This window comes from Melampsora larici-populina, assembly GCF_000204055.1.
Source record: "Melampsora larici-populina 98AG31 unplaced genomic scaffold MELLAscaffold_29, whole genome shotgun sequence".
Classification (NCBI taxonomy): Eukaryota; Fungi; Basidiomycota; class Pucciniomycetes; order Pucciniales; family Melampsoraceae; genus Melampsora; species Melampsora laricis-populina.
Window position 1 is genome coordinate 174356 of NW_006768793.1, and position 71758 is coordinate 246113.

A 71758-nucleotide genomic window follows, 5' to 3' on the forward strand; every position below is an offset into this window, starting at 1 on the left:
CCACACTCGACTCAATGTTTTCAGACGCTGAAGATCCGGCAGATTGGGATAGCTCGAGTCATCATGTCCAATGCTACGCTCATAAACTCAATCTTGTTGTCGGTCATGGTCTCAAGGCCATTGGTCAAACAGTTGGTCGTACAAAACCATCTATCCCCCACGGTGCCACTCTCCCTGTTCCTGGAATTGAGGTTAATGACGGTGAGGATCCGATTGAGTACGGTGAGGAATCGGACAAAGGGGATGAAGCCAATCTTCCAGATGAGGCCCATGGTCTCAATGACGAAGATGAAGTTGAGGATCTAGTAGGTGAAGTATTTGGAGGGATTGCTTGTGACAAGGAAGATATAGTCGCACAAGCCCTCAAAATGGTCAGTTTCTTCCTTTCAATACTTTTTCTCTCTATCTCAATGATCCCACCAGGAATATTGATACAAATCATTCCTCCGCGCCGCCCGTATGGGATACAAAGGACGTATGCTCAAGAGGCCTTGTAAAAGACGATGGAACAGTCATTACGACAGTCGCAAGGTGGCTTGCGAGGCACAAGAGGTACGTAGGCATCTGGTAACCCTTATTATCAATACCAGTCATTACGACAGTCGCAAGGTGGCTTGCGAGGCACAAGAGGTACGTAGGCATCTGGTAACCCTTATTATCAATACCAATTACTGATAATTCGTCTTACAGATCATCAACTCGATGATTGCGGCCGATCGCAGGGCACGCTTCTTCAAAGGAGTCACAATCTCACCAGACAAATGGGAAGCTGTTGAGTTGGTTAATAAGGTGTTAAAGGTGAGACAATGTTTTTTTAAATTGGTATTCTTACTTATCAACTAATATACTGCATCTTTTAGACCTTTGTCGATGCAACAGCCAGAGTCGAGGGTGACACCCCGACTGGTTGTGTTCTCCTCGCTGAATACAACAGAGTTATCACCGAGCTTAAAGCCCATCAAGAAGAATGTTACTCCCTTCCTAGTCTAGACAATGCGATCTCTGTCATGATCAAGTGGCTTGACGAGTATCGAGATGAAGCCGCCGATTCTGAAGCAATTGTCCTTGCCACGGTCCTCAACCCGCGCTTTTGAACAAAGTTCTTTACCATTTATTATCCCGAACATGATGCTGAAGCTAACCGATTGATTAAGAATGCTTTTGATAAACTTGTGCAAGAAACTGCTGTCCGCAAGCCAACCCCAACCGCCGAAAACGACAACGATACTGAGGAGCCTGATGAATATGATATATTTGGACAATCCGATGTCAACACAAACAAGACCTCTACAGAGCTTGAAGATTATTTGAAGGGTCATGATAAAATTAGAAAAGATCAAACCCCCCTTGAATGGTGGAAGGTTTGTCTTTCTTCTGTCTACTCTTTCTATCATTCCCGCTGACTTAATCTTTGATTTACTTACAGGACCACGAACACCGTTACCCTACTCTTGCCAACCTTGCTCGCGACTATCTAGCAATATCAGCTACGTCTTGCGCATGTGAGCGCACGTTTTCGGCCGCTGCCGACGTCTGTTCACCTTCTCGAGGCAGCATGTTGCCTAAGACCATGGAGCGTTTAGTTGGTTTGCAAGCTTGGCTAAAGGAGGGGATAATCCCTGAGGGAGTTTTTGCAGAAGCTGCTAAGGTACTTCAAGGCTATATAGACAAAATAGAAAAAAAAATGAAACAGCAAGAAAAAAAAATCGATAGTCTTATCTCAAACACTTTATACACTTCAAAATCGATACAAATTCAAATGGTATCTCAAATTTCTATTTCTTTATATGTCAAAAGGTCGCTTCATAAAAATCAAAAAAAACTTGTTTTCATCTCTCTTTTTTGTTTTCCTTTGGCTTCTTGATTCTTGATAGTGCACTGTCACCTACATCTAAAGTGCAATTGATTTTTTTAACATCTTGATTCTGGCCCCATAGCGCGATATATAGCGATATCGTAGCGCTTACTGCACTACGATATCGCCTGAGGATTTTATTTTAAAAAAATAGCGATTGAGTGCGCAGCAGTTCATTTTGGAGCCTGCGCCAACGCTCTCTAGGGTGCCCAGAATCCGGAGCGTTTCGTAGCGGTTCCGGTGTTGATGGACCTGTTTTAGACTTGCGGTCCCTACGACCAAGTCAAATCTTGCATTGCCCATGTCCAAATCTACGCAAGCCTACGACTTGATTTATTGCAGGATAATCAAGTCAAAACTGCTGTTCTCAAAACCTCAAACTTCAAGACATCACAATTCAAGAATGTTCAACTCAATGTTCAAAACACAACACCTCAACTTCCTAGCTCAAACTTTGTATGTACTTGTAAACCTTGAATTATTTTTAAACAAAGTTGTTTATTCAATCACAATCTATGTTTGAACTTGGATTCATATTTAGTGTTTGTGGTGAGATAGTCATCATACCAATGCTGAGCAAGTTGAGCTTGGTCTTGATCTATTTGCATTCTGTTGTGATATTTCATATCCCATTCTGGTGTGTGTCAAATTAAATTAAATTATGATCAAGATCGCAAGAAGATGAAGATGCTTTAGGTGTAAATAAAGACAGATTAGTAAATGTGTTGAGTTACGTTTAAATGAGTTTCTTTCTTTTCTTTCTAAGTTGGGAATAGGTCATCTGTGACCTGAGAGTTTATGTTCAATTCTGTGTTGTGCTATGCCTGTTATTTTCTTTGTGTTACGTTTCATAACTCACTTATAGTCTGTCCTGTGTCCCTTTTGGATTCTTTCCTCATCGGAAAGAATCTGTAATGAAGTTCATTTGAAGTACATAATCAAAAGTCTTATAATAATAAGACTAGTGATTCACTTCATATCTTTAGAGCAGCTTCCTGACTAAAAGATAAAGTAATCTCTTCCTTGATCCCCTGGATGAGGACCCTGGCTTTTGCCTACGGATGCGTCTGATCTGACCCAATTTTTGGTTTTTGTGCTCTACCCTACACACCAGTCACACCTTCAGGCTCCGAAGCACCTCAAAAGATGCGCATGGACTGGGGCTATTGGATGAGCCCAGTCGTGGCTCTGCCACTTGCCTCACTGCGGCGTAAAACGCAAAGGCACAAAATTTTTCTTGACCTCCAAGGCCAAAATCCAACCATCAAATTTTCGCCATTACATTGGAATATCTCATGAACTAGTAGTGCTAAAGGGTTGAAAGTTAGTCCATTCAAAAGCCCTTGTCCAACACTGCCACTATACTATACTATACAGTAGTTAAAGTCTACTCTGTGCTACACCTGACTACGGGCGGCCCCGGGGCTGGCCCCGGGCCCAATTGTCAGGCATTTCTGATTTTTATTTTTTTGGCATGGATTTGAAAAAAAACCATGTACAAGGGTCAAGTAGTGGTTGGAAACTTTCCACACCCGCTATACGTGATGTAACTTTGTTACATTGTTTCCTCCTCTTTTTCTTGTCATTTCCTTAAAAATTCTTCTTGCTCCTTTTGTTTACTTTATTTTTTTTCTCTACTTGTTTTTGTCTTGGCTTTTTTTAGAATGACCTTGTGAATGAGTGTGAACTTTCAAAATGAAGTTCATGATTGTGTAGGAATTCTTGAAAGTGAACAATAGCCCAAATATACATCATTGGAGGTTGAGAGATTAAAAGTGAGGGCAAACCAATATGGTTTGAGAACATGGTTGGGTTATTGAAGATTAACAAAGAAAGGATGTTATACACTACCATCAGAGTATTAAAAAGCTTCCCAAGGCAACTTGTGATACATATGCAAAGCTTGCATCACACCTGGGTCAAACACTTCTCCCTACAATCTACCCTGCTGGTAAGTCCATTGGGTCTACCACAGGACCACTGACACATAGCTGGCCCCGGTCTGTGTAAGTCCACATTGTCACAGACACTTAAGACTATAAGTACCTAGCTTAAGACCTTAAGTACTTGACTTAAGACCTTAAGTACTTGACTTAAGACCGTAAGTACTTGGCTCAAGACCTTAAGTACTCAGCTTAAGACCTTATGTACCTAACCTAAGGGGCTTAAGTGCCTAGCTTATGCTTGGGCCCAAATGTTGACCATCTAGTGAAAAAAAAATCTATCAATGCCTCAGATGGTCCCAAGGAGATATAGATAGATTACACTTACTCTCCTGAATGTACTTGTCTAGTTATCAACTTAAAAGGTAGTCATTGAGGTAGTCATTTTTGATCTCAAAAACAAGATTTCATTTGGCTGGTCGGAAGGTAGTACAAATTAGACGTTAACTACTGTACCAGTATAGTACTATACCAGGTATAGTATAGTTTAGACTATACTTAACAAATTACAGTATAGTATAGTATAGTACTTGACTACACTATACTATACTATACTATACTATACCAAGTATAGTATTGTAGTACTAGTACAATCTTCACCTAACCACAACTCCTTACAATCAATAAGATGATCAATCACAGCATGACCAATCAGCTTCATGTGGAGATTCTCCCCATCAAGCACCTCACCAACTTACCCACAACGAAAACCAAAAAGCTCCTTGACTTGCAAGTTCATCCTCCCACCCGTGTATGTATGTAAAATATTGTTATAAGTATGAAAACAATGTCAATCATGGTCTTGTGATTGACAAATGATCAAAGAAAACATCTCTTTAGATCACCAAACAAAGTCAGCAACAAGACAAAGCTAAAACACCAGCTTTGACAAGATGACCTGGTTTCTAAATTTGTATAAAGAGGTTTCTAAATTCATATCAAGATTGAAATCATGTAGACTGGAAGTTTTGAATGTTATACAGATCACACAGCAAGCATCATCTGGTTTCATTGTTTTATATCAATTGATGTTAATGTAGAATTGATATAGGCATCAAGAATGAAGGGACCCTTGAAGGTTTTCCCCCTTATTGGCATTAGATAATAGATCGTTTCAAAGTTGTCTCGTTCATTCTCTTGCAGCTTATCTATTATCATAACCCAACAGAAAATCAAGTTCCTACTTTCTTCAATGAAAATCAAAACAATTTGTACACTTGTTGGCTACAAATGAGATAGATAGGATCAGACATGGAGATAGTCAATGGAGGATGAGAGCCCTCAATCAGAAAAAGTACCTCAAGTCTCTTTATTCATCATCCTTTGTTTGAATTTGAATCTATCGTTACTTTTGAAATCAGTTGTCAATTCTTCTGATTTCATTTTGAGATCGAGTCTTGATTTTGATTTGATTTTAGTTTTGATTTGATTCCACTAAGTTTTGATTCAATTCCGATAAGTTTTGATTTGATTCCGATAAGTTTTGATTTGATTTCATGATAAGTTTTGATTCGATTTCATGATAAGTTTTGATTTGATTCCAATAAGTTTTGATTCGATTTCAATAAGTTTTTCAAGAGGTCGGTTCTGATTTTGGTTCATTGTTAATTTGATCATGATTTTCTTTGTGTGATTGTTCAAATGATTGATCGAATGATGGATTGATTATTCTTTTATGTTTTGATGCTTTTTTGTTCTTAGTGTCAAGAAGGACAAGATTGAAAAGATGGGGTTCTCAATAAACCATGTAGGATGAGAGGATTTGAGTAGTTTGATTTGAATTTTGATCGTTGAGGTTTTGTTGGATTTTCATTTGGAACTGGATTGATGATCGATGGAATTATGGGTCCCTTTCCCTCTTGACTATACTATACTACAGTATCACAATACTGTATAGTATAGTGGCAGTGTTGCCTTGTCTAGACGCATTGTTTGCATCACTGTAGCTGTTGTACAAGCGTAGTGTGGTGCGTCCACGCCCCATAAACATTGAAACAAATTGTCCAATTTTTGATCAGGCGCATCTATAGCAGAAATCCAGGGTCCTCCTGGATCCTCTACTTCCCCTAAGTAGATCAATTCTAGGTTAGTGACCTTCCAATTAATTTCAAGGTTAGTTACCTTTTGAACAACTGCAGGTTAGTGACCTATATCAACTCACAGGTTGGTGTACCTTGTGAACAACCGTAAGTTGGTAACTTTATAACAACCAGAATAGTGAATCTATACTTCACTATTTAATCTTTTACTGTGAAGATCAAAGTGGAGCCTTGGATCCAGCTCCTTTTCACTCCACATAAATTATAATTATAATTTCTATCTCCTTTTAAGAAGTCACCTAGCTGTATTCTGTCTGGGTTTACCCAAACAGACTGCTCATTCCCTCCTTCCTTATCATTTCTCTCTATTTCATATTGTAATACTACATATTGAAATAAATAATAATTTAATAAATCATTACCTACCCTACACTTCCCTCCTTAGTGAGCATAGAGCACTCTCAAAAGAGTACCCTACCCTCACAAATTCCCATGATCCCTGATTCACCCTTGTAGTCCATTTTATTACAAATCTACCTTTCAGCACAAAAACCCTAGATTTGCCTTGTTGGTGGCCATGACATGCCAAGAAGATCAGTTTTAGATGAACAGCTACTAATTTGGGTTCCCAAGTTCCCAATCCAACTTAGTTGCTTAAACTAAGGCTAAGTGTGGTTAGTAGAAAGATTATCATAAAACAAAGTGCGAAGAAATGAAGTTCAAGAGGGTTGAATCCAACAGTTGGCAATTCCGTGCAGAAAAGACACCTGGGGAAATCAGGTGTGGCATGAGTACAACGGCGCAAGCCAAAATAGAGCTTCAATGAGCTTCTGAGAACTAAGAACACACCTGTTTGTTTAGCAACAGGGAAACATGATCAAGTGAGATTGTTAGGAAGAATGTAAGTAAGATAATAGTTTCTTTCTGATCATCATTAAACATGAATACTAACCTGGGGAAATCAGGTGTGGTGTGAGTACAACGGCGCAAGCCAAAACAGAGCTTCAACGAGCATCTGAGAACTAAGAACACACCTGATCGCACACACACATTAGCACAAAAATTAAAGAGAAAAGTAAAAGATAAAACAGACAAACCTGTGCATTTAGCAACAGGGAAACATGATCAAGTGAGATTGTTAGGAAGAATGTAAGTAAGATAATCTAAAGGTTGACGTAGGAGATGTAAGTATGGAGTAAGATGATTTGTGATAGTTTAAAAAGAAAAACGCTTACAGTTTCTTTCCGACGGGGAAAGAAACTGGGTGGTACAATAGTGATCATTATATATCTAGCTCAACTCGTAAATATGAACAAAGTGAACGCTCGGGCCATAACACACATATCTCGGGTCACAAGCGACCTATTCCCAAACAGTCACAAAAAGAAAAAGAAATACTATTCATTTCCAATTCAATCTCCACATCCGTAACCTATGAATTGTCTACACATTGACTCCCAGCTCATCGACCTGAAGGCCTTGACTCTTCTTGAAAGTAATAAAAAGATGCTTGAAACAGATTTCCTCACACACCAATGGTGGCACAGCTAAGCTAAGTTAGCGCTTAGCAATCTTTTATTGCTAAGCTAACACTAAATCCTTAACGCACTCAAGCTAAGCTAATCAAACTTTGATTTTTCCTTTAGCGGGTGTGCGCTAAGCTAAGGCGGGAGCTTAGCTATCAAAAAAAACATGTTTTAAGTGCAAAAAAGGGCCGCTAAGCCGCTATTAGTGGTTTAGCGGCCAATTCATTGGCTTAGCGGGTGTCATTTTACGCCCGCCAAGCTAATGGCTTGGCGTTAGCAGAAATCCACTAAGATTAGTGTTAGCCAATCTTTCCTTAGTGGCTTCTAGCTAAGCTAATCCAAGGTGGCAAAAATCTGTCTAGCTTGGCTTAGCAAGCCACTGTTGCTCACACAAATAGAAACAAAAAGATACAAACGTGGTATATTGATACCACAACACAAAGCACATAGGATCATCTTCCAAATTGATCTGTGTGTCATTCATTTGTTTGGATGATGTGTATCTTTTTAAATATCACATAGAAAGACAAACATCAAAAAATAGAGCAAATAGAACATAATAACTGAATATGAAATGAGATACAAATACACAGTTTGCGCACTATGCATGTAATTGTTGATTACATGTATTTATTTGTATGTAATCAAGTGTTATGTGTTTTTTTTATTATGACTACATGTAGTTTAATCATATGTAATGAGTTTATTATAAGGAAGGTCATATGTTGTTGAGGTGGCTTATGCAGGACCCCAGAGAGCTCATATGAAGGCACACGATGTAAAAATCTGTCCTACATACAATTCAGTTGGTATAAACCCATGTCATTACCCGGTTTGATGGTCATGTACCGTCTGCCGGCCAATACATCGGGTAATCTCAAATTTTGACACCTTTCAAATTGGCATGGGCATCGATCTCAAAATGGAGAGTAGAGATCACATAATGATCGATTGATGACTTGGCATATTGATAATTAAGAGCTAACAACAGTTCCGGGGTTGGGTTTTATCACTGCTTTCATCCAAGTCGTGTTTCAATTGTCGCAATTGTGGTCAAAAGATTTGGTTGATCTTAGGATGAGATCGATTTCAATCTTGTTTATACACTTTTGATCCTTTGAAGGGGATTGCATCTCATCCATATGGATTGATCAAGAATTTGGATGCTCTCGATCATTTACAATTGATATGTTTGGATGATGATTTGGTACAAAGTATTTACTGTCAACTTGTACATTTACAAATTCTTTGTTGCCTTGTGATCAGAAGGATGAAATCGATCATGTTTGAATTTGGGTTCTTGCATTCCTGACGGTCTGACAATTTGAAAGACTAGACAAAGAAATAAGAAAGGACAAGCCAAGATGACGCGTGAGACGAGCAGTTTCTGGAAGATGCATACATAAATCTTAAGATTCAATGAAGAAACTTGCCGATTGAGATGTAAAAATTAAGTGAGAGGATCTTTTCCGGCTGCTTTCAATGCTGAGAGAGTCTTTTCAAAAGAAACAGCCCAAGTGCTTATACTGATTGACTGTAGAATCATCTGGACTTTTGGTGAGATCGAGTGATGTCCGGGTTGTAAGAACTTAAATTCTTCGTCTTTACTCTCTTGGAAGATGTGAGCCACGCGGTTGGGAGAGATATGGACATAGAAATATGAATTTTGACTGTCTGGATCCCAGGAAACGTCAACTGTGCTGTGTTGGTATCTTCCCATCACCACTGAGATGAACGATAGATTTGAAGGACTTGCAGCGGTTTTGACTACACTATGTTTTGAATTGGAGTTTTCGTATATGGCTAAGATACGACCAATGTATAGGGTACTATCTTTGATTATGATGACCCACTTATGTCGCTTCAGTGGGTTCAGTTCGCTGAGCTGTCCACTTTTAAGCCATTCAGTAGTGATGACCGGTATCTTTGAGCCAACCGTACAAATGATATCTGCTGCTCGAATCTTTGCCGTCATATTCCAACGTTTGTGACGACAAAGAGGTTCAACTTGTACACAATTCTCTTGATACAACATAGATAGCATCTTGCTACATTGACTTGGTTTCATATCGCTGACTCTGGTGGTGCCATCTATGGTAGGTGCTGGGAAATCAGAAGATTTGTTTTTCATTCGCTCATTTCCGTGATGTCAAGAGACAGCACTGTTGTGTTCGTGTCGGAGCTTCACAAGGTTTTTGAAGTTCAAAGTGGAGCTAGAAGTTATCAGTGGAGATTGCGTAGGTTGATGCTTTGTGATCTCAGGATGTGTTGATTCGGTTTGATAACTTCGCAAGTTCGGAAGTTGGAAAGATGAGTATAATTCATATTCGATTCTCTGAGAGAGCTGGCCAACAATTGAGTTTGCTGCTTCATCATTTGCATGGATCTCGGCTGCTGTTGAAAGCGCTTCTGAAACTGTGAGTGAAGGTACTTTGGTCTCTTGATAATCATGATCTATGCTGTTGGAGATATTGTCATAGAATTGCTTGGGTTCCTGAGTCCAAAGTGCTGGGTTCACATGCTGAATGCGTGTTGTAGAAGATATCGGACTGTGCGGGACGTCATTCCCAACAAATTCTTTCAAAACATATGCTTCCACACGGGCAATCTTGAGAGCACAAGTTATCTCCTCATCAGAGGGAAACTTGGTTAACAATGCCCAATTTGGATTGGGGTTTTCATTGGCAAACGAGTACTGGTAGCCTATCCAATTGCAAAATATGCAAAACCAAATGAGTCACCTTGTATTTTGAAAGAAGGAAACTTGCTTACCTGAGTGTAAATTGTCAGATTGTGGGACCTTGATTGTACCACTTGTTATACTCTTGACAATTGCAAATATCTTTGGCATCATCTCACGCGCACCTAAAACTGTAAAGTCGGGTGATATGACCCGCATCCACCCAAAACTATGCTCACATGCTTCAGTTCCGTGCTTTGAAAGTATTAATGGATGTTTTGGCCAGTACTCTCGATGTGCAATCACAAGACCAATCAGACTCTCCGCTAGCTGGACAAAGATCTTGAAGCTTTGATGAGAGATAAAGTTGAGATTTGGATTCATCAAATTATTTGTTTTTTCTTTTTGATGAATCAGGTAAGTGTTCCAGTCGCGTATGAAGAAGACAGTCCTCCAGGAACAGATGATTCTGTCAAAATGACCCATGGTAGGATTCAGCCAAGCATCACTCAGTTCACCCATGATGAATAAGTATACGGTGAGACCAGTGGTATCGGAATTTGCGGCAACATCGTTTAGTTCTGAAGCCAGCTTCAAGGTTTTATGATGAAAGCTGCGTAGTGCACGTCCATCATCATGAGGATCTACATTTTTGATGTCCTTCAAGCCCAATGGACATTCATCTAGATTTCGTAACGAGAGTAGGTTCTCAATATTTGTGTAGTATTTTCCAAAAGCAAGAAGCCAAGCTCCAGAAAGGATCTGGTTGGCTGCAGTCTTGCGCGCGTGCTTGGGATCTTGCACCGTGACAATTGGAAGATTTGATTTGCCAAAAAGTCCTACTTTGACGTGTACATTGAGATCACCGTGGTCGTATTTTAGATATCTACTAGTGGAGGCGGTCAGGCTCAATTGAGCTGAGAGTTCGCTTGCAGCCCCATCCGATCCTAAGGAGACAATTGGAAGACCTGCTAGGTCCAAGAGCTCGATGAATTTTAAGTGTTGGGCCAAGATATCGTTGCTATTCTCTTTACTCTTGCTTGCAATCAAAGCAACTATAAACGAGGGCATATTTGGTAATGGTACCTGAACCGTATAACAACGTATCTAGATATGAATATCCATCAAAAAAATCAGATTGATGTAGGATTATATCACAAAGAGAAATATAAAACAAACCTTGTCACACAGAATTCCATGTGCCAGTATATCCTTTACCACATTTTCCAAATCAGCAGTGGTCACAAATTTGATATCACCTCCTTGAGCACCTACAACTGAGCCATCATGTTGTCTAAGAGCTTTTAGACAGACAGTTTGATCGGTCCCTGCTACTAATGGGCCGCTGTAACCGAGCTTTTCAATCCACTTCTTGACCGGAATCATGTTTGCCAGCTGTAATCCGTCAAGTAGCTGAGATCCCGAAGTCCTTCGTTCTTCTCGCTGGCTTTGGGGTGATCTACCGGCAAAATTATCTCTGAACAACGACACAACTCCACTGCTATATGCACCAGCTGTAATCAACCAATTGTCTAGCTCCGGTCGATAGATGATCCCAGCCAAACTGTGCCCATGAGATAGGCGCTCGGCTTTGCTACTCATAGCCTCAACAAGCGCTTTGAATACAGCATGATCATCAAATAATCCTCGCTTCGCTTTTTCGGCTATGATATCCCAGAGCTTTGGGCTACCTGCTTTTGCTGCCTGCTCGACCGACTCGCTAGCTAGCTTTTCACCTAGGATCTTGGCGCGGGTCACTTGGAACTGATCTTCAGATAATGTATTATTTGATATATATTTCATTGTTTCCTCATCTGCATACTGGCGATTAATAGCTGAGTTTAGACTAGATACAGTTTTGATGGCTAGACATTCAGTACAAGTAATTAGGTCATCTTTGATTAATGTTTGAATCATACCCTGGCATTTTGTTGAGTGAATAGATTGGTTACTTCCTTCTTGATTGATAAACCAGACTGACTGTGCTTGAAGAGTCCTGTGTAACTGATTCTTTTGATCTTCAGAAAGGAGAAGTTCACTTTGAGTCCCAAAAAGTTGATTACAAACTTCATGTCGGGGAGGATGTCCGTGATATGTGCTTGGTGAATGCTATATGCAGACAGAAAGGGGTTGTAAAGATCGAGATCGAAGCCAAGTTTCATCACTCAAACCCGCACACGCGATCTCATAAACTGGTTGTTGTTGTCTATCGTTATCTTGAATCAATCAATCACTCAAACGTATTCGCTCGGTATCATGACTACATGGCCCTAAAATTTCAACACGCTCAATTCAAAACCATCAATCTTTGACCTTCATCTTATGTCATTTCAAATTACAGACCTGTTTTCCAATGCCTATCGGCCGATTGCAATATCTCCACTTTAAGTTTCCTTCCACAATGACATAAGAGTAGCTTTTGAGAGTCTTCGATTTTAATTTGACATCGACCACAGCCTTCATTATCGCCGGTCTTCAAGGGACAGTTTGAGAAGATTTGAGCCTTGAGACGCTCGAGTGCTTTGAATTCTCTTGATGGATTGTGATTCATTGCATTATAATTTGTGCTTGGATTCTTGCACTTGATGAACGGTCTTGACAAATAAAACTTACAATCAAGGGAAATGTACCGAGGTCGTAGATACCCGTGTTTGCCCGAGTCACGGACTATCATAAACCCATGAAATTATAGATTTTTACATCGTGTGCCTTCATATGAGCTCTCCGGGGTCCTGCTTATGCCCTGTCCAACAGAATGATCAGTCAGTTGGCACCAAAGTAATCTTTTTACCACATTCATATATTCCTGTCATGAGTTATTCCTTGTGTGCACACTATACTTCATCCATCCTTTATACCTCAAGGATCATAGGAAATACAAAGCAGCCAGATGATATCAGCACATCTATTCTGATTGCTATCTTGTTTTCAAACCTGCATTACTTCTTCTATCCACAGGATCTTGCTCTCCTAGAGGTTAGAGACATCTCAGCACCATTGTCTATGCCACAGATTTGCCTCATTTTAATAGTTAGAGCACAGTACCTCTTTTATACATCATAACCCAATTGTTCTAAGATCTATTAAGACAATCATTTCATCTCCAAATCAACAAATGAGACACCAACTTTAGGTGGAATTCTCATTGATAAAGACTTGATGTCCCACAAAAACCACCCTCCGCTCAGGCTTAACATTGATGAGAGAAGCAAGTGAAGAATTTTATGTAGACATCAGCTCTGCCAATGTCTCTTTTGCAGCTCACATCAGAAAGGAGAGTTGGACTTGATCAGTTCACATATGTTATACCAATTCCCGCTTGATAACTGCTATGTATAGCTTTTCAAAGAATGAAACCAAATTGTGTACTCCTGTGAACCAATCTAAAACCCCCTCTTGTGGTTTGTTCCAAAAATCTTGGAATTTGGCCTTGGGTTTTACCTATTTTTGTGTCATTCAGAACAGTTTGAATCTACCATTTTTATTTAATGGTTTGTATTGGAAAATGTCAGAATTTTGGTTCAATTGAATCCTTGGGCAAATAGTTGACAAATGTGACACAAATGACATAAGGTGTCAAGTTACAGCCATTCTTAAAAAGTTTGTTTTTTTCAATATCACCTTTATTTTGTATTACATACACATCAAAACCTATCAACACCCATAGATATCTGTCCCGTCCAAAGAAGCCTCTCTCAATCCAGGTGGTGGTCAATGCATGTTTGGCGCTTCAAAGGGCGCACAAAATAAGGAGTGGCGCGCCCCTACACCAATAGACTGCTTTACACCCATTTGATATGTCTTATGACTTGTCAGCCCTCTTCAAATTGTCAACACAAGAAAAAGTTATTTAATTGAGAAAGTTATCCTGTTTGAGTGGAATTGATTTTACAAAATAGCCGCTCTGTGTCTGAGCATCTATCACCACCTTGATTGCTGTTTTCATCAATGAATTTCCCTTGTTTCTTACTCAATTTGCCCTTTCTTCATTAGACGCACTGTAAATGGAAGAGCTGTGTGTCCCACTTTCTGAATGCTGCAGTCATTGCCATTTTTCAAAGCAATTGATTTGTTTCAACATTTGAAGACTTTTTCTTTACTTTTTGGCTCACAAGACGCGCCTCAACTGTGAAGAATCCATGTATTTTTTTATATCTTTCAAAACTTTAGAAAGTTTCCTTATTGATATCTTTGTGCTTGGTGAGACTAATCCAAATAAATCCTACTGAACTGAGGATCTTCAAAATTTCAAAACACAAGAAATGACTTGAAGTTTGTTTTTGCTTTACTGAAGGTGAGGGAACTTAATTAGATGAAACAAATAGATTAAATTGATAAAAAAGTATTGAGAGATAAGAAAAACAAAGTAGATGAAAAAATAAGAAAAAAACATTCAAGAAAACAAATTGAAAATAAGACTGGACTTGAACAAAATCTACTGCCATCATTCACATCTCACTATAGAATTTGTTTAAAAATTCTAACCCAGCCAACACTTCGGCGTGCGTTTTACCACCATGGACCACCTCGGGAGCCGAAGAGGGTAATCCAAAAGGAGACAGTAATGCTTCATGGATCGTGTAAAGCTTCTCCTTTGGAGTTGGAGTAGCTTGTTTCTTACACAACCACCTTGGAGTGGTCGATCTTGGTCCAGTTGACGCAATCCGTCTTGATGATGGGGTGGAAGTTGGCAGCTTTGAAGTAGAGCCAATTGGTGATACCACACTTGATGTGGCTGGAGACAATGAGATAGTGAGCCCAGGTGTGAAAATCGTTGAAGACACTTTGCTGGGCAGTGTCTGTCTGTGCTTTCTGGGGACTCGGACTGGCGTAGAAATTGACCAGTCGACCAAGTCGGCATTGTTTTGAAATTTGTGCATCTCTGATCTCGGAAAGTCGATGCCTTTTGACTTTCCGTGTTTAGAAGACTGAAGAGAAATGTCATAGAAGTATAAGTATGTGGTTGAAAATCATCCATTGAACGTGGAAATAGAACAATCAACACTACACAAAATGTCATCTTTACCGGGCGGTAAAGAAAACTACTGACATAGAAAAGTCCTGAGGCAACAGGAAGAGAGCTAAAAATCTGAAAAAATATGCACCTTGTTCCTAGATGTTGGGGCGTCATGACGAGTATTTTTTTGTATTTTACACACAGATACTGGTTAATGTACCAACAATAAACACTGAAAATCATCAAAAATTCACGTGTAACAATACCTGAAATTTGGCCCTTGACTTTGAAGACAGGATTTTGGAATCTTCAAACATCAATAACTTTTGCAGTTCTGAATCAAATCACTCGATTTGAAGTGCATTAAAAAGGTGAGCCTTTCCTCTACATTTTTCATTGAGACATCACATCTGTAGCTGGTCTAAAAAAGATCCTACAGAGCTATTCATGCAGAACTGTTTGAACATATGTAGAGTGTTTAAATGACTAGATAGCACCTTACTAATATTATGAAGTGTGAAGGAGAATAGTTCAGCTTTTGAATGAACCAAAAATCGAGTTATTCGGCGCAGAATTGCAAAAGTTATTGAAGTTTTTAGACCACAACATATTGTCTTCATACTCATGACCCAAATTTCAGGTATTGTTACATGTGAGTTTTTGATGATTTTCAGTGTTTATTGTTAGTACATAAACCAATATCTGCGTGTAAAATACAAAAAAATACTCATCATGACGCCCCAACATCTAGGAACAAGGTGCATATTTTTTCAGATTTTTAGCTCTCTTCCTGTTGCCTCAGGACTTTTCTATGTCAGTAGTTTTCTTTACCGCCCGGTAAAGATGACATTTGGTGTAGTGCAATCAGGTCGGACAGGACGAACCGAAATAACACCGTCATCCGCACTGGGTCCAGCGACTTCCACCTTGGTCTTTACAGTCTCAAAGGGGTGAATGACCTTTTGGCTGAAATTCTGGTTTACAGGGAAACCAGCAGGAACACGGATAGGAACTTTCGTCTATGTGAAGGAAATTTGAACGTCAGAGCAGATCGAAATATATGATGCCAAAAGGTTGGCGAGAACATCACTTACGGATCGTTGGCTTGCGTATCGGCGTGATGTCGCGTTGTTTGCCGATCTAGCCAAAGCTGCCAACATTGGATCGGATTGGTCCTGTTAAATAGACCAGATGAAAAACAGAGATGAGCTTCAGTTATCAATAATGACACAAAATGAAAATTTAACAATATCCACATAGAATCAATCAAGTGGAACATCAACAAACCAAACTATCATCTTCATCCGCATCAACTTCCGTCTCGTCGTTCAAATCATCAAAGGTACAAAGTAACCTTTGGCTGAAGTTTTGATTCACTGGGAATCCGGCTGGAACACGCACAGGGACCTTTGTCTATGGGAAGGAAGTATAAATATCAGATCAGATGAAGATAAGGGATCACAAAAGTTAGTGAGAAAAGCACTTACAGATCTTTGAGAAGCGTATCGGTTCGAAGTTGAAGTGTTGGCCGACCGAGCCAAAGCCACCAAGAGCGGATCGCATAGGTCCTGTTAAAGGAACAAGATGAACAAAAAGCGATGAGGTTTAATGATCAGTTATGAAAAGGTAAATGAAAATTCTAACGACATTAACGCTTACCAGTGTAGGTTTCACCACCGGTTTCGGATGAGCCAACTCATAGGCTTTGGCACGCTAAAGTAAACAAATCAAGGTTAACAAGCGAATCACAGTTTCATTGAAAGAGAGTTACGAAACTCACTTTAAAATTTGAGGACGAGATACCGACAACCTTGTTAGGCTTGTCCGATAACTTGAGTGCTGATAAAAATCGTGCACGGCGACAGGGTTGGTTGGATTGAGAATTCATGATTGGGAATTGTTGTTGAAGAGAATGGGTAAAGGTAAGAAGATAAGAGCGCGTGGGTTTCGAATAAGTAGTCAAGAGAGGATAAGGATAGTTTGTTAGGGAACTAGCGAGAAAGGTAAGATTTAGATGTGTTTTTGAATCTTAGAATGGATGGAATGATGGTAAGAAATGTTTCGAGGTGAGCAAAAGGGTGAGTATTTATATCGAATTTCATACGACCAGATGCTGATGAGCAGGCTCTCTGCCTTCATACGGAAACTGGCGCATGGATGGGTTTAACATGCAATCCTCAAGCAGGTACAAATTTCTATCTACGTTGTCCTGAATAATTTCCTCGCCATCTTTTAGTTCCGAGCTCGGGAAGGATCCCTTGAAGTATGTCAAGTAGGATACTTGGAGTCACACTCAACAAGGGCAATAATTTTCGATTTTAGTCGGTTCTTATTCAAGATCCAAACATATTCTATTCATCACATGTTTCGTTAAAGCGCCCAATATATTTTTACCTGGAAAGTTGTTGACTGAGTTTTGTAGATTAGGGCGCGAACATATCAACTAAATGATTATAAGATGGCTGATGACCGTTTAGAAATGTGTGAGAGTTGATAGGACTGCACTAAATCTCGCAGGAGAATCAATCAGAGGCACTCACAAAATCAAACACGGACTATAACCAAGTTGAAGCAAGGAATCGGAGCGTACTGTCTTATTTTTGTTCATTGAAAGATCTCAGGTGTGATTATAATCTTACAACACTGCCTCTTGGACCACCATGCATTACCATCACCTTATTCCCCTCATTGCTTGAAATGGACAATTGAACCCATGTCGACAACTGATCCCCTTTGCCTATGTGCAATAAATCAGACTTGACCAAGATGCATATTCATAGATGGACTTGAAATCAAAACTGATTCAGGAGATGATTTGAAGACCAATCTTTATACTATTCTCGCGTTTTTGTCAATGATTATCAGTCCATACCTCTAGAGGCGCATTCCTAGATCCTGGGTAAGTTAAACTCAAAAGTATAAAACCCAAACCCACTCAAATCGGCTCACCATATGATACAAAAATTATATATAATCCAATTATGATGATTTTTTTTTCATTTTTTTGTTGCTTTCAAAATAATAGGTATAAGAAAATGTTCAAAACAAAAAACAAACATAATCAAATCAATCTTCGAATTACAAAACTTCAATCAATCCATCCATCAATCAAAATTAGCTAAAATCATTTCGATTTGACCATTAATTTCAAACAGTTTCGAATGTAATTTAACTTCATCTGTAACCCTATGCCAAAGTTTATTAAATAAACTATCGATGATATCTGATTTACCTAAAACTGATTCATAAAGTTCTGTAGCAGAAAAAAAAGGATGTAAGAAAAACATAAATTGGATTAGTTTTTTATCTTTCAATGCCATTTTACGTTTCTGATCAATAAATTGAAGGTTTAATTGATCACTTACCCATGATACATTTCATTACATCAGATCCAATATTAAACCATCGAGGATCGGTGATATATTTTGTTAAGAAACGTAAGATTGGAGCTAAGCTAACTTCATCTCTTCCGGAAAGAGCTTGATGTAGTCCATCTCGATGAATTAGTTCCCGACATAGAGCAAAGGTGATGTTAGGAGGGGTTGACTGAACAAAAACACAGAGTCAATCGTATTAGCATGAGAACATTTGAGTAACATTTAATCAGATCACATAGTGGTATAAGAGATGATTGTGAATCTTACAGGAGTCAAGACAGAATCGAGAGCATCACCATATCTGAATGATTTCAACATCCGATCCCAAACTTGTAGTTTTTGTTTTCGTTTTCGTTTCGTGACTGTGGTCTCTGGGATAGGTACAGTAGTTTGTACAACAGAATGCCCAGGATCTGTTCCTTCAAGATTTTCACGTGGGTTCTCTTCATTGCTACTATCCAATCCTGCTCGAGCCATTTCTTCCATCAAATGAGTATCCTGTCTATCCCATACAGTTTCAGATCCAGCTGCTCCACTCAACGTCATTCCTATTGATGATTGTTTTTCCTTAGCAGCTTTAAGACGTAGAGCTTCCACTTTTTTCTGATGTCGTTTTCGAATACTTAGACTACCATCTGTACATCCTACTACGAGTGTTCCATCATCAGGAGAAACACCCATCGATAAGATTGGAGAGCTATATCGAATGGTATGTCGAACTTTGTAAGACCCAGTCGAAAGATCATAAACTTTGACTAATCCATCCAAACCACCTGACAAAAGCCGCCTAGTAGGATTTCGAAGATCATCATCACCATTACAAGGACCGATAGCCCAACTCAAACTAGTGATTGTTTTTTGATGATTACTAAGACTGACGAGATTCTGTTTATTACCACTTCCACCTAAAAGATCCCAAACTCTAGCCACCGGTCCACCAGCTGAAACACCTAATGTACCACTAGGATGAATCAAAATGTTTTCAATAGGTTCTTCATGATCAAGAGTCCAAACCAAACCATTGTTTTCATTTATCCTATCATCCCATAAATTCATCTTACCATCATAACCACCTGAAATCACCAAATTAGGTGCCATAAAATTACCCGCTCTAACATAATCTGAATGACCCATAAAAGTTCTCATGATTTTAGAGGTAGCTAAATCGAAAAGCCGTACGGTCGAATCATCTGAACAAGTTAAGATTGAAGAAGAACTTGGAGAAAACCTAACGACATGAACAGGTTGTTTATGATCTTGAAATGAACGTAAGATTGCACGAGAATTCAAATCAAAGACTTGAATTAAACCAGAATCATCAGAAGAAACAATAAGTTTTCCATCTGATTTGATATCTGAAAATCTAACTGGTAATTGAAATCTTGAAATCGTTTTGACTACTCTTAATGTTTTGGGTGAATAAATTTGAATCTTCGTTCCTGAACTTATACAAAATCTATGCGGCGATTTAGATGAAAAAGTGATATGTGAGATTGGTGCATATGATTTAACGAAGACTGGATTCTTGAGGTGAGAATTGGGAAAAAAACAAAGAAAGGGGTCAGTTAGTAAAGCAAGACAGAGTGGTGATTGAATTGGAGAAGAAAAAAGTGAAATCACATTACCTTAAAGTCTCTCCAATATTTACTTTCGGACCTTTCAGCATCAGAACGTGTTAGACGAGGATGAGTATCTGGTTTAAGTTTTAAGAATTCCATTGTTGTTGATAAAAAAAGAAACTTGATGTCGAAGCTCCAGGCTCAGCAATTAAGAAATTTGGAAAGTTCGAAATTCGGAGTTTCACAGTCGATTACACAGATTAGCTTGTGGGTCAAATCCGCAGCACTGACAGTCGAAAGCTTTGTGAAAGGTCATGAGCGACATGTCATACAGTGACGTCATCAAAGACTGACAAGAGGTTTCAATCTTTTGGATTGGAAGAGATCATAATCATGACTGAATCCAATCAACATTCCCTCTTCAATTCTGGTCAACATTGTTCTTTACCTAACTGCAACACGCTCGACTTCCTTCCTTTACTCTGCAAAGCATGTCAAGCTTCTTTTTGTAAAGACCATGCTCCAGTCTTCGCTCACAACTGTCCATCCGCCGATCTCAAAACACTTTCATCCGTTTCTCAATCTGATCAGGTCTCATTCGAATCAATCGATGATTTGATTTCTTCTCATCGTCCAACTCCGGCGGCTTCTGCAACGACAGCACAACTCGAACGCAATGCCCGAGCCAAAGAAGTCCTCGATAAACATTTCCCTAAAACTGCTAAAACAACTCCTCTCAAACCAACCATCTCAGCGGCGAAAAAACCACTAAGCCCAGCTATTCAGCTCATGCTCCTTAAAAAACGTGCAACTTGTGGTGATCCGAAGAAGAAGGAAGGTGATGTACCTCCCCATGAGCGTTGGTATGGAACTGTGAACGTTATGATCAAAGATATAAATTCAAATGAAGTCACTCTGAAAGAGGCTTGTGATAATGAGGCAGAAGCCGGTAAACCCTTGTGGTTTCCAAAAGTTAGTCACTTGAAATTCGGACTCTACACCTGACCTACCTCATACTGACTCTATTAATTTTGAATATGTTGAATAGAAAACTATAACTGGAAAAGTATTTGATCTAATTACAGATTTGTTACAAAGTCGACTGAATTCACTCAATCATACACAACTTCAGCTACGTGTCTTCCGTAAAGATACTATTGAACCTGTCATATTGACTGAGAAATGTTCAACTGCTTGGGGAGATCTGGTGAAAGATGGTGAAGAAGTTTGGGTGACTAGAAAACAATGAAGTTGAGATCTTGATGTTCTTCAACTTCCTATCCTAATACTTTGTGAATAAATGGTGTTGTTCTGGAAGCTGTATACTGTGCAAGTTTGGAAAATCTGTCTACTTGAGAAGAAATGAATAATATTGGTTCTGAGCTTGGATCTTGTAGTTGAAAACACCAAGAGTATTGTGAAGAGCTTGGTTGCCAAGATCAGTCTGAAAAGGCTGAACTGCTTAGTAAGCCTTCTTTGGGGCCTATAATTGGGGCCAGAAAAATATATCTCAAAGAGGAAGAAAAGACTAGGAAGTTTTGCAACTCAGAACTCAGTTCCAAGATTGTATTGCACACAATTCAGACACCTCACCCAATCAAAATGTTCAACATACTGGACAAATGCAGTGAAGGTGCCCCAATGATGGCCAAGTATTTAGAAATAGTTTCAAAATGATCAAAAGAACCTTTTGAAAGAATTCTTGATCTATCATCAGTTTTGTTTCCATGAACTGTAGAATACTTTGTCATTTTTCAATAATTGAAGTGATTCCAATTGAAATGTTGAATCCTTTTATATCATATTATCAAAGATTTGATGCAGCCATCCAATTTTTTTGGTTCAATTTATCCTTCTAATCATGTGTGATGATCATCTCAGATAGATGTCTTCAAGCTTTAAGTTTCAGTTCAGATTCTCCTCAAGAAGTGCATTAGTACTTTCTCAATATAGACTTGCTTGAATGGAACTTGAGTCACAAAGTTTGGCCTGCTAGGCTCAGATGTGTGAAATTCAATAAGGAATTAGCTGTAAATACATCTCATGAAATTTCTTACAATATATCTGATAGCAGAACTTTTATTTTGGAAAGCACATCTCACTCATTGTACTGATGGCTGGCTACTCAGTAGACAAGTACATGTAAGATCCTGGAAAGAGGTGGTACAAAGTTTTCTCTTGCCTATTGCAGATGATTAAAGTTTATGCCAAATTTAAGAAAATTATGAAGAACAATGATGCTTGTGACAATCATCAAGATATATCACAATGTGTGATCTTTGAAATTTGCCTGTAAACTTGATTCAAGATCTAAGCCACCTAGATTTTGTTCTTCTTGTTGAGAAATAAAGTTTATAGTTTAGGTGTATCTAAGGGGGATAACTGAGTGAAGAACTGATACCAGCAGAACCTCTCAAGGATGGGGCCAAAAAGACTCCGAAAATGCTATGGATTACTTCAATGGGAACCTGAGGCTGTCTTCAGATTACAATGGGCATTGAAACTTCATGAGAATTGAGACATATCAGTACAGTCAAAAACAGAAAAGATGAAAAATACTGTCTATTCACTATATTGGCATTTGAAACTTCATGAGAATTTAGACATAGGAGATACAGTAAAAAGAAAAAGAATGTAAAACACTGCCTATTCAATATTGTTGAACTTGAAGAGGTAATTTGATGTAGAATCATATACATAGATAAACAGAGTAATTAAGTTTGACAAGTTAAACTTGTATGATACCCACATTGGGAATCATCATAAACATAATTCATTCAGGTAAAACACTGAGGTAGCAATAATCAGGTGCACAAAGTTTGAAAGGATTACCTCTAGGGTTCAAACAATAACTATTTGGATAAAAACAAACAATTAGCAAAACATATCAACATAAGAATTAACTGGAGATATAATTAGTTCTTGGATACTCAACAAAGGAAATGTCAGTTGTTTCCAACCAGTGCCACCTTCAACAACAAATCTAAGCATTACAGCAGTCTTTGGAAGATGAAAGGGTAGGAAAATGGGCTTAAGTGTTATATCTTGGTGGATTTACGGTTAGATATGTTACTTGTAAGAGTAGAAGCATATCTTTGTACTGGGGTTAGGTCAGATACTCTATATCTGAATATGATTGAAAATGCCCTTTGCTCTGACTTGCCATAGCCCATCATGGTATTATCCATGCCAAAAATGAAACTTGGAAAGTATGTGGTGCCACATACTTGCTTTGAGTACCCTTATATTCTTGCTTCTCCCCAACTGAACAAATTCCTTGCCTTGGCAAAGGCCCAGAGCTTGAGTGAGGGACTTCCCGCTCAAATGAAAATCATTGCCCAAGAAGTAGCCTGTATTGGCTCATTAATCTCTACTTCAGTTCATTTTTTAGGCAACTGGTAAATCACGCCGGTTTTTTCAAACCGGATTCCTTCAGAAGATATACAGCTGCAATACTGAGGTACAGAGCTGTACACTTCTACAGCCTTCAAACCTCTTCAAACTATTTCTGACGCCGGGTTGTGACAGACTCAGCGTCATTCCTTTTGAAATTTTTTGGATTGTGTTCACCACTGATCAATCCTAATTCTTGTTTCTGAGAAGGCGACTCAAGAACTTCCTGTTCTACATAATTACTTTTGTAGGTGTAGTGAAAATTGCGAGTTTCTACTTGTCTAAAATGAAGGGCTCTTGAAAATGTTGCCATTGGAGATGTTGAACGATCGAACAAAGCTTGGACCAATCACAAGAAATATGATATACTTTTGTTTCTATTTTCTCAACTCAATTGCTGGACAGCCAAGCGCTTGACTCCAGGAGAGAAATCCTCTTTGGAGGGCCCCAAAAACTCAAGGACACCACCAAGAGTTTGAGGATTACCTAGAATAATGCTGGATCTGATTGATAGTAAATCACCAATGGCCCGTCCTAGTACTACCCCACCCTTGTTCAACCCAATGTTGGAGGAAGTTTGCAAATGCTTGTTTGTGATGCAAACGCAAGGGTCTGAATTGTCAGACTGGTTCTCTATCATTGCGTTTCAAAGAACATGTAGATAGAAACATAATGTGATGGACTTGCTGGGTGAAAGTGGATTCTCACTTGATAGACCCGCAAAGACACAGAGTAGAGTACTGGCTCAGTCATTGCCCTCCTGAACTACTCTGCAAAACACTTCAACAGCAAGTGCAGTGGGCTATACGGTGTCAAAATGTGGCATATCTCTGTCTCTGACTCATTTCATCGACTTCTTTGACAATACTAGGAATCACTGATTATTGTAATAGCATGTTCTGTTTTGATGTTTCTATTGTGAAGAATCAAACCAATTGCAAAGCTAACAATTGTTTCTATCTACTCGCGGCTCCAAATTCTTGAAGGTAGGCAGCGGCTTCAGATATTTTTGTCCAAGCCTCAGACATCTTTATCCAATTCAAAAGCCGGCGTCAAGAAGCAAACTACAACCCCGGCCGTAAAGAAATTCTGAAGGCTGTAGGAGTGTACAGCTCTGTACCTCAGTATAGCAGCTGTATATCCTCTGAAGGAATCCGGTTTAAAAAAACCGGCATCAGGCAAGCTTTGAAGTTGGTGTGGTTTATCAATTGCCATTTTTTATCCCTCAAGAAACAATGTTTGAGGCAAAAGAAAAAGATAATTGTGATATCTCATTGGATATGCTCCAAATTCAATTGCAACCTTCTTTGTATCTTTCTGGGAACTTACACTTTAGAGTGATTGAAGATCAATCAGTTTCACCTTTTTCCAAGAAATACAGGCTCTGAGCAGGCTCACCGGTCAGAAAAAGTAAAAAAGACTCATTGGTTATCACCCAATTAGCAGGTGTTCCAGACAAGTATGGCAGAGCTTGCAGCTTGAACATATGTAATGGACATTTTTTGTCCTGCTTTGATTTTGCTTCAAGCCTTGTTTATATATAAACAAAACAGTGATGTTGAAGTAGGAATATCTCTTCTCAGGCAAATATGATTTTCTTTTTAGTCGCAAGTCCCTTGCTCAAGCCTCGGGCCTTTGGCAGGGACTTTGTTAAGTTTGTGCTTCTCCCAGTGCATTCCTTGCTTCACTAAAGATTGGATCTATTCACAGACCAGGTGAAGCAATGAGTGCTGACCTATAGCTCTAACAAAATCAACATTAATGTACATATAATAACCAAATGTACCAAACTTGGAGAATGGATCACCATGATAAAAGATTTATGTGATGAAATACAATGTTTTACACACAAATTTGGAACCCAACTGTGTTTCAAAAGCTTTTCTTCATTTTTTTTGATTTGAGATACCACTAAAAGTGGCTTTTTTTACTTCACCCACCTCCAAACTCAACTCAGAGAAAGTCCCAAGCTCGCTCCATGGCAAGGCATGCTGAGTTTACCTTCATAGGGGCATTCCAGTGTCCTATCAGGGGATATCTTTCCCCACCAAAACTCCCTTACCATCACAAGCTGACAATCGCCGTAATATAATTTAAAATCAGGACTTTTCAATGTGAGAAAGAAAGTTGAAGCTGATGGTCGACTTACCAACCACGTTTGTCAAAATTTGACACTTAATCTTGGTGTACTGGTCCTGACTACGGGTGGCCCCTTTTTTGGTCAAGATATCACACACTTGATAATGAAAATCAACAATAAATTTGATTGTTAGATATCAAGCAAGTTCTCCCTATAGATGCATGCAGTACTTGAGCTCACTGTATGAAGTTGCTTGATTCATCTTGCGCAGTCCTGACGCCCTCCAAGTTGGACAAGCTGCATTGCAAAACTGCATGGACTCACAATTTGAGGCCGTCGGGAGGCCCTTAGCTGTATTTCAGTCAGCATCAGTAATGCCCTTCATCAGTAGACACCTGAAAAGATTTTCTGACAATCACTTACGGTCTTTTTGGGGTTTGCAGTCCGCAGTTGGATATATGTATGTTAACCATTGATCACTGCAGTCTGGAAAGGCACATCCCAAGAATGTTAGACACAAGTTCTATATATTTTTATGAGACTCCTTGCATAAGTTTATGAGCTCTTTCAGACATATTCTGCTTACACGAATGTGCTGGGTCCTTGGGAACGCGCTCAAAAGCCCATTTACAGGACCTGCTGTTGCTTTTCCCAAATAGTGTCAAAAGAGAAAAGATGATGAGAATGTAGGTGCGAAAAATCATTTTGACCGTAAGAATCTTTGAGTACTATGATGCAAGGCTGATGGAGAACGGAAGTAATCATGACTTTCAAGAAGCTTGACGGTGTTCTTAAATAGTGCCCAGAGCTATAAATTAAGCTCTGGATGTCAGGCCGAGGAGAGATACCGGCGATGTAAACTTAGCCGTGTGCGAGGCAGTCTCCCGATATGCCAGACGTCGACAACAGGGACTTCTTGAGTTGTAGTCATAGGACTGGCAGGGAGGACTCGGGACAACGTAATGATCACTTTGGTGATTTGTTTTTTGGTGAGTTACTGTTCGTAGGATGCGAGCAAAGTTTTTGGAAACCGTCCCGCTCTTACGCTATTAGCCAAACTCATCAAGTATCACAAGGTCCCAGCACAACCAAACTTTGCGGGACTCCCGTTGATAGATACACATACCGCAGACGATATTGATCTCGGCTTCCAGGAAGATATTGAAGGATCGACCTTCGAAGGAAGCAACAAATCACATGTTGCAAAAGTGTACCACGTGCGACTTAAAAGAGCTCTTGTAAAAGGGCTTAGGATTCTGAAGAAAGACAGCCCTTGGCTTGACCACACCTCTTGTGCACGTGAAACTCGGACCCGACCCCAGGATACCTTTACATGTATCCTCGCAGCGGATCCGAAGGAAAGCGGACAGATGCATCCTAAGATGCTAGGATGCATCTTTTGTGACCTCGTGGCGCTGTAAGTCGAACACATGCAAAGTATTTCACCATCCTTCACACTTCCTCACACATCTTACCAGCACTTTTCACATTGTTTCACACTCAAACCCGCCTTCAACCAGTTTTTGAACAAGATAGCCTTCACACTTATTCACCCATCTATCTTCACACCTCTTCACCCATCTACACGGTTTCCACATCTCATCACCAAACACTCCAAATCTAAAGTTACCCTTCACCACCTTTCACAGCTGTGACACACATACCCCAACCAAACAAGACCTCTTGTCACCTTCACCAATCCTCACACCCCGATACATCCTGCAGCGACCTTCACACCTCTACTAACTCCTCATCTTCACTCGTTCTTCACTCGTTCCTCAGTTATCATGACCACCAACACAAACACCAACTCAGCCAACAACAACACAACCACATACCCTCATCCTATACCCCCTCCTCCAATCGATCTCACATTTCCCAGTCTTGCTGCAGGAGCCACCTATCTCCATGAGTTTGCCGCCAATCATGGCTTCGAAATCACCACTCTTGAAACCAGACTACCCACCTCGATCCAGTACAAGTGTAGTCTAGGCGATCATAGACACCCAACAAAGGCAAAGACTCAAGCGAAGACTCAAGCCCAGGAAACTCAATCAACATCAAGTGCTCGCCCCCTCAAGACATGTCCTTTTAGGATAATCTGTCGTCGCAATAGAAAGGATCACAACTCGTTTTATCTCATCTTTCAAGATGAGAAACATAGTCATCACAATCATCACCCACGAGAAGGACCACCCAAGAAAATCCCATTTTTAACATCACTGCCTCAACCTCAAACCACCAACTCGACTTCGCTTCCTGCTCCCTCTGTTCCACTTCTCACCTTACCATCAGCTATCCCCAACCCGTCGTCTGCAGGACTCTTGACCCACCAATACCGATTGTTACTGCAAGAGATGAAATCTCTTCCCACCGCTAACCAAACGTACCTACTCAGCTCATTTTTACACGATGTCGAGTTTGCCAAAGCTATTGCTACCTCATCACTCGCACCTATTCAACCTCGAAGGACCCCCTATCCAGCCCTCCTATCTACTTCTGCTGAAGAGGGAGCTGAAGACAAAGCCGCCCTCTCCAAAGGAAAAAATTTGATGACTAATATACCTAGAGCTCCCACTGTATCATCGCTGGCTGCCTCAAGTTTGATCCCAAACCTACAAATTAGTCCCTTGGATCATCAAGAGCTCATCGATTTTACCATCCAATCGATCAAGTCACCATCACCAGATAGTTCAACTACAATCAATAAGGAAACTCTTATTCTGTCACCATCGACCTTGCCTAAAAAACCTACCAGTCCTGTTCAAAACTTGAAAGATACAGAAACAGAAGATCACATCAGTACTCACTCACCTTCCCATCAAGACAGTGAGGAACGTCTTTGGCCAATACCACCCAAAGATATTGTCATTTCCAACCTCGATTCAGCTGCATCAAAGGCTGAGAATCATCCAACCGAGAAATGTGAGTCATATTCCTTTTGTTCTTTGGATCTCTTTTTTGTTCAACTCTAACTAAAAATCTCTGATTCCTGCAGGTTCTTCACCTTTACCCGAGTTCAACCTCGATAATCCCATGGAATAACCTGGAGTTGAAGCTGAGCCTTTGAAAAACGAAGATCCCCATGATAAACCCATGGAAGAACCCAAAGTTGGGGCTGAGAGTTTGAAAAACGAAGATCCGGTGGTTTCAGGAGTACATTGTCCATCGATTTGTGAGAATCATCCAACCGAGAATCGTGAGTCATGATTTGTTTCTTTCCTCTCTTGTTCGTTCAACTCTAACAAACAATCTGACCCTCGCAGGTTCTTCACCTTTACCCGAATTCAACCTCGAGATCGCCGTGGAAACACCTGAAGTCAAAGCTGAGCCTTTGAAGACTGAAGATGAGAAGGTTTCAGGAGAAAATTGTGTGTTGAGAGCTGCAGAGGATGTGTTACCCAGCAAGCTCGAACAGCCTGTCAATGATATCGAGCTCCATTCAGTACTTCCACTTTCCGAACACAGTAAGGCTCCAAAATCTCGAACTCGCAAACGTAAGATCTCCAAGCCTGAAGATAATCCGGCACCAAGTCTTCGCACACGGAAAGCAAAATCAAAAGAACCCGGTCAAAACATTCGCAAAGGCAAACCCACAACTATTGCTGATTTGCCGAAATTGCCAAAGGGATATGGTTACATCGAAGTCTCAGAGGACGTAGAAAGTGGAGAACAACAAGATGACTCAGTTCCTACCAAGGAAAAAGCCCAGGCTGTCGGACGAGGCCGAAAGCGCAAAGATCGTGGTACCATCCTTCCCTCAAAAGTCTCTACGCGTCGCCAAGTAGCAGCTGCTGCCAAAGAAGAAGTAGGTCTCAAAGAAGTAGGTCTCCACCAATTCATCCCAAACAAAAAAACGCTGATGTTAATCTCAATTTTTAGCTAAGAGCAGAATTGGAAACACCAAGAGAGACAGAAGTTCCCTTGGCAGCAAGTGCCGAAACGCCAAGTACAAGTGCAGAAACAACAGCAGCCAAAGCCGATGTTTTCTTGCCACGTGCCATCAATTCCACCCAGCCAACATCCGAAGCTCAGTCCTTAAAGCCTCAGAGGCACTTGGAAAAAAAGAAAGTCAGTACCTGCCATGCGTCTCAAAAACAAAGTGTTGCATTTCTAATCTGTATCAATTTTGATCTACAGTGTCAAAAACCTTTTATGCCAGAAGAAATGGAGGAACACCTTCAGATTGAGTGTGTTGTTTTGAAGGTATGTATCATTTGCTTATAAATGTATATCTTGAAGATTAGCACTGAGCCCCTCCTTACCTTACAATTCGACAGAAGTGGCCATTTTTGCAGGATGTACCTCGATACATATTTCCATTTGTCAAAAATGCTACAGACGTACCAAAGGATGGCCTTTGCGCTTTCTCAACCATCGCAGTCTCACTGGGACTCACCCCAAACCAGGCACCAACTATCCGATCAGTCCTTTTACAACACCTACAGTCCAAGTATGACTGGTATGCTGAAAATATCCTCAAGTTTGCTGTTGACATCGATATCACACTTATTGAATTGATTTTGAAATCAACTGCTCTAACTGCTGAGCAGAGCAAATGGTTTCTGATGCCATGTGGAGGGTATATCATTGCCAACGCACACCGAAGGCCGGTTATTTATTACAGCAAAACTGAAGCAAACTGCTCCTTAATACTTCCATGCTTTGCACCGTACTGCCATGAACTCAAAGACAATGAATGTTATCAACCGATTGTCATGGCCTTCATCAATGAGAATCATTTCATACCTCTCAAACTCGATTTCAATCACAACCTGCCTATCCCTTTCATTCATCCCGATTGGATGGAAGTACGTGAATTCCAGGTTCACACCTGGTGGTCGGTATATGAGAAAAACATTATTATTTATTTAAATCTCAAATGGCAAAGAGATTGGATCACCAATCAAGATGGATCTTATTCCAGGCGTGATGCAATAGAAGTTGAGCCGGAGGAAATAGAAGATGAGCCGGAAGAAATGGATGCGAAGGTGGAGGCTGAGGAACTGGCTCGTGATTCTGACACAAAATTAACAGAAACAGAGGAACCACAGTGGTAAATGTATGTTGTCTATGTTACCCATCATGCTTGCCATTCTGTGATTTTAATTTGTTGTTGCAATAAAACAAGCAATATTTCTTTCATAAATAAGTTGAAGTGCTATTACAAATAAATGCACTTCACCTACAAGAAGCAATAATAAGGATTGGTCCTCAAATATGTGTTAAGTGTGTCAAGCATGATTTTCACTGTAAGAGGTGTGATTACATACTTCACACCTATTCACAATGATTGGAGGATATGATAGTTTCTCTCCTATCCACGTGTTGAATACAAATTCCCACATTGTTCCAACACCTACAATAAGTGACAAGATGAATAGGTGGGAAATTATCAATTCACACATCCTCAAATGAGTGTCAATTGTGTGAAGCATGATATTCAATTTTTCAGAGAGGTGTGAATGATAATTTCCCACCTCTTCACTCTGCCTTGAGGATGTGTGAAGGATATTTTCACTCCTATCCATGTGTTAAATTCACTTATATTCACTTTCAGAGAGGTGTGAATGATAATTTCCCACCTCTTCACTCTGCCTTGAGGATGTGTGAAGGATATTTTCACTCCTATCCATGTGTTAAATTCACTTATTTATTGTTATTGGTTCACACCTTCAATAGGTAATTTATCATTCACACATCCTCAAATAAGTGTGAAGCCTGTGTCGCATCAGTTTCACTTGGAGAGGTGTGAAAAAATTCTTCACATCTCTTCACACTGATTCAGGGATGTGTGAAGGATAATTTCACTCCTACCCATGTGTTAGACACAAGTTCTCTTATGGATTCATACCTACGAGAAGTGACAAGAATAATAGGTGGGAATTTATTCTTCACACATCCTCCAATCAGTGTGAAGATATTGAAGCATGATATTCTCTTTCAGAAGTGTGAAAACATACGTCACACCAACATACTTCACACCTCTTCACACTGGTTTGGGGGTGTGTGAATGTGAAGGATACTTTCACTCCTCTGCATGTCTTAAACACTAATTCACCTATTCATTCACCCTACAATAGGGGATTTATCCTTCACACATCTCCCAATAAGTGTAAAGCATCTGAAGCACCATTTTTGCTTGTAGAGGTGTGAAAACATACGTCTTCACACGTCTTCACACTTCTTCACACCTATTTGAGGATGTGTGAAGGATAAATTCACACCTCTCCTGGTGTTAAATTCACTTGATCATTGATTCACACCTACAATAGGGAATTTATCCTTCACACATCTCCAAATAAGTGTGAAGCGTGTGAAGCATCATTTTCACTTGTAGAGGTGTGAAAACATATGTCTTCACACGTCTGCACACTGATTTGAGGATGTGTGAAGGATAAATTCACTCCTCTCCTGGTGTCAAATTCACTTGTTTATTGATTCAAACCAACAATAAGGTATTTATCCTTCCCACATCTCCAAATAAGTGGGAAGCGTGTGAAGGATCATTGTCAGTTTTGGAGGTGTGAAAACAGAATTCACACACCTTCATGACTTCTTCATAAACAAGTGTAAAGAGTGTTTTCACTGCTACCTATGTTGAAAAGTTGGTCTCAACTGCAAATGTCTCTGGATTCGTTCAATCCAGAGATTACTAAAGAACAGTGTTATTTCACAACAGTTTCATGCATACCCTTCCAAAATTTGATTTCGAATCAAATTCTATATCAGATATAAATATACAGGGAATGGCTTTTGGACATTACAGATCCTCCTCCAAAGCTTCACTGATTCAATTCCAAAGAAGAATATGAAAAATAACTGTAACTATATGTGACATTTACAATCAGCAGAAATGAAAAAATGAAAACTTGAGATATAGATTCATCATTTGGCAACTTCAAGAGATATAAGCAAGGCTCAGGGCAATTGCTGGATCAAAGCTTGCACTTTGGCTACCCTTTTCTCCCTAGCCAAATCTGCACGCATCTTTAGACGTGCTGTCTCACGATCCATCTTGACACGGTTCTCATCTATATAAGTTTTTACTCGCTGGGCCCGGAATTCCTCCCACTCAAGTGGGGTCTTACCCTCCTTCTCATTCTCGAGTAGTTGGATCCGATTGACAAGGGTTTCGGAAATTTGACAAGATGATCCGAATTGGGTGACTTTACACTCTTTTGGGGGTACTGCCTTTCCTTTTTCATCAAGTGAACACGAGGATGTCGTATAATGGGGAATCTGATGGAGTGTTTGATCAATATTCTCATCAAGTATGATGTATGATGAGTGTACTTACTTTAGTATCCCATAACATCTCATACAGGCCATTGCAACGACTCAAAGCAATCTTAATGCCAAAGTCCTTCACTACAAAGTACAGATCTTCAACCGATCCTAGTAACTTTGCCTCTTCCTGGCTGCATGGAACCCCGGTCGCCCTAATGATGAGTCCAAAAAGGCCAAAGGCATATCGGGTGTGATCCTTGTCGGTATGCACGCGATTGGCAAAACCATCACATGATACTGCGATGTTAGACGCAAAAACCAAACCATTAGGCGTATCCTGCCACTTCTCGTCGTCAAAACCAGGGACATTTGTAGTGAGGCCAAGGGCAAGGTTCGTTTTGAATACATATAGTGAAAGGCTTGCAAATCGGCCTGCTAGGAAATCACGGATGATATGAAATCGTTCCATCCGTTGCTTGTTGGTTAACATGCGATCTATGGAAGTTGCGGTAAAGGCGGCCATAGCATAGGCACCTACATCATGATATCACAACAGTGATATCATTAGTGTATCTTCACATGTGACGTGCTGAATGAGAGTCAGATAGCAAAATTACTAACCAAGTGATTTGCCCGGATCTGTTCCACCTTGCCATCCACAACACCCCATCCAACCACAAACATGTTCATCATCTCGGTGATCATGTTCATATTGTTGGTCATTGGGATGTTTGAGGTTGTTCTTATCTTTGTGAGAGCCGTTGATTTTACATTCGTAACGTGCTTGTGCGTGCTGGAAGATGGTGGATATAGAATGATTGAATTGCTTTCTCAGGTCATCATCCATCGTGCGAAACCTTGAACATCGAACAGCTAGGACTAAAGACAGGTCCGCTTTGTTGATAACTGCAACAGTTCCGTGAGAAATTTCGATGTCTTTCACTTTGTCAGTATCCTTTCGATCGTGGGGTCCCAAACGGAAAATGAACTTGGTGTTGAGTGGTAGCCCGAGTTCCGTGGCCAATTGACACTTGATGGCTGTACGCTTTTGGTGAAAACGATAGAATGCATGTCCAATACCTCCTTTCTTCTCCCGATTGTGCTGATATTTGCGGTAAGAAGGCGATGTTTTCAATTGATAATTCGCGGGCTTTCCTCCTGCTGCCCTTTGGGCTGCTCGGTTCCGCTTGCGTCCCATGATGTGACGATCCTATGGACACGAAAGCTAAGGTCCATGCATCAGTCCGATAATATGACCCGAAGTTTTTGACGGTAGGTGGGTGAGATGTGGGGATGATGGACGTACAGTTCTAAAGGAAAGATATCAGAGAATATATGTCGTGCTGACCCCCAAAGGTGATTCTCGGACCTGACATTAATCGATGAATATAAATCAATGCAATTTATTTGACAGCTACTAGACAACTTGGATGACAGCAATCGCAGTATCTAAACTTACAAGAGGTTGTCGAGGATAGAGAACGATATAGCGCGTCGGGTCCAAAGGATCGAACCCGTTCGATTTTAAATCGGACCTGATGACATCAATATATCAATATAAATCATTTCTTTTTGATCGGAAGCACCTCGAGAACTTGGGTGAAAGCAATCGCAGAATCTACTGTCGTTCCCAAAAAGGTTGCCACATCGCCAAAAAAAATTGTTGAGGTGGTCCGTGCGCGCTGTCAGAATCTGACAAGAGAAGACAGCACAGAACCTCTCTCTCTCTTTCAAAGTCCTTAGCTTTGAAAGAGAGAGAGGGAACCCTCTTTCTGGAATCCACGAATCCAATTCTTTTTCCCCCATTATCTGCCAAACCACCTCGTCCGTTTTAAAATTTCGATTTTTAATTTCTTATTTAGGTTATTGCTTCGACTCAAAAACAAAAGAAAACAATTGGCTCAACATGGTTCCTTCAACACAAGACTCGGCTTTAACACTTGATTGTAAGTTTGCCTCCTACGAAAGGCACGCATCGTGGGACTGGTCCATGGAAAAGAAAGTGCGCGCTCTCTACGAAGATACAATTCCTAGAAAGTGAAATTATGTGGGAAGAGACAACTTATAGAGAACTCTCTAACCCAATCAGGTTAAATGATCTAGGACCTATGACCTTTAGAGGAGGATGAGTCACTGCTCAATTCCTGCTGTCCTAAGACCACGTCCTAGAAAAGAGTTATATAACAAGTTGTTCGTATTAGACTTTGTTCTCTAGCCCAATTTATTCATTTCACTGATTTATCATCATCTCTTTAGTTTCCAACTCCTAATCTACAATCCATTCTAGAGTTTTAATACTCCAAATAGTTATCTATTTTATTTTTGATCCTCCCTCCCACCCCCATAGCCTAATACTAGTTTCGCACAACTTAGAGGAGGGTTCACACTAGTAGTTTGAACTCTCCCCTAAGAGAAACCTACTAACACGTTTCTATTTTCTACTCCAGGTTTCAGGGGAAGGGGAACCTTCCCCTGGAGCCTACCGCCCACTTCTACTTCCTTACCTCACTTAGTAAAAAACTAAGCAAGGTAAGGAATAACTTTAGTAAGAAATGTAAGAGTTACTATTTGAGAATGGACCCATATTTAGTCCAGCAAATTCCCCACAAAAAAAGTTGACTTTCAAAATTCAATTTTACTAAGTTTTTTGAATTAGTTTCAGTTTCAGAAATCAAACAAGCTCGATTGTAGCAAGAAATGAAATGGATCCCGAAATCAACATTTTATTAATCAAATCATCAGAAGGATTGAAAAGATTACAAACTCGTGAACAACTTTTAAGAACAACTTTAAGCAATCACTAACCATGAACTCTTGTTTGTTTTGCTTTCAAAGAAATCCAATCGAATTAACTTTTTTTTGTGGTGGTGGGGGGGGCTTAATTTTTTCTTCTTCTGCTTCCGGTTTAGATTGAGAAAAGAGATTCAGCTTATGTAGATAAAGAAGAAACAGTTGAACAGGAAGAAGAAGAAGTTGAAGGTATAGAAGAAATGAATCAAATCAGATTAGAGAAAAAGGTTTTGATTGATGAATTAAATGAACTTGAAAAACAAATTGAAAAACAAACCAGTTTGATTAACTCAGTCCCATCAGTTCCTCATTGACATTGACAAGCACATCCTATTTAACCTCTCGCTTTGTTTCTTTTTGTTTTTAGTGCTTCAGATCACTCAAACCACCGAGCCATCTGCTTATCCTGTTCGACTCAAACCTCATGAAATTGTTTTTTCATTTCAGATTGGCTTTTGAGAAGATAATTTGTCTGCCTTTCTAGTTATCTGTAAATCAGTTAGATTGATGATAAGCTGTCCGAGTCAAATTGGTTTTGCAGAAAAACTTTTGTTTTTTAGTTTAGTAGATAGACTGTTAAAATGAAATCTACTGGTTTGTTATTAATTTTCCACATCGATTTAATCGGTGCAGATTGATCCAATGATTGAGCCGATCAACCGAAAAGAATCAAATCAAGTGATGCAATCACAAAGGGCTTTAACAATGATGAAAAGCCTTTGTCTCTCACTAAGAGAGTTATATTCTGTTGAGGTGTCCTCAATTCAGACCTAACATTGATACAAAATCGAGCACTAAAAATATGACCTTTCTGTCTTTTTGAAAAACAGACAGGTCCATGTCTCATGATTTCTTGAACATGAGACATGGACCTTGCTTGAAAAGAATTCAAACTTAGTTGAAAAGACCATCAACCCGCTTCGTTTGTTATCGGTTTACATCGATTCACTTTATTGAAATTGAGATGTTTCTTGTTTCTGTTTCTATCAATCACTTGTTACAACCAAACTTTGAAAAAAATTAAGATATCAATTGAAAAGCAACTCAGTGACCAAAAGAAGACTACAAATTACTGTGTCCTATTAATTGAAGGTGAAAACAAATGATTGAAAAAAAGATATCAAAAAAGCAAATTGATGAGATCCAATTGGTTGAAGATGAACCAATACTAATTATTGCAAGTTATAATTTGGAATGCCGAGTTTTGAGTCGAAGGGACCAGGTTAAGCAGATTGATCATTTTTTTTGAGTGGAAGAGAAGATTTAAATAAGACCATGAAAATTGAATTTTGAAAGCCGATTTCTTTGTGGTGGAATTTGTTCAACTAAATATGGGAGTTATAATAAAGCCAAGTCTTGTGTTGAAGGAACCATGTTGAGCCAATTGTTTTCTTTTGTTCTTGAGTTGAAGCAATGACCTAAATAAGAAATCAAAAAATCAAATTTTAAAACGGATGAGGTGGTTTGGCGGAAACTGGGGGAAAAAGAATTGGATTCGTGGATTCCAAAAAGAGGGTTCCCTCTCTCTCTTTCAAAGCTAAGGACTTTGAAAGAGAGAGAGAGGTTCTGTGCTGTCTTCTCTTGTCGGATTCTGACAGCGCGCACGGACCACCTCAACGATTTTTTTTTGGCGATGTGGCAACCTTTTTGGGAACGACAGTAAACTGACACAATATTGTTCAAGATACAGAACAATTTAGCGCGTGCCCCAGGATAGCACTTCAACAAGACGTCGTTCCTACGCGACGTCTGGTTCTCCTCGTTGTGTCTCGCGTGTATCTGTAGTAGCGCAGAGCCCGGCAATAGAACGCCGCACAGAAGACGTAAGTTCGGTGGTTTTGAGGTTATTCTGGAATTACGAGACGGTGTCCACTGTAAGTTGGTTGTTTTGAGAACACTTAAAACGAGAAGATAAATTCACTTACCTTGCCAGCCAAGCGATATCCAACAAGAGCCTGCGATCGATCGCGTTTGTATGATTTGTATTGTTCTGATTGTTTCGATGATGGAAAGTTGATTACCAGTACCAGCCGCCAATTCCACACACTGAATGCCGTATCACCTGCCTATTCGTAGCTCAGAGTCCGACAATAGACAGGTCAAGCAGCGACTTCAGGATTGTAATGGAAGGTAGTAAGGAGTAGGACAAATCCTTCAAACGTGTGGTCGATCTTGGACTTTTCGAAGAGCTGAGTTGGATTCGAGGTTGGAAGTGCACTGGCTGAATTTGAAACACCAGGTCAGGTGACTCGTGGGTTACCTGAAGTTTGGGTGGAACTAGGGCTATGACCCGGCCCTGGCCCTGACCGGCCGAGTGTGCCCGAGCGTTTTCTAGGTGAGGTCGAGGCCGAGCCCGGGGCCTCAAGTCCAGCCTGGGAATAGCAAAAAAGGCCCCGGTACAGGGCTACTCGGGGCCGGGGCCGTCGCAAAAAATCTTTATGGAGGCAATCTTTTGGAAAAATTGACGTCATCAAGCATCCTTCCCGAGCTCTCAAACACGCTTTCAAGGGGATGGTCCGAGCCAGGGCCTGCCCGGTGCTGCCCGGCAGCATCCTTGAGTATTGCGTGGCCGAGGCCGGGCCTGAATCGGCCCCGGGGCCGGCCCTGACACTTCAGGGCCGGGTCATACCCCTAGGTGGAACATTGTTTGGAAAACCTAACTGTCCGGAGTTAAGTGTAGGTTACGTTAATAGGGTTAGGTTTAGCACTCATCATATGTTCTTGGCATAGGTTAGAGCATCCGCACTCGTGCGGTAAGTCGGGTGCGGTAAGGTTAAATTTACCGCAAACGCGGGGTCTTTTCCACACCGGTGAAAAATTAGCCCCGCGGTAGTTAATTTTCGGTCATTTTGCGTTAGCGAATCGGTAAATTTACCAATTGGCTAACGCATGCGGTATCACACATCACGACTTGTTCCCGGCAACTCGACTCCAAAAACAAAACTCAACCAGACCTCCAACACCAAAGTCAACAACCAATATCTCCTTTTCACCACTCACACACGATGAATTCCAAGCCTTACAGTTGCATGAATCAACTCGAGAACGTTCGACACCGATCGATGTCTTCAATTGAAATAAGTCAATCAACCATCTTGAACTCGACTCCAAACCATTCAGATGAAAATGAAAGATGTCTAGATTCATATAGCTATGTAGAGGTCAATATTTAAGAAAATCAACATTAAAAGACCAATCATTGGAGGACTTTTAGGATCAAGTGATACAAATTAAAAATTGAAGTTTGGATTTTTATTTCCTAGTTTTAAATTCTTTAAATCTTTTACAAGATCATTATGTGTATTCAGACTCATTAAAAGCTTTCTCGATGTAGTAAAGCCTTTGTTTTTTAATTGGAATTCATGTATTAAGATCTGAACAAACTCATGTTAAATTTGTAATTTTAAATTAAGATCTATCGATCGAGTAGATGAACAGGATGATATCGGGTCTTCATGTGTAGATGGAGTATTAGTATCTTAGTGCAAAGAAGAGAACAGTGCCTCTATCACATGAAAACTGGCCATGAAAGCAGGTGATGTGTACTCAAAAAATTAAAACTTTACCTTACTGCACAACCGGTGCGGAGTACATGCACTATCTGTAAAGTTATAAAAGTTACAGCGCTGCTAATGCAAACGAGTGCGAAATTTGGTTGAGTTAAGTAACTTTTTACTTAATGTTGTGTTTGTTACCGCACGTGACCAAATTAACAACCGCAAACGAGTGCGGATGCTCTTAGTCAGTATGTGAGTTAATGACATAGTGACCTAGGTTGTTCACTATGTCTTGCCACGCAAATAGAATACTGGGTCCACTCCTTGATAATGATAAAATAATGAGCATAGGAATAATTGACAAATATATATATGTCTACCTGGTGTGTAATATATATGTGGACATATATATTACACGTGGACATATATATTACACACCAAATCAACGAACACTTTGCTTAAGGTTGGTAGTAAAAAATTACTACTGAGGAAGCATCATTCAAGGGGGACAGATGCTCATTGTCTCATAGCATCTGTCCCCCTTGAATGATGCTATGGTGCCATAGCATCTGTGTGCAGGTTGGTTGCTATGTGTTTGCATTGTTGTGTCTGATGGTTACACAATAAATTTCAACACTCACCTGGTGTTAGTGTAGGCCTGTAATTAAGCATATTTCTTCCAAAACTTTTTACACCCTGGACTTATGGCTGATGTGAGTGTCCCAATTGGTTTTGGAAGCACTATTGAGTGTGATACAAACCTTCAACCAAGGTTTGTATCACACTCAAACCTCCATGACTTGGATGTTGTGTGTTTTGGTCCATGTAGCCAAAGAGGCCCGTAATTAAGCATATTTCTTCCATAACTTTTTACGCCCAGGTCTGAGTGTTCCAAATGATTTTGGGGGCACTGTTGAGTGTGATACAAACCTTCAACAAAGGTTTGTATCACACTCAAACCTCCATGACTTGGATGTTGTGTGTTTTGGTCCATGTAGCCAAAGAGGCCTGAAATTAAGCATATTTCTTCCATAAATTTTTACGCCCAGGACTTATGGCTGATCTGAGTGTTCCAAATGATTTTGGGGGCACTGTTGAGTGTGATACAAACCTTCAACCAAGTCATGAAGTGACACCACCCTCCATGACTTGGATGTTGTGTGTTTTGGTCCATGTGGCCAAAGAGGGCCGTAATTAAGCATATTTCTTCCATAACTTTTTACGCCCTGGACTTCTGGCTGATGTGAGTTTTCCAAATGATTTTGGGAGGACTATTGAGTGTGATACAAACCTTCAACTAGGTTTGTATCACACTCAAACCTCCATGACTTGGATATTGTGTGTTTTGGTCCATGTGGCCAAAGAGGCCTGTAATTAAGCATATTTCTTCCATAACTTTTTACGCCCAGGACTTATGGCTGAACTGAGTGTTCCAAATGATTTTGGGCGCCCTGATGAGTGTTATACAAACAAGCAACCAAGTCATGAAGTGACACCACCCTCCATGACTTGGTTGTTGTGTGTTTTGGTACATGTAGCCAATGTTGCCCGTATTTGAGCATATTTCTACCATAACTTTTTACACCCTGGACTTCTGGCTGATCTGAGTGTTCCAAAGGATTTTGGGAGCACTTTTAACTGTGATACAACCCTGCAACCAAGTCATGAAGTGACACCACCCTCCATGACTTGGTTGTTGTGTGTTTTGGTACATGTAGAATATGTTGCCCATATTTAAGTGTATTTCTATGATAACATTTTACGCTCAGGACTTATGGGTGATCTGAGTGTTCCAAATGATTTTGGGAGCACTGTTAAGTGTGATACAACCCTTCAACCAAGTCTTGAAGTGACTCCACCCATGTCTTGGTTGTTGCATATTGTTGCATATAGTCAGTCATTGAGGTACTTTTGGGCATAAATTTTAACTCTGGAATGTTATAGTATGTCTGAGTGTGCCAATCACCAACCAGCATCCCAGTCCTGAAGTGTCACACCACTCCTGGACTTGGTTGCGGCATGTGTTCACACAATAGGCCCACATTGATGAGTTTACTTAAGCCTTCACCCCAGGAAGTTATAGTGGCAGTTTTGGTCTCTTTTATGGGACCAACCAAAAAAAGTTACCAAAACCACAACACACACTGAGTTGGTTATGGCATAGTTTTTGGTGGATGTTTGTTCCACCATCAACCAGACTTCAGCCCTGGAGTCTATTTATGGGGGACTATGGTGGTTGTATGATTCACAACCTACCATTGGTGGCCCTTTTGTGGCAATAATTTTAAGGAATAAAATACTCTGTGCATGGTTAAACACTTATAAACCAAGAATGAAAACATTTGTACAATGTTGTCTTACCCTGGCTCACCCTCAGATTGTTGATCAGTAGATTATTAAACTGAGTGTTTGAAAGAGTGTGAGTCAAAGTCAGGGTTTTTTTAAGCCCATATTTGTACTGTGTTTGACAGTATCCATCCCTGAATAGGTCACAGAAGCCGACCAATTAAGTTTCTGTGCCAAGATAGAAGGTGATATTGAAGCACCGACCCAATAGGTATTCTGAAACTTATATTTCGACAAACAGTTGAAATCCAGGGGACCAACCAATCTTAATTAAACTTGGTTGGAGTTGGACAGCGCTGTATGAATCCCAGGGGGTGACAGATGTGGACAGGTCACCAATCAGAGTTATTCATTTGTTTCAAATGAATAACTCTGATGATGGTTATCATCGAGAACCTAGGGGTGACAGCACTCTGTTTATCCCAGGGATGACAGCACTGTGAATATTCCTGTGATGACGGAAGCATCACCAGTACATTAGTGCCACAGTAGCACTAATGAAACTTCACCGCTGAAAAGGAAGCCCATCAAATTTGTTTTTGAAATTAATCACCGGTGATTTCACAAGCTGATATCTAAACAACCCCAAAATGGTAAGTGACAGCTTTGCATTGACCCATTTGCCAATCCTCCTTTGTAAAAGGTGTAGTGCAGCAAGTTAGAAATAATCAGTACTCATCGAATCTTACGGTGTCTTATCTTATATTATTCAAATATGACCAACCAGAAGAAAGTCAAACCCAAGAAGCCGGAAAACCTCAAGCGAAAACCTCAGAACAAGCTCGATGCTCGGTGCCTTGCCATGAAACGCCGTAGCCGTGTCCACGCCGAAATAACAGTTGGTCAAGCTGTTTCAAACGCTGCTGAACAATACGATCGCGCCGACCCACTCGTGCCAGAAGGTTCAGGCAATATCATCATTCCAATGGCCGAACACCCAGCTTTTGACGAGAGTGATAGAGACGAGGAACCAGACCAACTTGGACAATTACCGCCCAGTCCTCCACCTCATGATGCCAATCTCACTGGTGAAGTGTTTGCTTTTGGCCTTAACGAAGGATTTCATGCAGGACGGCGCCAACGAGAAGAAGAGGATTGGTGCAATCAATATCCGGCTATGTTTCCAGTCTTCTTGGCCTGTCAGCAGAGAACCAATAACTGGTCCAATGTCAAGACTCGATTTAAGGACTGGAAGGAACCGTGTAATTGTACAGGTACCATTCGCACTTTTGATGTGCTTGATCTTACATGTAAGTTCAATTGAGGTAAAGGAGCTAGCTATATGATTACTACTAAGGGTTTCCTAATCCAGTTTGTAAACAGATAAAGTTGAAGATGTGTCCATGTTCCCCTAATGATCAAGTGCGCCTGATTCAAGCCGGTTATATTGGTGGTAAGCCGGTCAGGCCTCAGTCAGTTGTTACCATCCGACTTTTGCGATTTTTCCACATAGTGTGGAAATACTGCAGCCTGCGATTCCATCCATTTTTGGAGGCCCTTAATGAATTTCTGGATGAAGGGAATCCTTTATTCCTAAATTGAGGTGGAGGAACAAATGTACATCCATGATTTTTTTTGGGTATTCATGTTCTGATCTTGAAATTAAACTTTTAGTGCCGTGAATGGCATCAGCCACTCTCATCAGCCATTGATGCGTATCGAGAAATGATCGTCATGACTGAAGAAGCTGTCAGCAAGAGCCTCCATCTTACAGTTCAGGACAAGCTAGCAGGAATTTTTCCCCAGTGTTTTGGGCCTGGCGTGGGGCCTCTTCCGACAGGGGAGCCAGATCACATTGTTTGTATTGATGGTAACTTCCAGCACCGTAGACACTTGGCGGCTAGTATTGAAAAAGGTGATATTGTCACACCATCTCTGTTCTTACCTCCCAAGGAAATGGAAACCCTCCAAAACGAATGGTCGCAAACAGGTCGTACCAGTCGCGGTAGGCAAGCAAACAATGCTAAAGCCAAGGTGCCATGGCATGAGGCCGAGGTAGTTAGTGAGATTTTTATGATTCATATCCATATGATATAGCTCTTTCAACCATAATTTCTGTCGATAGGATCCATGTGCGGCGCGGCATACAGCCGCTGATGATGTGCGAGGCAAGTCTCACTGGAAAGGTTGTGACGAAACAGGGTTAATGGGAATGGGGTGTCGACATGATCAATGTCTTCGTTTCATTAGCATTATTCAAAGTGGTGAAAAGTGGGTTACCTTATCCTCTGCTACAGTGTGATCTGTTTGTACTGATAGTGTGGAAAATGATTGCTAGAAATATTTTTCCACTTACTTTATTGAATTGGCTCCTTAAAGCCACTGAGGCCAGGGAAGACAGAGATGGAGAACTACATCAGACCCTTGGACTTCTATATGATATTGGCTGCACTTTACAAAAGAGCATAGTGAAGGTATGGCGTATATCTTATGGATATTGTACCCTTCATTGGTTTATTTGTAATCCTTTGCACCAGCATAATTACTTTCCACAAGAACGGGAAAAAGACCGGCTCAAGTTTGGAACCAGTTTGTTCCACTCATTCGTGCACGAGTGGGCATGTCAACTTGATTATAATCCACGGCTCAACGACGGCTGGGGTCTCTCTGATGGCGAGGGAATGGAACGAATTTGGTCAGATTTTGAACCTTTGGTTAGGCCCCTGCGTTACTCAACAAAACAGCATCGCCTGACCGCTTTGAAATTCCGAGCTATGCACCGGAATGAACGAGGAAGACATAACTCTGGTAAGAAGTCCAACCTCTCTATCCAGACATATCCTGATAATATAAAACTTCCTTTGAAACAATAGCTGCGCGCAGCCTGAAACATCTGCACCAGACACAGAAAAAACTTTCGGCAGCGAGATGTATATTGAGGCAGCTTGACCGCCAGCATGGTCATACTGAAGAGTACTTCAAGAATCAATGCGAGCGTAAGAAGGCAATCCAAAGCCAAACCATCAGCCAAAGCAGCGCCGATTACTTGGAACATGTGGCTGAACTCGTTGATTTGGAGGAGCAGCTAGTGGCTGCTCAGTAAGTTCCCATCTGCACTGAACGGCAGGGAGGGCAGAGATACTGATTAAGATTGAAATTTTCCAATCGGGGACAAGCTGGAAACCATGGACAAGAATAAACGGTCTAGGCGACGCCGTTGAAAGCATAGACATGCTAGTGGTGTCCCTAATACCTTGGTGTTGCTTGAAAAAGCCATTGAGCGTGTTACTGAGAAGCTTGGAGATGCAGAGTTATGTGAACTCACCGGTACATCAGGTGCTTCCAATGTTAAGCGCTGTAAGGTACCCATGACTAACACCGCAGTACTGACTAAAATATTCTATCCTCAGATGCTCGAGCAAAACCTCTAGTTAAAATCCGTGTTGCAAAAGGAAAGCTACTTGGTGCAAAGGTGGGAGTTATTGAGCATAGAAGGAGAGCCAGTCACGCTCGAGGTAAATCTGGTCAGGCTTTCACTTGTCTCAACATATTCTTGCATTGACATGTTCACTGGTGATAGGTACTAATGTTCAAAAAAAGATGAATACTTTGCGACTACTGAAGAATACTAAGCTACGACAAAAGCATGCTACATATATCAGACTTGCCAAGCAATACAATGAGCAGTTCGCACCTGACCCATTACTGGCCACCCCTACTCTTCAAGAGGTTGAGGCAATGGATTTACGCCACCCGTTTCTCAACTTTGGTAGCATCATTCACTTGACTGAACCTTGGGCCGTTGACGAAGCAACCCAGGAAGGGATGGAAGCTTACATCACAGTATGTCGGTGTACAGAGGAGCTTCGCCGTATTGCAAAAGAGGCCAGACAAATGCTGAACTGGGCTGTTCAGTATCAAGGCAAGATTGACAACCTACATCAGAATAACACCGATGGTGAGTTGATATGTTTTGTCAAAGATTGTTTGTGTTTGGTAACATACCTCAATTTGTGTTCATTGTAGACATCATCTCAACATGGGCAAGTAAAGATATGATGCTGGCAATCGCTTGTACTTTATCGCGGGAAGCTTGGCGGATATGGTTAAGCTGGAATGGCGCAATCATCAGCTTGCTGCACCAATCGCAACCTTACAATGTGTGTGAAACAGGCAGTGATGATGAATTACAAGAAAAGTGGAGATCAATGGTAAAAAAGTGTCTTGCGGAGTGGGAAACAATGGTACATGTCCCAACAATTGTGGGTGAAGAGGAAGAAAATGGGGAAGATGATGTTTATCATGAAATACTTGAGCATGATGACGATGAGTTTGATTAGTCTAGAAGTCACAGATATTTAGAAAACTTCCACATTCCTTTTTCAATCCACTTTGGTGGTGGATGTGTTCTGATTCGAAATAAAATATTTCCCACTTTTCACACTGACGTTACACCTGTGAAAGTCTCATTTAAGGATTTGAAAATGGAATTCACACCTGACACACCGCTTCACCAAAGTGGATGGAGTGTGATTACAAAGTTTCACACTGTTATTGCACCCATGAAGCATTCAAAGTATGATACACACTTTTCACACTGGTGAAGAAGTGTGAAATTCACCCTTTTCATACTCACGAGTTTGAGTGGGGTGTGACTCCCATCTTTCACAATTTCACACACCCATGAAGGAGTGACCAAGGTTAAGAGGTGTGAATAGATGAATCACAACTTTCACAATTTCACACACCCATGAAGGAGTGACCAAGGTTAAGAGGTGTGAATAGAATTTTCACACCTCTTCACAGTGTGAGTAGGGTGTGAATCACAACTTTCACAATTTCACCACCCCTATGAGGGAGTGACCAAGGTTAAGAGGTGTGAATAGAATTTTCACACCTCTTCACAGGTGTGAGTAGGGTGTGAATCACAACTTTCACAATGTCACCACGCCTATGAGGGAGTGACCAAGGTTAAGAGGTGTGAATAACATTTTCACACTTCTTCACAAGTGTGAGTGGGGTGTGAATCACAACTTTCACAATGTCACCACGCCTATGAGGGAGTGACCAAGGTTAAGAGGTGTGAATAGAATTTTCACACTTCTTCACAAGTGTGAGCAGGGTGTGATTCACATCTTTCACAATCTCACCACACCTATGAAGGAGTGACCAAGGTTAAGAGGTGTGAGTAGAATTTTCACACCTCTTCACAAGTGTGAGTAGGGTGTGAATCACAACTTTCACAATGTCACCACGCCTATGAGGGAGTGACCAAGGTTAAGAGGTGTGAATAGAATTTTCACACTTCTTCACAAGTGTGAGTGGGGTGTGAATCACAACTTTCACAATCTCACCACACCTATGAAGGAGTGACCAAGGTTAAGAGGTGTGAATAGAATTTTCACACTTCTTCACAAGTGTGAATAGGGTGTGATTCACATCTTTCACAATCCCACCACACCTATGAAGGAGTGACCAAGGTTAAGAGGTGTGAATAACATATTCACACCTCTTCACAAGTGTGAAACATCTTTCACACTGTCATCACATGTGTGAAAGTTTCCGGAATATACTGAATATTGCAGTGTGAAATATTCACACTGCTTCACAAGCGTTAATGGATTGTGAATCAAGTCTTTCACAATTTCATCACGCCCATGAAGGTGTGCCCAAGATTTCGAACATTTTCACACCTCTTCACAAGTGTGAATAGGGGGGAATTACATTTTTGCATCCTTACATGACAAAGATAAAATTAATACAACATTCAGTGTTCCATCTCTGCCTCCTGCTCAACTATGTTGTTGTCATCCTCATCTGGAATGGGGTCCTTGTTGATGTCCTCGGCATCTGGTTGTTTAACAACTACATAATAGCCATCTTTTATGTCATCTACCCACATCTGATGTGTCCTGGCAGCCATCTTTTCAAAAGCAGTTGCAAGGAGTGCCTCTGTCATACGAGAGTTGGCATGTTGTATGACCTCCATACATGTATTGCCCTTGAAGGTTCGACCTTTTAATGTTAGGTGGGAGGACGCCGTCTTTGGGTGGCAGTCTAAGTGGTTGAAGGGAGGCTTGAGATATTGTCCTAGAAAGTGAGACTGTGAGTGAAATGCAGCACTTGGTCAATAAATGAAAGGAACAACTTACGGACAAGATCATTCAACTTGGCTGTGAGTTGTGATTTAAGCAAATCACTAGCCTGAGGTTTCTTAGTTCGGGTGGGTTTTGTTTTGAGATCAGATTGTGTGATATGCCGGACAAAATGCTCAAGAAGCTTCCATTCAGTATTGGTCAAGCTGGTCCAGTCGTCCGAGGATGATGACTACATTTCCCATTGACCTTTCTCGTTGCGTGTGTCGGGGTTCCACGAGGTTGCCATGAGGGTGTAGTGTACACCATAACGGATATGAATTGTTTGAAGCTAGTTTCATTTGAAATTGTTTGAATACACCCTTTTTAGTCGAGCAATACCTAACAAATGAGTGAGGGGTGTAAGAAAGTTTACCTCGTGTTCAATTCGTTCCACCTCTTCAATACCCTTGTTCTGTCTAGCAGTTGGGAGATGCGGACCAAATTTTGCTTGCCCTAGATCACGTGCAACTTTATCCAGGTCAACCAGGCGTTTGAAAATTGGTAGATATGTATCCTTTTCTTCGGCGTCGAGAGGTACTGTCCCAGGCTTGACAGGTGGCTGATCCCATCCAGAGGCTAGGTATCCAAGGAAGAAAAAAATACGGCCATTGAATATATCCTTCTCTTCTGGTTCTAAGTTGGTCCAAGTTGTCCCTAGGTATTGGTTGCGCTCTTTGAAACCTTCTTGGGTATTCCTTGGTGGCACTTTCGTACAAGGTATTAATGAGAAAGGTTCAAATTGAGGACCCGATGAGACTCGACTTAGGGCGCGTTCACTTAAGGAAATTCTGACCAGAAATCACATTCTATAAATTTTTTAATGCAAAAATGAAACATACACCACCAAATAGACACTTTAAATTTTGCAAAATGTGATTTCTCCCCAGAAATTGCTTAAGTGAACGCGCCCTTACTGTTGGTGTTAGAACTTTCAATGCTATACTTCAAAAAGTTTTGATAGAAGTTTCGTTTTGTTCTTATACTGACTTCATGCCTGCCATTAGTAATAATTAAGTAAGGTAAGCATAAGCATATGTGAGGAGCCAGGAAAAGCAAAGAGTTGGTACAGAATTTCTGACTTACAGAAATTCATTTATTGTCTTTTCACTGCATTTAGCTGCTAATGCAAGCAATTTCTTGGCACGCCGGTACATGAATTGAAGATTTTTCAATTCTTTCTGAATATCAGAAGGGATGCGATTACGAGTTTTGCGTCCTGAGGCTGAAAGGAGTTCATTGATTGTGAAAATGTCCAAGTCGAGTTTGTTGTAGTTTTCGAGTGTGATTTTGTGATCAATTGGCGGATTTGGTAAGGGGAGACTAGTCTGAGTCTGTGTTTGTGGCCTTTTGGCACGTTGATCTTCAGCGGGTTCTTCCTGATCGTCTTCATCTTGATCCTCCCATGGACTTTCCTCCTCTGATGAATCTTCAGAATCGTCTGACAAGGCTGACGAGGTGGAATTGGGGTGAGCCCTATCAGCTGGCTTTGGGTTGCGATTAGTTGATCTTTTGGTGTTTTGATTTTTGGTGTTTTGATTAGCGGATCGATTAGCACGTGAAGATGTAGCAGGTCCAGGTGTCTTGGTGTGGCGAGTGACTCGTGAGGGCATTTGCCGCTTTCGGGTTGGGGGTCGTGCCATGGTATAATGAATGAAGTGATGATACTTTCAAGTGGAATGTGGTGCGTCGACGAGATGATAGATCTTTGATAGATAGATGTTTGCTCAAGTGGTGTGATGTTATATTGTATGTAGCGACTAGGATTACATGTGATGCATGAGAGTATTACACGTGGAGAGGCAATGTTACAGTGGTAGGTGAGTGAAATGTGTGAAAGTGTGGGAATGATGGCCAAGTGGAGTGTGAAGGGGTGTGAGAGGTGTTTGGTACATTTAGAGAAGGTGTGGGACTTAGAGCCTCGCGAGGTCACAAAAGATGCATCCTAGCATCTTAGGATGCATCTGCCCGCTTTCCTTCGGATCCGCTGCGAGGATACATGTAAAGGTATCCTCGGGTCGGGTCCGAGTTTCAGGTGCACAAGAGGTGCTTGACCAAGAGAAATCCAACAGTAAATACATTTGCATTTGCTTGAGGTTCAAACGAAATGATGATAAGATACCTTCCAGGACGTATTGGTGGCTGTATTGGGCTAAGTTGAGGAAGAAAGCACTGACCTGAGCTGCGGCAGTGCTGAAGCCCAAACAGATAAGGCAATGAGAGACTTGGCATGTGGTGCAAAGTTTTCTCCTTCCTATTGCAGATGAGTAAAGCTGATGCCAAATTGAAGAAAATGAAGAAGAATGATGATGTCTGTTGACAAATATCAAGATGTATTACAATGAGTGATCTTTTGAATTTTTGTCTGTAAACTTGATTCAAAATCTAAGCCACCTGGGATTTTGTTTTTCTTTGTGGAGGGAATAAATTTCTAGTTCAGGTGCATCTGATTCTCAGGGGGATAACCATGTCAAGAACTAATAACAGCAGAAGCGCTCAAGGAAGGAGCCAACAAGAGTCCAAAAATGCTCTGGATTACTTCAATGGGAGACTGAGTCCATCTTCAGATTACAATTGAGATTGAAACTTCATGAGAATTGAGACATATCAGTACAGTCAAAAAGAGAAAGGATGAAAAATACTATCTATTCACTATGTTGAGATTGTAAACTTCATGAGAATTGAGATACAGGAGTACAGTAAGAAGAGAAAGAATGAAAAATACTGCCTATTCTATATTGTTGAACTTGAAGTGGTAATTTGGTGTAGATTCATATACATAGAAAAATAGAGCAACTCAGTTTTATTCATTCAGGTAAAACACTGAGGTAGCAATAATCAGGTGCGCGATGTTCGAAAGGATTACCCCTAGGGTTCAAGAAATAACTATTTGGATGAAGACAAATCGATTAGCAAAATATATCAACAGAAGAATCAAATGGAGATGTAATGAGCTCTTGGATACTCAACTAAGGAAATGCTAGTTGTTTCCAACCAGCGCCACCTTCAACGACAAATCCAAGAATTACGGCAGTCTTTGGAAGATAAAAGGAAAAGAAGATGGGCTTCAGTGTTATCTCTTGGTGGATTTACAATTAGATATTTTACTTACCACTTGTGCTCCACCGTCAAGTGCTGCACTGAGGATATAGTTATACCTGTAAAACCTATGAAAGCAAAGAAGATCAGTTTTCTTGAAAAAGAGCAATATCTCATCACTCGGGAGATAAAGAGTATCAAGATTTTAACATTTACCATTTTGGTCGATATCTTCGTGCATAGAATTGTGACAAAAATCCTGCAACAACTGCCATGGTAAATGCCGCATTTGCACCTAAAAGTGGATCGGATTCAGTGACGTATTCAGATATCTTTGACCATGTTATCAGTGTTAGAGTTAGTATTGAGACATACGATTGAGTGTATAAGCAAAAGATCCGCAGATCAATGGTACATTGATCAAGCGAAAGCCTAGTTTGGGCCATATCCTCTGTATGATGTAAGGTGGGATGGGTAATAAAAGTCCGATACCTAGAGAAGCGGGCACAGCCACCTAATCTCAAATGAAGAGGTCAGCGCGAGGGATAAATGAAACAGAAAGCGGATTATCATTACATATCTCTCTCCAATCGTGAATAGCTTTCGAGAAAATATACCCCAACTGAACAAGAAACCCCAGAATCAGATCTCCCATTCTCGGTTTGAATAGGTTTCATATAACAAATGAATCAAAATGTATTCACCGTACTTACCTAACAGCTTGGGTTTGAAAGTCTTCCAAAGCCACACCAGTAAAGACGTGACTTCCGTACTGAGAGAGTAAGACTTCTCGATTGGTGTTGACGACCAAGCTCATGATCAAATAATTGAACACTACCCCAGCGAGCCTGCAATCGCAGAAGATTGGTCCAATGAGAAAAACAGCGTTAAAATTGATATCAAATTCAAGACGATGTATCGATGAGGTGCTTACGTTCCAACAATTTGCGCCGTGAATACATTGATCTGTTTGTATTTTCAAAACAAGCCCACCAGGAAGATATATATATATCAGTGGGGATTAGATGATTTCTCAAGGTGATGCATTATCATCAGGAAAGGTATATGACAAACCGGTGGTAAGTGAAGGTAAATTCCCAATTTCAAATCCTGGAATGAGGTTCCGAATTGAGCACGTCAATGAGATATTCATCATCGGACTGATTTTTGCGGATCGTACCTGTAGCATACTGATTGATTGGGAAACAGTTGCGGATCCACTGAGGTGAAGTATCATGAATAAGTACTAGCTTGGAAAGGTAGGGATCAAATGAAGGTGACCAACTAGGTACAGAACCACATGTTTCCGAAAGCGTCTGATGGGTACACAAGCTATTTCAAACATAAAAGATTGTATCAGTATCTATGGGTCAAAAATCAATTAGAGAAACAGCCTTACACCACTGTAATTCAGTAACAGAGAGTAATAAAATGTTTGATCAGTTTAATATAACTTGACGAGAGTAAAGGGAAAAATTACCCTATCATCTGGATTACTGGCTCGACTTCTAACATAGCTCCCGTCGTGGCTCGTAGAAACGCCGCCGCAATGACTAAGACGGCAGCAAGTACCAATGCCATACTTAACGCACCTGCGCTCAGTCCTGATGTTGTTAGTGAAGCCGCCAAAAACGCAACTGAGATTGAGAAGCATAAGATCGCCAAATATGACCTATGATCATGGTCATTTCAGTGTTTTAGTCAGATTGAGTTCTGGGGACACATAAGTCTAAAAATTTGTTGTGACGAGATGCATTACCAAATGGGAACCTCGTTATATTTTTTACAGACAGTCCAATGAGGGTCCACATCTTCAGATCGCATTTCTCTTCTGAACATGAAAGCACTAGAGATCGAGCTCCACCCCCACAATAAACAATGAGTAATTGCACCTCCCACGGCCAAATTGGTGGCTATGTTGGTGAGGACGTAGGACGTGGCGAAGTACGGGGCCCCGAGCTCTTCGATCTTTTCCCAGTTACCGGTACCATCTTCATTGATGATTGCGGTCTGGTTGTAGCGTTGACCGTCGGAAGTGAGGAGCTGTGAATTCAGGAAAGGGAACCCATCTTTCTTTCCCCCGGCTGAAACCGCGATAACATAAAACATTGGATGGATCGTCAGACTTTACCGGTATGAAGATCATCTCGATCACTTCTACTCACAGAACCAAGATTTTTCGTAGCCAATGATCAAGAATAGGAAAGACAGAAGAATACCACCCCATTCGTTGACCTGAGTAATGAAGAGCAGTCAGGCATATCCTCCGATGCATCCACAGACGCAGAGAAGTCTAGAAGCAGAAATCACTGCTTACTTGCGCTGCGAAGGGTGTATAGAGCGGTCCCAGCGCTCCAACAGCGTTCCAATCGAGCGAGATACTGCCCAATCCTAGCCCTTCTTGAGAAAGCACGCCCCCAAAATAACGCGTAATCGTTTCGCTACGCTGCCAACGCATGCAGAATGGACTGATTCCTTGAAGAGTGGGTGCGATGTACTGAGGGAATAATTCGACTAAGACCGCACAGATCAGATTCGTGAAGCTGAGAATACAATCCTTCGTCATAACAAGCTTACAGATAGCCATCCCAAAAAAAGTACGCTTAAATAATTTAAGCTGTCTCTCAACCAGATCACTTCGGTCGTGAAAGGAATGAAACAGCGCGACCGATGGTAGCACAGCACTAGCGGTCAAAAAAACAGTAAGTTGATGAAATCTATATCTATACATTTCTTCCGTACGAAGGCACGTACGGGAAGACGGCATGTTTATGGTAAACCAAGGGACGCCTCAAGATTCCAGCAAATCCGTAACCTATCAACTGCGAGCTCCTGGATTATGGGCCCCATTGTCAGACTCGTCTTGTCTTTTTACATGAATGAAGGCACCAGAGGGGGTATGACTTACAGCATGATGGCCATAGCTGTTCCATAATGGAAAGGCCGATCTTCGAAGAGTTCTTCGGTGGCAATCATCTGTCCAAAGTATACCAAGTCAATGTTTGATCGGAAATCTTGAATCTAGCTGAAATTCCACTCACTTCAACTGCAAGCGTTCCGGCAGCAGCGGCTGTGGCCATTATTGAACTCAGAGCATTCTCCTTCTACATTTGCAAAACCGATGGATTAAATATTATGTTATTGATCCCCAGATGGTTCACAGACCCACCAGAGAATAAGGTCCCGGGTTCCACCATGTAGGCCCCGAAATATTTTCCAGACCACGCCCGATGAAGAGACATGTCAATTGTAGAAAAAGAGGTTGTACTTGCGATTGAGATGGTTTGAACTTATGAGTCATAACAAGATCAGTCTTATTCAAGTCTTCAAGATGGCTATTGAAACTTTGTGATATTATCTGGACTCACCAGAAAAAATTGTTGGATGACAGCAGCGCTTGAGCTAACAAATAAACCGACGAGAACAGCCCTAAATGTCATGCAAGGCATGTGAGAATCATCCTCAAGTGGGATTTGACTTGCTCCATGTCCAACCCCATGACTACTGGAAAATTCAGAGTGAGGTTCGGTAGCTTTTTCATGTGCCCAAAGGTGAGATTTTATTTTAGGCTTCCGAGATGAAGTTGAAGTAGCTGATTTTTCAGAGTTGGATGTGTATGCAGCCGAAGAATCGTCATTGACCTCACTTGCACCAGTCCTGGAAGAAATGAGTGATTGCTTCGATATTGATGCTTTTGGCGCCATGGATGCAAAAAGGGATATGAAAGACTTCTAATTGTACGTAGGAGTGAAATGAATGAGCTGAAAGAACGTGGTAGCAACGGTTGAATGCAAGGAAGACTATTGGTATGCACCCAATGGTCAATCGGAAAGAATGTGATGATGTCGCTTAGTAAACAAACAGAAAGGCTCTCGACATAGATGCTACAGTTTTGTGTATATGAAGGATTTGGTAGGTTCAATTGGATGGGCCTGATATTTCTTACCTTGATGGTTGAGGTGCAATGTTTTACAGAGGTGAACCACGAGGAACCGAGTTGATTGACTGCAAACACAGATTGACCGAGGAACTGAAAGGTATAAAATGCAAGAGCGATTCTGCAAGATTGTTTCAAATGACGAATAATTGATAGAAAGAGCTGATCATCGGTGTTGTGAAAACTTGCGAGTTACAAGGCTCAAGGGTTAGGCGGTCACGGCGAAACAAAGTTGCTTGAGGGCTGAGCTGGATGGCACTAGTGGTCAATCGCGCTGTCCCTCAAACACGGGCCGAATCTATAACGTCTCGGACGCAGGCAAAGAAATGTTGAGCTAGAAAATCGAATGACTAAACTTATTCACGCTAGAGGTCTCAGCGAGAGACTTGTGTTAGATTGTCTTCGAAGCAAATAAGGGCAAGCACCCAAAGGCCGACTCGGTGTGATGTCATCGTCCAAAAAGTGAAGAAACTTCCATCAGCTTCAGTGCAGGTGAGAAATCGAAGCTTCTTTCAAGTTAATAACGAGGATTTCATATCGCCTGAAAAGGAGTCTGCGTTCCATTTCATTTAGGAGTGACCGTTGAGCCATCCCTCGATTGTAATTGTCCCTTCCCTGTGGTTTCTACCCAGTGCAAGTCAATACGTGCCTCGCATCCGGAAACTCGCATGCCAGATGAACCAATTCATGACTCAACGAATTGAAAAATGTTTTATTTGAGTCGTGAATTCGAACTATGCTCCCAGGTGGCCCAAGGGCCAAGGCTACCGAATTCCTACCATGGATCAACTTTTTAAGCAGCAACACTTTTGAATCACGACGTTTGAAGGGAAGCAGAGGGAAATTTTGTTCACTTGAGTCCACCTAAACATTTGACGAGAACTCCACAAGGGATAGCAGCAAGACACAAGAAAAAACAAGCGTTACAAAATTGAGATGCTATGATCAGCGGCTCGGACCACAGAGGAAAGCTGGACAGACATGTCCAGCTCGGGTCAACCTCGTTGCCTTCCCGGACTGTCTTACGAGATCGCACAACAAGGCTGATCTATGAGGTGTCGAAAACCTATGTCTTCTTGCACTCAGGTAAGTACATTGAGGTTTTTACTCTGTTTGTACCACTGGCCTTGTAGCGCATACATCTGCTCAGCCTGATTCTTGAAAGCCTGGAAATTGAATCCTCGCGTGTCCTGTTGTGCGTGGCATTGAATTTGAGCTCCTTCTGATCATCAATTTGACAGTCTCCATCTTGAATCGTACGCTATTGAGTTTTCATCCTTGCTTGTCTGAAGCCTATTAGTCCATTGCTAGCTTAACTGAGCCCCTTACCGGAGCGTTCGCCGCGCTCTAGAAGAGGAGGGACATCCAATTTCCAGGGTCCTGACGCTTTTGCCCCTCAATAACGATACCTGATTCATCCAAACAACATTGCCAACTACAGGTGCACTTTTAACGAGCGTCTGGCACGGCCACCAAGATGACTTCGACAAGTTTGATCCGAGGTTGCAAGTTTGCCCGATTTTTCTGTCTTTTGCTTGGACCTACAAAAAATCTTAACCGCAATCACATCAGATGGCCGACGCAAACGCTCAGCGCCACACGATTTTTCTTCTTCTGGAAAATAGATTTTGCACAAAAGTGAATGGCCTTGATAAAATTTAATATCAATTCACCAGGGTTCAAAGGTTTTGTATTACGATTGAATAGGAAACGGTTTGGAACGGTAACGCAATGCTCGCACAGGGTGACTTTCAGTGTGGATTGTCTTAGTCAAAGAATCCCGTTTTCAGACCCCCCCGTAGGCACCTTTTTTTCGTGAACGACAACGTTGACACTTACTTTATATTTGATTCAGCCTTCAAAAGCCCTCAAGATCCCTTCCCGACCAAGTTTCTCAATTCACCTTCATTCGCAAAATACCATCTCTAAAGCTCATCCACATCGCCAACATGAATCTCTTTACTCGCCACTACGTTATGCTCATCTTTATCGTTTTGAGCCTGGTAACTCACAGCAAACAAGTACAAGGTGCAAAGATCGAGGATGTGTGGTGCCAGTGGGGCTATTCCAACAACGAAGCCACCAAGACAACCAGTAAGTCCCGCGTAGCGATCATGAACCCAGTGAATACTCTGATCTTGATAATGATGCTGACATGCATGTCTTGAACCGTAATGTCTAGCTTGCGATGACGGTAATTATAGCTACGGTTTCCCAACTGAACTATGCCATAACAAAAGTAAGCCATCCTTCGCTATGCATATAGTTCTCTCCATCTCTGATTAGCAATGAGCCCTACTGACGTTAGGTGAGCTACACTAGATCCAGGTCAACCCATTGCGGGCGTTGACTGTAAAGATGGCAACATACCCGCTTACGGCATCACCTGCACCACGTATGGATTTGTAAAGGATACCCCCTTATCTGGTCACTACGGTGAGTAGACAAATTTTTCCAGATCTCAGACTGTGGATTTACCGATGCTGAGCTTCCAAAATTTTGCATGCCTATGACTTTGTACGGTCAAGATTGTGGATTGATGGACGCCACCCTCATGTTACGACATTTCCAATGCGGAGGTTTGAATAACATTCCACGTAAGTCGGCCCCAAATGTCTCTCACCCAATTTTATGATGTGCTTACGCGTCATCATCCAACTTTTAACTTCTTAGGTTGTGCAGGAGCCCCAACCGCGAAGCATAAATCTTCATAAACAAAATGGCCCTGAATTTTAATAACCTCGAACACTGTACAGACAATAGATCATATCTGAGATAACGAAGTAAAGATGATTATCATCTACAATTACGAGACTCATCAAGTATTCCAAGAGTCAACTTCCTCATAGTTGCGCTACATTATCTTTTCTCTTTATTCACTTGCTTCGTCATTGAGTTCTATCAGCCCAGAATTACTACATAAACTCAGTACCCAATGCTACAAGACTAGCTTGTGTTGTATTCCTGTGTCTCTCTACCCTTTCAGCTTTGTCAATTGTAAAAAGTGAAAATGAAATGAAGTTACAATGAAAACCCATTGACAAAGAGAGATATTCGACGTCATTATCATTAATATAGGGAAGTTGATCAGCACTTCACTTGGAGATGGTCCGATAGCTGATGAATTGGAATTAGGTACTCTTTTCGGTTTCACTTCAAAAGGAAATGGCGACGGATTCGATTCAAGAGATGGTGCAAATACTGGAATCTGTTTCAGGTCTAGGATAGATTGACAGATATCTAAGAAAATTCTTAAACAGACATCAAATGTGTTCAGCAGGAGATACTCCTGTCTTGAAAGAATCTAATCAAGGTCTTTCATGTAGACTGAGAGACCAACAATGGTGATCGAGATTGAGAAATGAGGCTTTACAAAGACAAGCCATTGCGATTATATTTGGATGGTAAGTGAAAATTGCGTGCGACGGATCAGATGCAGGTTGGACAATCTGGATGAATAAAATGCATCCTTTATAGCTATTGGTGAGTATCAAAGTTGTGATCTTGAAGTTCAGGTCATCGCTTTACTAGCACGCACGAGACAGCCGCAAGAGCATGCAGTTTTGTCAGCTGTGTTTCAGAAATTATGACATTCTTGTTTGCCTCCTCTTGACTCGGTTGCTCTCCGTTCAATATCGTTCGCACTGGTCGATCAACTTACTTTGAAGTCATATGAAAGGTTCCCATGCTGTGATATCAAGCATGGAGGTGTTGAAAAACGCAAGCCTGGCATCAACTTTTACGTCACGTCGCCATCTTGTGCGGACATCTTTTACCTCCACTCTTCCTCTGTCTTCTTTCTAGGTGGCTGATACATGAGGACCCTTGGGGGAAAGTCTGGGAAAGTTCATTCAGTCTGCGCCCCTCTCCTTCCCGACACCGCAAGATGCATTTGTGGATGCATTTATGAGAAAAAAAATCTTTCAACAAAATGATTCAATCAACCTGAGGCTGAACATCTCAACAGCTCAGCAAACCGTCTCGTGCTGCCTCAAGAAGTTTCACAAAATAACCAATGTTGATCTGCCCGTATTTGAAATTCAGGACTGTTTATCAGCAGCAAGCCGACGCTGTCAAGAAGCCAAAGGCTGGAGGCTCCAAGCGTTCATGTTGGGGTGTACAGAATATGCAATTGAAATACATAACTTCCTAGTACACATCGTGATGTTAATTTCGGCCATTCAAGCTCGATCTGTGCACCTTAACATATTCACGTACCCGCCAAAAACTCGGCGTTGGCTGAAGAGATTTCAAATCCAATACGACATAAAGTATTTGTGGTTTTTCGAACACCTGTCTTGTGGTCCTTTCCTGTCCTTTCTCCTTACTTGCCACTTCAATCTTTAGCTTACATTCGTTTTGATTTCTTTAACTCTTGGTAAAAAGTCAACTTAAGACCTTTCGATCTTTTTCGATTGTCGAACAGTCAAATCCTAAAAAAACCTTTCATCAAGCACAACTCACACCAACATTCATTTGAAAACAAGAACACTCACTATTTTACACGATGTGGAAGCTTTCTGGAATAGCGATCCTTTTATCTTTTCTTAACCCTTTAGCCCTTGCAGATGATAATCAAGCTCCTCAAGTCCAAAGGGGTGCAGCTGTTATTTCATCATCTCATAAAGGAGTAGTGTATCAAATGAAATATGATGTTTATGCAGCAATCGAAGCTTTTGCACAAAGTATTAAATTAGGCGGAACAAGTGGTGATTCAAATACACAATCAGCTCAAGAAACTGCCCAAATGTTTGAAGATATAGTTAAAAACAGTTAGTCAAGAATTTGTTGTTACCCACAGTTTCGAAGAATTTTATTTACTTGATTTTGAAATTGATGCTAATTCTATCTCTCACGAACCATAGCTTTGAATTATCATCTTGATGGAAACTTAGGAGATCATCCATCACAAGATAGATTGGACGCTATGGCTACTTCTATCAATAAAACTCTCGAGAGTGTTAATGAGGTGGCTGATAAGATGTTATCTACCACTGATGGAGCTCTCCACTTCAAGGATCTTAAGGCTTGTCTTTCTAAATTGACTAAACAAGGAGGATTGACCGACTCGCAGTCTTGTGTCTTGGTTCGTCCCATTAATTGATGTTTTGATATCAGACTGTTCGCTGATAAATTGATTAAATCCATCTTATCACTCACTTAAATTGACGCGTTGAACAAACCACAGAATGGCATGTCAATTACCGGAGTTGCAGATGTGAGTTTACTGTGACACATCCTATCAGCATGAATGAGGTTTACTAAACCTACGGTTCAGATTATGCGTAGTGTCCTTAAAACTTTTGGTGACGACGTAATTCCCCAAAGTATCGTAGAACACGCCGTGAAAGCCTTAAGCTCAGCCTTCAATCCGTTATTTCCCGGTGAACAAAACTTTTACGATTCAGTGAAATCAGCCATTCAAAGTGTAGAATTAGCAGTTAGTAGTGAACTGATTGCAGCACTCGAAGATGCGGAAAAATGTTTTAGAAAGGTGGCTACTAAGCCTGGTCAAAGTTATCCCGATCGATTGAAGGCTACCGAAAGTTGTAATAGAGAAACAAGTGAATCTAGTGTGTATGAAGACCTCAGATCTTTGTATATCACGATTGTCAACCAGGTTAGTCCTCCATTTACTTGAATCTTCATCCCTCAACTTTCCTGAATTGATTCTACAATCTGACCTCGATTACTCGACTTCAGTTTGTAGGATACCTTCAACCAAATGTACTCAGCTCAATTCACAAAATTGCAGATGCCTACCTGAAAGATAACCTTTCAAAGAATCCAGATGATCAATACTTTCGTAATGCATTAGCCGATACTGCCCAATCAATCTACTCATCAAATGCCGGTAGTGAGGTATGTGATCAAATAAAGTCTATATATGTGGATATCTCAAAGTGAATTAACAAAGATGAATTTCAATTTAATGTGTTAGTCAACATATGTTGAAAAGGTAGCCGATTGTTTGGATTTGATTATTGGAATGTCAGATCCTCAATCTGCTGCTGCAAAAGCTACCGAAAGCCAATGTCTGTCAAAAGTAAGCTTAAATAGTTTTGTCAAGAATGATACACAACCAAGGCTCATCTTCGATGAATTGTCGCACTTGTTCTGATAGCCCGATGGACCTGCTGCATCAGTACGACAAATCATCTATGGATACATTCAACAGGTTAATGTTTTCTCTGAAGTAAAGACGTTGCAGGCTTCGTAATCGACGTACTTTGAACCGTGATACTGACAAGTCTTACCATAATGTAGATTTACGGAGTACTTCCACCAAAGATAGCAGCCCGTATTGAACAATCAGGTTTATCAAAATTAGACCCATCAGATCCAGATTACCAAAAGAAAGTCGCAGCCCTCCACGATGAATTTCGAAAATCCGATCCAGGTCCTGAATATGTCTCGTGTTATGAAGCATATATAGATTGTTTATTTGATTCGAGATCAGGTGTATTAACCCATCCAAATGAAACTGCTCATAAGAAGATTTGTGTTTTAGGTGGTGCTTGTTCTAAAGGCACACCTGATGGAAACCCAAATCCTACTGTACCTACCACTAAGAGACTTCGTGTTCGTCATTTCAAATGATTCTTAATCTGATACTTGTAGTCTGGAGGAGTCAAATCCGAAATTTCTTGATTAAGCTTTCTTTCACAAACGGCGTTATCTTTCCTTTATTTTTGTTTTATTTCATCTTTCGGGGATACTGAGTAATTTATGGTTTCAAAGTAACAAAGAACTGGAATATAAAAAAGGTGTAAATTAGTCAAAATTGATCATTGACAACTTTTGGAGTGCACTTGAAGGATTCATATAGAGAGATGATAGACGAGATCAAGAAACCACACGGTGGGATAATTAATCGCATGGAGCACTGTTGTATGATTTTAAATCAGTTTTTCATATTCTTGGACCTGAGAATCCAAGGCTTCCACTACTCCCAGAACCCTCTGGCCAACTTGAGCTTCACCTGAGCATGTAAGATCTCTCTCATTCATATTCAATGATGTGCTATTGTTCACCTTTGAAAATTTGAGTATGTTTTACTGGAGACAGACTGATCAAGGAATTTGAGGAATTCACCTGTTTCCTTCAGTGCCAAGTGTGTATTGAAGATGCATGAGCTATCTAGTAGAACTGCCAACATAGACCCCTTTTGCTAGAGCCAACATGCTGGTTCACATGGGAGACTGTGATGCTGTGGGGTGGGTCCAAAGCTTGGGTTGTGTATGAAGGATGAGAAAGAGGGAGCTCATCCTGTGAAGAGATCACACAATAAGTCTCCAAGACTTCAACTCACAGACCATCACAGACCTCACCTCTTTCTAGCTCACATCCTGCACCAACCCACCCACCCTACATGAGAAAGGCATATCCTACATAAGAGGTACATACAAAAGATAAGCACAACTTGAGAACCTGCCCACAGACCCAATGGCATGTATCTCATACTGCCAGCTCTTGGTTTCAGAGAACCAAAAAGAGAGCCCCGTGGCATGGCTCTGCCACTACCCCACATTGGTATTCTCTGACCTTGAAGTAAGAGAATACTTGGGATTGTCAGCCCCAAGCCCTATTACTAGTACCAAAGGGCTGCCTAAATAACTATGAAATAACAAAAAGAATAATTACAACTCATGGCTCAGTTTCAAGAGCCAAGTACATATGTAATTACATATAGTTACATATGAAATTACATATGTACATACATGTAAATGTAACCAAAAGGTTGCATTATGTAAGAATGCCTTTCACAAGTGCGCATCACATGAGTAACACAAGAGTTACACATGTGCGTAATCAAATAATAATTAAACAATTAAAAATCCATGATTACAAACGTCAAATGAGTATGTAATCAAACCACAAGTTGTACATAAAGGATTTTCAGGGTTTTGAGTATATAAAGAGCTCTCTGACCCGCCAGGAAAATCCATCATCATCATTGCATTTAAGCAAATTATCAATACCTCATCAATCAGATAAATAGAGTCCTTGTCCTCTTCCATTAGACATTGTATATTTCTCTAATTGAATCATTGCTTTTGTTATTTGTAGAAGTTCTTTTGAAGACTTCACTGTTTTGTCAGGAGGTGATCCTAGAATTATTGCTCAAGTTATTAAAGGGATTCAATAACTTGAGAAACTTTAAACTCACGGAAGTCCCTCTGTGTTCAGAGTCTAAAGAACTTCAAAATATCACTAGGTGATATTTCCCTTGTTTAACAACTCTAGAGTCGAGTGTAGTTATCTTGGGCACGACACTGGGTGCCAGTTGTCTATTGTTATCCGGCCAGAAGACTCTTGTCTTGCCTTAATCCCTGGATGTGCATCCTAAAAACCTCTGTTGAGAGGTCATCTAACTGAAGTCACTGCTGATTTGATCACACTGCTTCTTTACAAACCTTATTTAAAACTTTAAATAGGTTTCTCACGCGTATAATAAACCTAGTTTATTATTTCCAACTTTTCTTTTAGTGACTTACTAGCCTAAAAGACGCTAGTAGCTCACAGGGATGTTGTCATGAGGAAGTAGAGAGAGAGAACCTCCCTTGACCGTTGGCTGAGCTAACATAGAAATGGGTGGGTGACCAAATCCAGGGCATCATCAGATTCAAAACCCTAAACAGATCTTGTCCCTGTATTAAATCTAGAGGTGGACTAGACGTGTTCAAATATAGAAAGGAAAATTTGGAGCAAAAGACTTGGAGCAAAAAATTTACAACTTTGTTATTGTGTACATTCTGCGCATGGAGGGTACAAGATGTACAAAGCAAGCCAATTTATATTCCACTCCAATTTGTTGGGGGGTCTCTCAAAGTTGGAATCAAAAACTTGGAGACAAAAAGTTTTGAACCATTTTAAACCACATCTTTCCTATCCAAGAATGTCACAGTATATTTAACACTTCCCTTGTGCTTCCCTCATGCTGTATTAGGCTGTATTCATGCGTGATAGGTTGAAATGAGTGATTTCACTATCAAGAGAGTTCAAAATCTTTCAACTCCAAATTTTGAAAGCCAACTTTGAGAGACCCCCCAAAAATTTGGAGTTGAATAAAAATTGGATTGCTTCTGACATCTCATACACCTCACTGTGTCCTTGTGACAGTTGCCCAACAAGAAACGCACACGGACTGCCTTTGAGGCACAAAGGCGACTTGTGTGCGCTTGTCAACGAGCAAACACCACACGGACATGGTGCCTGTCTCTACGGGCTGTACACAATAACATAGTTCCAAAGTCTTTGCTCCAAACTTTGGACTCCCAATTTCTTTTTTATATTTGAACAAGTCTACTGTACAGAGGTGTGTAAGGTTATTGTTAGAATCAGGCAAAGTTATAAGGCAAGTTTGGGAAGAATTTCAAGGTTTAAGAGCATCCCCAGTGGTCTCCTGATTCTGCGAGGTCTTGGAACAGACCACCAATGTTGATTTTTAGATGTAGGGGGTCAAAAAAAGAACGTTGCACAGTGGTCCTCTAGTTGAGGGTCAACCCATGATTGAGTGATATGAGCATGCTTATACTCAATCACCCAGTTTGATTCTTGAGTCAAACATGTTCTGTATTTGTCACACGAAAGAATCTGCAGATGATGTCAAGACCCCGCCTAGACCTTGCAGATGTGGAGGGCCCCTCTCAAAATATGGAGACTCTTGATGTCTCACCCCCAATAATGCAAGGTCCGCTGGAGCAGTTTTTTGCAATTTGACCCCCACATTGTTGAGAGCCCACAGAATTGGGAGACCGCTGGGGATGCTCTAACTCATTCAGGTGCCCTTGTGTGTACCAAGAAGACCTTTTGAGACATCTTCAATCAAACCAAGTGAATACCACCTGTATGTACAGGCTTGCTATTGAAACCTTTGAGAGTTGGTAGTATGATCAGGCTTTGGGAAACTTTTTGAGTGTGGTGAAGAGGAGCTAGGGGTATTTCTGGACCATGTCAGAGTAGACAAAAACAGCAGTGTAGATAGGCAAACTTCACAGGGAAATTTTTCAAAAAAAAAACTAGTGTGTTGGATTAGTAACAGTGAATACTGCAGTATAAACAAGCTTTCACATCAAAACTTTCAACAAGGCTACAGTTAATAGACTTGCTTCACTTTTGTTTTTGAACTTCAATTCTCCATAGAGCTCTAAATTACATGTGGAGTTTGATTTCATTCAGATAGAGAAAACAAAACAGTTATTCAATTACCCCAAAAACACTGTAAACATCATACATTGTCCCCAAGTGAGAATGGGAAAATGATCAAGTTTGTAGCTTGTCATAAACAGATATTTTACAGTACACCTGAGCCAAAGCACCAACACTAAATATGTGCAGCAGGATGGGAAAGTTGGGAGCTATCATGTACATACAGATCTGCTCAGCTATTGGCTCATCTGAATGAGTAGATAATATGTAATACCTTTTATAATTTTTTTCTGGTTGACAAAAGCATTCCAAAAAATGACTACATACACTGACTCATCATTGTTTTGGTGTAGTTCCATTACCTCAACTTCATGTAACACTCCTTCTGTTACTGTTGAATGGGTTTCAGTGTATTGCCTGAGTAGTTATGAAGGTATGTGTAGTCAATTTTCAGGACAATTTGGTCAAACTGGAAAAAGTTACATGATGTATCACATGTGATTTACTTCTTCAGATGAGCAGGGAACTAAACAGACCTGTATGTACATGATAGCCAACAATCTACTCAGCTTGTTGCACATATGTAGTGTGGGTGTAATGGCTCAGGTGTGCAGTGATAGATCTTGTTATGAGAAACTTCATCATTTTCCCAGTTCCACTTGGGGATAATGTATAATTTTGACAGTGAAAGCTACTTTTTAGATCCTGTTGATGAGGGCATCCTAAAATTAGCCTTGGCTTCTTATTAATAAGTTCAGGATTGGGTGCTTCATAGAGCTCATAGACCAATTAAGCTTTTCCATATCTTTAGTGTCTCCAGCCATATACAGCATAGCAGCACAATCTTAACTGTGGCAACAACACCTACCTGGAATGGTAATTTCAGATGAAACCGTATCTGAATGACAAGTTGGATTGATAAACCAAGTAGTCACATGTGAGAGAGAAGGCAATTTCATGAGTTAGGATTTAAAAATAGATAGATTGTGGTGGAGAGTGTTTTGGTTATTTCTTTGAATGGTTTTTTTTGGGGGGGATAAAGCTTTTCTGTTGGTATTGTCATTTTTTCCCCAGGCAAAAATGTATTGGTAAACAAATCCAAAGTGACAGGTGCAATCAAGTGAAAGGCTACATGGTAGGTAGGTTTCTGTGTAGTGAACAAAAGCACAGTCTGCAGCATTCTGGGGCCAGAGATTTGAAAATTTCAGACAACTGTGACCACAATCCTAGCAAATGTTGTAATACAAGCTGAGTCCATACCTACATACCTGATTCAATTGATATCCTGGATGATTTTCATGACCATCAGATGAACCAGAGCCAGCTGTATGAGTCTTATTTGCAGAAGTTTGGGTACCTCCTTTCTTTCCACATTCACTCTTCTCTTTTCAGCCTTGGGATAGTAGGCCTGAGGTCTGATGAGGTTCCTACATCAAGAGCAGTGTCCATGTACCTTCATCAAGGGTGGTATCTGTTTCTGGGTACTACTACAGCTGTATGCATGATGTTTTGAAAACCCTTTCAAAGAACCAAAATTTCAAATGAGTTTGAGAGCCCATGATTCCCTCTGTACCACTTTTGACAAAAACACCCAATCTGATCAATTGATTCATCCCCATGAAGACCAAGATAACTTGAGTGAATCATCTTGCTCAGCTTGGAGGAGATGGTTGGCTGTGACACTCAAACTCCACACTGTCTTCAATACATCCTGAACTGTTGCCTTTTGAAGTAGCCAATGAACAAACATCAATTTCACTTGAGGAGAACAAAAGCCATGAGCAGCTTGTCTATAAGAATTTATGATTCAGATTGACAAGTATGCTGCTGAAAGTTGTTGATTTGGGCACTTATAAGACTGTTAAACAGATAGTCATGAGCTCTCAAACTCATTTGGATTTTTGATTCTTTGATTTTTTTTTTCAAAAAGTTCATCAATCATGCATATCACCATGTAAATATCCATGTAGCATGTCAATGTGCACACACAAAAGACTTTCCATAGACCCTGTAAAGACCCATCAAAGAGGTGCCAAAACAAGCACATCTTCCCTTTATCACTTAGGAGGTTGAACATCAGTTGACCCCTGCTAACAACAAAGGGTTCCACAATTCCTACAAATAAACTACTATTCACAAAAGGTGCTCAAGAACAATCTTAGTCTAAATCTGACCAAAAGACTTTGAGATTTGGTTCAAAACTCTCTGTGTGTGTACATCAATGTGCTACAAAAATATTTACACAGTGATGCTGAAAATCATTGATTTAGGCGCTCATAAGACTGGTAAAGAGAGAATCATGAGCTCTCAAATTTGATTGGAATTTTTGATTTTTTGAAAAGTTTTTTCAAAAAGTCCATCAAGCATGCATATGGCTGTACTTGGTGGAGAAGCAGAACCACTGTGTAATTTATCACTAGTTCTCTTCACTACTTGCGTGTTGAATTGGTCAATGTTGTTATGTAAGTGCTGACATTTTCCTTGCTAGTAAGTCTTTGTGATGGCTTGATGGATAGCAGTTGTTGGTGATGAATAAAGATTCATTGGAACTAGATGGTAGCCTTTGGGTATTCATCATCCATGATCTTGCATGAAAGAACCATATTTCTCTTTGACTTCAATGATAGTGGCTTCCAAAAAACCTTGCTCAAAAGTCCCTCTCTCCTGAGTCTTAATCAACTAAAGTCTCGTGGGGAGTTGGAGACAACCTAGCCAATCTTTAAAGAGTTGAGAGCTTGGAGAATGGATTGCATCAAGATTTGAACCCCAATTTTACATTTCCTTGATCAAGTTCTAAAGTAGAACTTTGATTATCTTTGAAATGTTAAATGTGATTTGAATCTATGATGTGTGCAATCAATTCTTCACGAGTAAAGCAAGAAGATGCAGAGTTGAATTGAAGATGAATGAATGATAGCTTGTAGATGAGAAAATGAGAGTCAGAGAAAGAGAGAAAGAGAGAAAGAGAGAAATCCAAGAGAAGGTTTGAGTAGAAATCTAATTTGTAATCCATTCAAATCGAGCCAATGGCAATAGGTTTGTTTCTTTCTCTCAGTCACACTTCACAACTCAGCACTAGCATTAGCAAGCTACATACTTCCTATATCCAATTCAACATTTATCAACCAACCACACACATTCTACTAAATCTCAATCTAAGCTCAAGTCATGAAGGATTCCAATCAAGAACAAGAATCGATGAGTTATGATCATGATCCACCCTCTTCATCACAATTTCAATTAGATTCATTAAATGATTATTCTGATTTATTAGCTCAATCGGCTACTTCTTTTTTAAACCAACAACAAACTAATACTACTATCATCAATCTTTCTGAATTATCTTCTTTAATCGATTTGAATTCAGCTACTCCGCTACCTTTGAATCCTAAATCGAAATCGACTACTACCACTTCAAGAGGAAGATCGAATTCTATCAAATCTATTCATGACCATCATCAAAACTTACCTAATCTGATGGATCATTCAATCTCTTCGTTTGACTATCAATCTGTAAGTTTATTCCTTTCAATCCTATTCGAACTTCAAACTTATATCTTTCTTTTGATCGGATATTAGAAAATACCAGATTCATGTCGAACTCCATCTCATTCACCACCTCCAATCATCAATAATATCCTATCAACTCCAGCTGCTATTGCTGCAATGTCACCTTTATCTTCTCGTACTCATTCTCCTCTGACTACCTTAACTCGAACGCGTTCAACCGATTTTTCACATCTTCGTAACACGCCACCTAAACCAACCACATCTCTTTTCCCAAGATCTAAATCTTCAACTGCTATTCGATCATCTCTTTCTCATAACCCTGCACTTGATTCAGATCCATCTAATCCTGAACCAGATTCGATTCCGATCATCAAATCTATCTTACGAAGGCCTAATAGTCCAAGTAAAGGATCTCGTGCTAGATTCTTTAGTCCACGCGTTTTGGTTCAAGTGGATGATCAAGTCGGTAATGAATCAGACTTGGTAGATGATCAGGGTCACTTTAGAGCTCGTGAAGTGGTTCATGAGTTTGAAGTAGACGCTCCACCTAGTTCTCGTAACTCTTCTAGAACCGAACCTCCAAATCGATCACCTACTCATCAAAACATACCATCTTCGACTACCGGAATACGAAGGCCACATATACCTCGCTTCACTATACCTGAACCTGCTGAACTAGATATCGAACCCATCTTACCGCGTCTTTCAACTTCTCCTTCACCTTCTCCGCCATCTTTACCATCAGCTGTCTTTCCCAATCCATCTCGAACTGGACTCTCTAAAAGCGATGGATCAACTTCCATTGTAGAATGTTCAAGCTCTCTCTTTGGATCTGAAAACCTTTCGAACATCATGGATGAAAGTGGTGGATTTTTAGGTGATGATACGACGTGGGGTGCTTTTGAGCGTTCACAAAATACTGAAAGATCAATTGATTTGAATCATGTGGCTATGATGGAAGTCTTGGGTAATAAATCTTCATTACTCGGAAAAAGAAGTACCTCTTCTTCTTCTAGAAAACCTTTGACGGGTTCACAGTTTGAAGTTCTTCAGGAAACTGAAGAAGAAGCATCGGTGGATATGAATGAGTTTATGCGAAAGATGAATGGGGCTCATGAAAGCTCAATGGATCAAGCTTTGTAAGGCAATTTCCCCAAATCTCAACTTACTCAATGTCTTTGACATGTTTTTCTTTGATTCTCTAGGAGGGATGAGCCTGTTCCTGAGAATATGCAAATCTCACAAGACTTTTCTACAACGTTTGAAATGTCTCGAATGATTCCTCTCAACCTTGCACCACTACCTACCAATCAAGAATCGCGTGGCGGTTCAATGCCTCATGAACACAGTGATCGTGCACCAGCTATCACATCCCCTACTCGAACCATTCGACAAAAGGCAAGCATAGCACACCCACCATCCACCCCAAGCAGCGCACTTGCTCGATTGAATTTAGTCCAACAGTCAAAGAAAGATATACCTGCCTCTCCTAGTAGGTCACCCAAGAAAAAAGCGAGCACAACTCCAAGTTGTACGCCAGTAGACGAAAACAAAAAACCAGTGCTGCTTGAGTTTATGAAGACCCGTTCATCTGATCTGAACACTCCTCAAGTCTTATCTAAACCGATAGTTTCTAAACGAGTGTCACTCTCGATTCCACCACCTGAATTGAAAAAGCGTGATTTTGGTACCCGACTCAATGGCACTGGAGTTTCTCGACGAAACTCAGAGATCGGTCCACCTACCTCTGCACCAGCCACAGTAACAACGATAGTGGTTCCTAAACGACCTAGACCATCATCTACGATCATTCCTTCCCAAGCAGAGTTCGATTCTAGTCTGATGCCACCCCCAGCATTACCATTAAAAAAACGAGTTTCACTTCTTCCGCCTGGAAAGACGAGTGGGATCGGATTAGGACTTCCTTCCTCTTCTTCTTCTTCGTATGCTCCTAGTCGAATGAAACCTAAACCTTCTAATGCGCTCTTACCTAGAGGTTCACCAAAGGTTTTGAAACCTAGAAGTTCGATCTCGAGTTCTTCTATGACCCATCGATCACCTGCTCGAAAAGTCTTACAACCTCGAGCTTCGATTCCTTCTAGACCTAGAAGTTCGATAATTACTAGTACTACAGATCGGGTGACCAAAGAAATTGGAAATCTTAAAATCGAACCCACTCGACCGATGATGGTAAAAAAACCTTCGTCGAGTTCTTCGATCTCTTCAACCAGTTCAAACCACGGTAAAAAACCAATGATCATGAGACCTTCGATCTCCTCCACCGATCTAAGTTCCTTACGTGGGAAACCCAGCTCGATGACCAAACTGCCAAATCCTTCATCAAACGAACCGAGTGTTTCGAAACCTTTGGTAGGCTCAGGTATGAAAGCTTCTGCTTCAGTTAATGATTTGTGTGTAGGTATGGAAAAGACAAAGATCAGACCTACGTTTTCTTCAACCGATTTGAAGAGTTTAAGGAATCCTAACTTACCTGCTTCGATGATGAAGTATCAGAATGGTGGAGGGTTGTCATTGGTTAGGTCTATGAGAAGGTCTGGGGTTGGGGTTGGGGTTGGGAAGGGGTTGGTGGACGAGTTTGGGATGACGGGTAAGTAGAGTGGGTGGCCTGATGGTTTGGGAATCAGATGGGTTTGATTGGGTCTAGAGAATCTTGAGGAAATTGGTTTGGTTTTTTGACTTTTTACTTTTTTTTTTGGGAGGTTTGGATCTCCTTTTTCCTGTTTTTTTTTGTCGTTCTTTTTTATATTTATTTATATATGTGTAAAGTGTGGTGGGTTATGAATCAAGTTGTGGGTATCTTTAAAGAACTTTATGTATAGATGAGAAAAGAAAAAGAGATGGTGGTGGTGGTGGTGGTAGTTGAACATATATTTAAAAAAATAAAGTGGGTTTGAAAACAATGAATGATTCAAAAAATTTATGGGTTGGTTGGTTTACTTTACTTTTTTTCTTGGTTTACTTTCCTTTTTTTTTGGTTTGCTTTATTTTTTGTTTGGTTTACTTTCTTTTTTTGCTGGTTTGCTTCTTTTTTTGCTGGCTTGTGTTTTTTGACTTGTTTGCTTGCTTGTAAGATTTTGAATATGAATGAAGATTTTTTTATAGAATTTTTGCAAAAAAAAATCTACAAGTGTTTAAGGAAACCAAAAGACTTATTTACGTAGTATGAGAATGAATATATGTAGGTTCAATAAAGTTTATACTGTTCAGTTAAATAAAGTAGAATAACATCAGATTACAATTCACAAGAGTTTTGAGAAATAGACACTATTCAAAATCACTTGGGGTATTGGGCAGAACTTGAAGTTGAAGAAATGGGTTGAAACAGGTTTTTTCGGGTTGCTTGTGTTCTTTGTTTGCTGGCTTGCTTGTAAGATTTTAAGTGTGAATGAAGAAAGATTTTTTATAGAATTTTTGCAAAAGAAAACTAAAAGTATTTAAGGAAACTGAAAGACTTATTTACGTAGTATGAGAATGAATATATGTAGGTTTAAGAAGGATTATACTCTTCAGTTATAAAAATTAGAGTAATCTCAAATGATGATCCATAAGGATTTTTGAGAAATATACACTGTGAACATCATTAAACTTCCCCAAGTTAGAAGAGGAAAATGATTAATGGTACAGTTTGTCATCAAAGGATCCAATACTGCACAACTGAGCCATGACACCTACACTACATATGTGCAGCAAGCCAAGTAAATAGTTGTCTATCATGTACATACAGTTCTGCTCAGTTTTTTGCTCATCAGAATA

At 40.5% G+C, this 71758-nt stretch overlaps 9 protein-coding genes across 9 annotated transcripts; 4 read left to right on the top strand and 5 right to left on the bottom strand.

Annotated features, from left to right (window-relative positions):
* Positions 1–8813: 8813 nt before the first annotated feature.
* Positions 8814–12594, bottom strand: MELLADRAFT_108348 (uncharacterized protein; the record flags this gene model as incomplete). The annotated part of the gene is made up of 4 exons (XM_007412277.1): positions 8814–9466; positions 9527–10066; positions 11507–11908; positions 12387–12594. 4 exons carry the CDS (start codon positions 12592–12594, stop codon positions 8814–8816), a joined length of 1803 nt encoding a protein of 600 aa, XP_007412339.1.
* Positions 12595–18104: 5510 nt separating this feature from the next.
* Positions 18105–20139, bottom strand: MELLADRAFT_49117 (uncharacterized protein; the record flags this gene model as incomplete). Its single annotated transcript, XM_007412276.1, has 5 exons — positions 18105–18253; positions 18366–18546; positions 18645–18706; positions 18833–19901; positions 20003–20139. The coding sequence occupies 5 exons, from the start codon at positions 20093–20095 to the stop codon at positions 18105–18107; spliced, it is 1554 nt and encodes a 517-aa protein (XP_007412338.1).
* Positions 20140–20329: 190 nt separating this feature from the next.
* Positions 20330–21185, top strand: MELLADRAFT_64796 (uncharacterized protein; the record flags this gene model as incomplete). Its single annotated transcript, XM_007412119.1, has 2 exons — positions 20330–20908; positions 20985–21185. 2 exons carry the CDS (start codon positions 20330–20332, stop codon positions 21183–21185), a joined length of 780 nt encoding a protein of 259 aa, XP_007412181.1.
* Positions 21186–25356: 4171 nt separating this feature from the next.
* Positions 25357–26113, bottom strand: MELLADRAFT_124045 (uncharacterized protein; the record flags this gene model as incomplete). The annotated part of the gene is made up of 5 exons (XM_007412275.1): positions 25357–25400; positions 25479–25565; positions 25650–25760; positions 25833–25895; positions 25996–26113. 5 exons carry the CDS (start codon positions 26111–26113, stop codon positions 25357–25359), a joined length of 423 nt encoding a protein of 140 aa, XP_007412337.1.
* An 11393-nt stretch (positions 26114–37506) lies between these two features.
* Positions 37507–38144, bottom strand: MELLADRAFT_88745 (uncharacterized protein; the record flags this gene model as incomplete). The annotated part of the gene is made up of 2 exons (XM_007412274.1): positions 37507–37706; positions 38138–38144. The coding sequence occupies 2 exons, from the start codon at positions 38142–38144 to the stop codon at positions 37507–37509; spliced, it is 207 nt and encodes a 68-aa protein (XP_007412336.1).
* An 11596-nt stretch (positions 38145–49740) lies between these two features.
* On the bottom strand, positions 49741–54597 carry MELLADRAFT_124196 (putative oligopeptide transporter; the record flags this gene model as incomplete). The annotated part of the gene is made up of 24 exons (XM_007412273.1): positions 49741–49756; positions 49863–50232; positions 50317–50381; positions 50459–50513; positions 50602–50680; positions 50761–50899; positions 50962–51007; positions 51099–51233; positions 51320–51351; positions 51460–51495; positions 51566–51605; positions 51671–51717; positions 51785–51788; positions 51866–52057; positions 52145–52469; positions 52551–52620; positions 52703–52899; positions 52963–53069; positions 53140–53217; positions 53294–53361; positions 53427–53486; positions 53555–53674; positions 53754–54185; positions 54332–54597. The coding sequence occupies 22 exons, from the start codon at positions 54087–54089 to the stop codon at positions 50154–50156; spliced, it is 2310 nt and encodes a 769-aa protein (XP_007412335.1).
* Positions 54598–56271: 1674 nt separating this feature from the next.
* On the top strand, positions 56272–57036 carry MELLADRAFT_123743 (uncharacterized protein; the record flags this gene model as incomplete). The annotated part of the gene is made up of 5 exons (XM_007412120.1): positions 56272–56416; positions 56505–56561; positions 56645–56758; positions 56851–56919; positions 56996–57036. The coding sequence occupies 5 exons, from the start codon at positions 56272–56274 to the stop codon at positions 57034–57036; spliced, it is 426 nt and encodes a 141-aa protein (XP_007412182.1).
* A 1793-nt stretch (positions 57037–58829) lies between these two features.
* On the top strand, positions 58830–60922 carry MELLADRAFT_88747 (uncharacterized protein; the record flags this gene model as incomplete). The annotated part of the gene is made up of 8 exons (XM_007412121.1): positions 58830–59094; positions 59188–59408; positions 59511–59540; positions 59601–59942; positions 60026–60184; positions 60264–60368; positions 60447–60500; positions 60590–60922. 8 exons carry the CDS (start codon positions 58830–58832, stop codon positions 60920–60922), a joined length of 1509 nt encoding a protein of 502 aa, XP_007412183.1.
* Positions 60923–67642: 6720 nt separating this feature from the next.
* On the top strand, positions 67643–71107 carry MELLADRAFT_117038 (uncharacterized protein; the record flags this gene model as incomplete). The annotated part of the gene is made up of 5 exons (XM_007412122.1): positions 67643–67987; positions 68054–69123; positions 69190–70364; positions 70404–70592; positions 70772–71107. 5 exons carry the CDS (start codon positions 67643–67645, stop codon positions 70822–70824), a joined length of 2832 nt encoding a protein of 943 aa, XP_007412184.1.
* Positions 71108–71758: the final 651 nt, after the last annotated feature.